The sequence below is a fragment of the Eschrichtius robustus genome, chromosome 15 (assembly GCF_028021215.1).
Source record: "Eschrichtius robustus isolate mEscRob2 chromosome 15, mEscRob2.pri, whole genome shotgun sequence".
Lineage (NCBI taxonomy): Eukaryota > Metazoa > Chordata > Mammalia > Artiodactyla > Eschrichtiidae > Eschrichtius > Eschrichtius robustus.
Window position 1 is genome coordinate 90,613,536 of NC_090838.1, and position 71,414 is coordinate 90,684,949.

At 47.4% G+C, this 71,414-nt stretch overlaps 1 protein-coding gene across 1 annotated transcript; it reads left to right on the forward strand.

Annotated features, from left to right (window-relative positions):
* Positions 1–26,520: 26,520 nt before the first annotated feature.
* Positions 26,521–47,834, forward strand: IL1R2 (interleukin 1 receptor type 2). Its single transcript, XM_068564701.1, has 9 exons — positions 26,521–26,549; positions 27,986–28,113; positions 28,637–28,895; positions 35,617–35,797; positions 38,892–39,063; positions 41,190–41,252; positions 43,194–43,329; positions 44,752–44,894; positions 47,488–47,834. Exons 1-9 carry the CDS (start codon positions 26,533–26,535, stop codon positions 47,652–47,654), a joined length of 1,266 nt encoding a protein of 421 aa, XP_068420802.1. The 5' UTR covers positions 26,521–26,532; the 3' UTR covers positions 47,655–47,834.
* Positions 47,835–71,414: the final 23,580 nt, after the last annotated feature.

The window sequence follows — 71,414 nt, forward strand, 5'->3', positions numbered from 1 at the left end:
GAACTTCAGAGATCTGGGAGCCCCTGAAGGCTGGCTGCTGAGTCAAGGGGTCCCCAGAACCCAGCACAGGCCTTCGTGGCTGCCTGCAGTGGGGTGGCCCCCGGTATGTGCAGAAGGTCCGGGACTGCAGGAGGAGAGCCAGGCCCACGAGCAGGTGAGAAAACCAGCCAGGTATGGACGGGGTTACAGGTGTTAAGTTTTAACTTAAAAAATTATTTAACATAATTTTACATTTAGAGAAAAGTTGCAAGAATAGTAAAAAGAATTCCCACATCATTCACCTAGTTTGCCAAATGTTAACATTTTAGTGTTTATTTTGTTCTCCTCCACTGCCTCCCCTACCCTGTGTGTGTGTGTGTGTGTGTGTGTGTGTGTGTGTGTGTGTGTGTGTGTGTTTATTTTTTCCCGAACCATTTAAGAGTAAGTTGTAGGCGTATCTTTTTATTCCTAAATACTTTAGGTTATATTTCCTGAAAGCAAGGAATTCTGTTATATAACTGCAGCACAGTAATCAAAATCAGGTCCTTTGCATGATATTCTTATCCAATTACAGACCTTATACCAATTCTCCCGTTTGTCCCAATGATGCCCATTAGAGCCGAAGGTCATTCGTAGCATCTGGTTGTCCTCTCTCTTCACCCGCCTTCCTCGGGACCAGGTCACTGTCTTTTCTGTGTTTCACAATGTTGACCCTTTAGAAGAGCGTGGGTGAGGCACTCTGTGGAAGGTCCCTGCTCTCTGTCCGGTGTTTGCTTGTGGTTAGATTCAGGTTTGCACCTTTGCTGGGAACCCTGGGGTCGCGCTGACCTCCTCTCATGCCTCAGGTAACTGACTTTGAAACCACGTGGGCGTCTGGGACTCCCTGTGTGGTTCTGAGGTGGAGCTGTGCCCCAGGGGCTGCAAGAATTCCGGTCAGGAGACCCCAGGCCAAAGGTCAGCTGGCCTTCTGGTAAAAAGCCCCTACCCCAGAGAAGGCTTCCTGCCATCTCTGTGGCAATCAACAACCAACAGAATGTCAGCATGGATTTTCCTGGCCGATAACAGTGACCTATTGATGTGTGTGATGTGATCGAGTCCCGCGCCCTCCTTGCTGAGATGAAAGGCCCATGTTGTAGAGAACGTTCTCCACTCCTGCGTGAACAGGACGTCAGGACTCTCCACAGGGACAATGCCCCACTCATTCTGAATCCAGCCCAGCTCACAGGTGGGTTCCAGCCACCTGATGCCGGCTTGGCTTTGGCTTGAATGGATATTCCATGCCAGGTGTAGCCTGGAGTGCACTGGCACTTTCTTGAGCCTACCTAATAGGATGTGCGAACATCTTTTGTCCTTGCTGGCTAACAAACGAGTTGAGTTCAACAACGCCTGTGTGTGTATGAGGCAGAAGTTGGCCTTAGACTTGCTTTCATTGTAACCTGGTGGCCGGCTGTGGTGGGAGCTGCCGGTGTCACCGGCATCCTGGGAGTCGTCCCTGGTTGACGTCACCTTCCAGGAAGTTCCGTCAGTCCTGCCACAGAACGGCCTTTGTATACGTCAGCTCCTTTCCCATGTCTCCCTTCACGGGAACCGGGGTGTGCAGTGGAGCGGACGGCAGGTCATCAGGGTCCGGGATCTGTGGGGATGGACTGCTTCCTCAGGGCCCCGTCCCCAAGGCCGGGCCAGGCACCAGGGGCACTCTGGCAGGGGTGGGAGGTTATCTGTGGCAGGGCCCATGGGGCTCGTTGCACCAACTCTGACTTACCCCCGTCCCTCACCCTGCGCCCCGTCTTCCGCAGAGGCCACTGCCTTCCAAGCACCTGGACCCGTTTCCTGGCCTCTGGCCTCTTTCCCCCCGCAGATGCCTGTGCACGGCCAGGAAGCAGGGCCTGCGGGTCCCGGCCTGACCTGGGAGAGGGGTCTGGAAGGAACCAGGTCAGAGGCCTGGCAAGGCTGACTCGACACTGAGCCAGGCACCCAGGGCTCCCTAAATTCCCTCCGACTGCAGGAGGCAGGTCCCAGCCCCTGGGGTGGGGCTGTGCCAAGGCTGGGAGCGGGCAGGCCATTCCTCGACCCCCAGACACACACAGCGCTGTTTCCAGGGGGATTTCACCTCCCACCAGCTGTCTCTCTCGGTGCCTTGAGCCACTGCACTTCAGGCTGGTTCCTTGTGCCCAGGGCGTTAACGAGTTGGGCTTAGTTTTGCTGTAGTTGCCAGCATTTACTGGTGCTTTACTTGTGCCCTGCGCTTTGCTGCATGCTGGTTTAGTCCTACAACAACCCTGGATAGATACTGTTATTGTCCTGATGTGCAGAGTAGGAAACAGGTCCAGAGAGATGCGGAATTGTGCCCAGGCCACTAACGAGCAGAGAGTCATGGTCCCTTTTGTCTCAGCTCCTTGAACTCTTGGTAAATGTGCATTAGACTCGCTGGGGTTGGTGACTGACACTGCCCCAGGCTTCCCCATCCTTGAGCATCCTTGCCTGTGTCTCTAATAGCTGTTGAGGGTCAGGGTGCAGACTCCACCCCCGGGGCAGGGCAGGGGCTGAGCTTCTGTCTGGCGCCCACCCCTGTGCTGTGCTGAGCCTGGGACCCGGCGTCGACCCTGGAGGGGGACCAGGCGTGGGGGAGTGGGTTTGGAGAGGGCCTCTCACCTACCCGTCCTCGGAAGGCACTTTGCCTTTGGCCTCATTCCCCTTTGGCAAGAGGAACAAAGCAATTCGCTTCTTGATGGAATGTGATAGGCTCAACCATCCGTGTGAAATACGGGTTCGCAAAAGAAGACGGTAAACAAACCCGTCCCATTTCTGCAGGGACATGACATTCTGGAGCGAAGGGTTCTGTTGCTAAATGCTGGGAAGTTAGAGGATGGTTTCAGTCTTGTTGGAGATGTTTGCCATCTTTCTTGGTGTATTTTAATCTTCTGAGGATGTGGATGGCCGTCGGATCCACGTTGCCGATCCCCTCTCGGTGGAGTGCTCAGCTGCCACCTCCACCCCCAGGCACGAGGGCTATGCCGTGTCCCTCCTGGTGCTGAAGTGGCAGCTGCCCGCCCAGCCTCCCTGGGCGGTGGGGATGGGATCATGGGCTCCGGAACCACAGGGCCCAAGGTGGAGGCTCCGCTCCAACATGAGCTACTGCTCTCGGCTGGTTTAGAGCGACAGCAATGAACGGTGTCACAGTTCTGGTGGCTGGAAGTCGCAGGTCAGGGTGTCCACGGGCTCAAGCTCCCTCTGGTGACTCCAGGGGAGCATGCTTCTTTGCCTCTTCCGGCTTCTGGTGTCACCAGCCATCCTTGGCGTCCCTCAGCTTGTAGGTGCGTCATTGCACTCACACAGCTGTCTCCTACTTGTGTGTCTTCACATTGCCGTCCCTCTTGGGTGTCCATCTCTGTGTCCAAATTTCTCCTTTTTATAAGGACGCCGATCATATTGGATTAGGGCCCACCCTAATGACCTCGTTTTAACTTGGTTGCCTCGCTAAAGATGCAGTTTTCGGCTAAGGTCACATTCTGAGGAGTTGGGGGAGGGAGTTGGGACTCCAACATGTCTTTTTGGAAAAACAGAATTCAACCCCTAACCTGCGCCCTTTTGACAAGTTACTTGACGTCTGCATACCTCAGTTTCTTTATCTGCAGAACAGGGCGGCTAATACATCATAATACTTGCCTCATAGGACTGTTGGGATGATTAAATAAGTGAATATGTAAATAAAGTGCTTGGAATAGAGCCAGGCGCTTAGTAGGTGCTCTGGGAGGGAGAGCGGCTCCTATCATGACCCACTCCTCACAGTTGCAGAAATGCAGGAGGTGTAGACGCTTACCGAGGGTGTGGTAAGTTGGATTAGGAACCAAAGTCGGTCTGGACCCAGAGATGGCTCTGGGGGAGGCCAGCGGGGAGACCAGCATCACCCTGTGTGGCTGATTGCACCCGGAGACCACAGAGCCTGGTCTGGAAAATGACTTTCTCCTTCTGCTTTTTCAAAGAATTGTTGTCTAAGCCTGTGAGGCTTGGATACTCATCGGGGAGCAGGGGAGGGCTTCAGCCCTTAGTCTTTAACCTGGTGAAATCCCACCACCAGGGCTTCCTCATCTACAAAGGGAGGGGGTGCCCTGGGGGGGCCCCGAGCCTCTTCCCGCTCCAACAACCTGTGGGTCCATGGATACCCAAGAACAAGGACAAAACCCACGGTGTTCTGACCAAACAGGCCCCAATGCATAGTTTGCTTAGTTCCACTAGAATTTGGTCCAAGATGGCCCCAAAGCTTGGGCAGCTCCTCGGGCCTCGTTCAAATGGTCCAGCTGCCTCCTGTCTTTCAGGGTCTGGAGGAGCCAGAACTTGGGGCTGTGGAGCCCCTGGGGTTCTAAGATTCCCAGAGGATGAATAGCGGATTGACTGAATCCTACAGAACCCGGCGGATTCCTCTCCCCCCTCGCCCGGGGCTATCATAAAGTCTGGAGGTGGAATTCCTCTGCACCCCTTCCTGGGCTGACTCCTCTGGGTATAGGCCCAGGAGGGTAGGTCGGGGGGGGCGTGTCTGCCCGTGTGTGATCCTAACATTGTCTTCTCAGTCACTGGGAGAGTGATCAGGAGGACTGTGGGTCATGAGCCTCTTGAGCCGTTGGTGGGGTGAGGGGTGCTTCCTTGGAGCATTTGGGAAGGGGGTCTTGCTTCTCCATCCAGACGCTGGAAAGAAAGGCATGAACCCGTGATTCAGGTAGGAGACCATTTACTGCCCTATTTGATTCTCAGTCATTGTTTTGAGAAGGAGATGAGCTTGAAGTTGTGGCAGAAGGCATGTGTTTAAAGCCGTTGGAAGTCTGTCAAGTACACTCTGGAAATGGATCCAGGCTAACAGAGTGTTCTGAATAGAGAAATAATTATCAATGTTATCAATGCATCATTGCTTTATGGTACGTGACTATTTTTCCTAAGTTAATAACATGTATTTGCTGTAATTGTGTTTGTTTTTTACTTAGCAAGCCTTTTGGATACAGATGCAATCAGAACAAACTTCACCCTAGCCCTGTTTCAATTGCCGGCACTATTGACGCCCCTACTTTTACTGCGTTCATGTAGCCAGATCAAGCCTGAGACATCCCAAGGTGAGGTGCCGCAGACTCTGTGGGTGGGAACAGATAAATGCCGACTGCCAGGCTGAATCCAGCAAGAATTGACCTTTGACTCTACCTCGTGGAGGGAATTCTCCTGTGCAGAAGACCTTAGCATCGGCTATTGGTTACTCAGCATCTCGCTTGTTGTAAATTGACGCTCCTTTGTTTACTTCTTTGTTTTCGTCACTTTCCTCCACTAGAATGTGAGTTCTCGGGGCAGGTTTTCAAAAATATATTAGAGAAATGAATATGAATGAATGGGGTGCCGACCCAGACCTTGGTCTTTTCTGAGCTTGGTTGCTGTGAGCTGAAGTCACCTTCCCCTGGTTGACCTGAGTAGATGCTGGCCATTAGATCTGGAAGCTCCGTTGTCTGCGAGGCCCCTTTGATGAAGCCTGGCAACCCAGGCCTCACCTGTGTCTTCCTTAGGACCTGTCCTCTGTGAGTGAGCCTTGGAATTTTCTTACTTGTTTGTGTTTTCTCCCTGCGGCAGCCAAAGACATGGCCCTGGAGGAGGTGAGCTGCCCAAGGCCTCAGGCAGCGGCTCTCAGTGCAGGCAGGCGGCCCAGAGACCACAGGGGAACTTGAGAGTATTGCCTGAGCCAGCCCCATTGCTCCCACCTGCACTCCCCAGGTCTCACTGGTGAGAGAGTGGCCTGGCGTGGGTATTTGTCAGACGCCTCTCATGGGCCCTCAGAGGTGAGAACCACTGGGATAGCTCTTCTCACGTTTTGTCCACATCAGAATCATCTGGGGCTGGGGGGCTTCTCAGACCCCAGTTGTTTGGCTCCTCCTCTAGCTTCTGACTCAGTGCTCTGAGGTGGGAGCTTAGAATCTGCATTTCTTCTTTTGGGGGGGCGGGGAGATGTGCCGCGTGGCATGCAGGATCTTAGTTCCCCGACCAGGGATCGAACCCGTGCCCCCTGCACTGGAAGCTTGGAGTCCTAACCACTGGACCGCCAGGGAAGTCCCAGAATCTGCATTTCTAACGAGCTGCCAGGAAGCGCTGCTGTCGTCCAGGCCACACTTTGAGAACTGCTGCCCCAGGGCGCTGTCACAGCCACCCTGATTCTCGCTGACCCAGGGCTTTCTGCTTCCTGCCCCTGCTGCCCCGCCTCCCCCGTTTCTCCAGCTGGGGGGCTCTTGCTTTGCCCTCTTCACTGGTCTGCCCTTTGCTGAGCTCTGGGTTCGCCCCAGGAGGATGTAGAAAAAATTGTTTTTATCCGCTTTTCTCAACCCAAAGGAGATGGGAATGCTTCTAAAGGCGTTCTAACTGGGGGGGAAATGGACCCCCCAAATGGGGAACTGTACGCATGGAAGTGGACACAGTTGAGGGCGGCTGGGGTGTGGGCTCCGGGCTGGTTGGTTTGTATTTGAGAGGCACACTTAGGGGTGAGTCGTTTGGTATCTCTAGGAACTGGCTAGTCCTTGGAGGGGTCAGCGAGGCCCCAGATGTCAAAGCTAGAACATAGACGTGCTTAATAAGAGACTTGGTTAATCCAGGGCAGTTTGCGGAGTAAAGGGGAGGTCTTGGCTCTGAACTTCAGATCCGTCTTAAAGTGTCTTTCCTAAAAGCACTGTCCAGTCCATAAACTATGCATTGGTGTGTCACTGCCCCTTGTCCTCCAGGTTCAGCCGGTCTCTCCCATGCCACCTTAGGGGTGACCGTCCCCTTCCTTTTCCTCTCGGGGGGGGGGGTCCCTTGCTCACGGTTCATGAACTCAGGCCAGCTACAGCCGTGTGAGGTCACTGATCCCACACAGGCCCCCTGGGGCAAGTGTAGTAGCTCCGGGAGTGCTGGGTGAGGTGGGCTGACCGGGAACCGCACGGAATGGCATCTCCTGTGAAAGTTGGAGCGCCAGACCCTGAAGGGACATTGAGGAACCTGGATCTTCTTTGTGATTCACTTCACCCGAGGCCCTCAGCCCAGCTGCCATATCCTGTGGAGCCCGCCCGTGACCGCCTGCCCTGGGGGCCTGGAGTGTTTTGAGGATGACAAATCAGAGGCGGCTCAGCCTGAAGTCTGCGTGCCTGTCGGGAGAGCTGGCAGGTGCCCGAGCCCAGGTGGGGTTTTTTACATTACATGACACACGGATGAGAAGGCCATGGGTGCATCTGGGGCCTGGCGGGGTGATTCAGGCACCATCACTGCTTCCCAGAAGCATGGCGCTTGGGGGTCAGCTGAGCAAACGTTCTGTGTGTCATTGCGATTATTAGAAAGCAGAGAACCATCCCGTGACTCAGTGGAAGCTGGGGGCAGGGGCTCTATAGAAGCTGGAGGGGTGTCAGGGCCGGAGGAGGTGGGAGGTGTGGGGAGGGCGGCCAGATCTGGAAACTTCTCTCTCCGTCTGGATAGACGGGAAGCCGTGGGGACTGTTGGCGGGCATGTCTTCCTGCCCACCCTCGGTGAGTGGACACGCGGCTGGTTCTCAGCAGCAGAGTAATATCGGGGTGAATAATCCTTGCGTTGCTTCTTATAGAAATCAAATCTCTAGGACAAGGAATTGTTGCTCTTTCTGGTTCTAAAGGAATGGAATGTCTCTACACCCCTCCCACCCATGGAGAGCGTGGCCCCACCTCCACGAGCGGCCTGGCAGTGCCCTGGGAGGTCGGCTTCTAGGTTTGTTCTTCTGGACGGGCCACGTCCCCAGCGCTGGCCCCACGTCCCCGGCCCAGAGGTGGAGGGTAAGGCAGAGGGAAGCAGGGGCACAGAGAGGGACAGTGGACCTCGAATCAGAGCAGCCTGCTGGAGTCTCCGGAGCCCACGACAGAGGGAGGGCTTGGTTTGTGGATGCAGGATGCAGCGGTGTGTGTGTGTGAGGGGGAATGGGGAGCTCTGCGGCCTTCGGTGGGGAGGCAGTCGGGCCTGGGTGCCCTGGGGAGGGGCTGTAGGCATGACACGGGCCCAGCGTCCAGCTGGCCTCTGTCCACGCTCCGGGCCCCGTGGGCAGGATGGGGGGAGAGTGGGCAGTGGCCGTTGGCGTTCTCATCCCTTCGGGTGTCTCTCACTGGAACCAAGGTTAGGAGGAGGAAGCCAGGGAGGCGCTGGAAAGAACTGAATACAAAGCAAAATGTCTCCTGCACCCTCGAATGCTCTGTGCATGCTCTCTACGCCACGCCATCTAGACAGCCTTGGCCTTTAGGTGTGATGGGCACTGCTCTCTTCCAGGCCACACTTACGCAGACCCATTCCCTACACTCTGTAACATCGTCAGGCACAGACTCTGAGAACGGGAAAGGAATCTTCGAGCTTGTCCAGGCTGAATCACCGTCCCCTAAGCACACCAAACTCCTCCTTGGAACCTATGGTTTTGGTACCTTATACGGCAAAAGGGATTTTACAGGCGTGATTAAGTTGTGGATTTTCAGGTGGGAAGATTACCCTGGATTATTCAGGTGGGCCCCACATAGAGTCACAAGAGTCCTCCTAGGAGGGAGGCAAGAAGGTCAAAGAAAAAAGGCCACGTGCTGATGGAAGCGGGTGGGAGGGGGGAAAGGGCAGTGTGCTGGGGCCGCAGTCAAGGAATTGAGGACAACCTCTAGGACATGGAAGAGGTAAGAGAAGGATTGTCCCCTGGAGCCTTCAGCAGGACCTCAGCACTGCCAACACCTTGACTGTAGCCCCTTGAGACCATGTCAGACTTCTGACCTCCAGAACCGTAAGAGGATCAAGTGGTATTGTTTTAAGCCGTTGTTGGTGGTAATTTGTTACAGCAGCAAAAGGAAACTAATACAGAACTCATTGACCTCAGCCCTCTCTTTTTACAGCTGAGGAGACTGAAGCCCATTTGCGGTAGATATTTTCCTTTTTAGTTTGCTAATTTGTAAGTTATTTATGAGAAGGGAATGATTTTTCTCCTGCCTCCATGAATAAGACCAAGTTTTTTTCTGTAATTGTCCTGTTGACGAGAGCAGGCCTTAGAATTTTCAGTTTTATGGGGTCTGATTGCTAAATTGATCCTATAGGTTCGATGACCATATTTTCTTGAATCAAAATGAAAGAACTCTGATCTGATAAGTTATGAGTGGGCTTATGGGGATAATAAGACAGAGGCTATTCCATAAAACGAGGGACAAATAGCCCGCACTGTAATACATGGCGTAGTGGCCAACCCACGCCGTCCTGGCCGCCAACTCCCGTCTCACCTCCCACACCCTCTGCCTCCACAGCACAAGGAAGGAAAGGGGGTGGAAATCTTGCCACAGGGTTTTCAGAGGATGCTGCTGATTTCTGAACCAGAACAGACTTTGAAAAGTCCTCCTGAGTCTAAAAAACGAAGACTTATTGCTTCAACCCTTGCAATAGACATCCTGAGTGACCTTCACCTCAAACCTCAGAGGATTTCGAGATACCACGGAACATTCTGTGCCTTGTTTATTTCCCATCAGTTGGTGGAGAAATTGAACCAATTGGTGGCACTGGTGACAGTGGGAACAGGTTAGTGTAGGCCCTGGAGGGGAAGGAGGATGCAGAAAATGTAGCCCTGGAGATATTGCAGCATCGGTTCCAGACCACCACAATAACGCGAATATCGCAATAAAATGAGTCACGTGGATTTTTTGGTTTCCCCATGTATATAAAAGTTATGTTTGGGGCTTCCCTGGTGGCGCAGTGGTTGAGAATCTGCCTGCCAATGCAGGGGGCACGGGTTCGAGTCCTGGTCTGGGAAGATCCCACATGCCGCGGAGCAACTGGGCCTGTGAGCCACGATTACTGAGCCTGCGTGTCTGGAGCCTGTGCTCCGCAACAAGAGAGGCTGCGGTAGTGAGAGGCCCGTGCACCGCGATGAAGAGTGGCCCCCGCTTGCCACAACTAGAGAAAGCCCTAGCACAGAAACGAAGACCCAACACAGCCATAAATAAACTAATTAATTAATTAAAAAGAAAAGTTATGTTTACCCTCTACTGTAACCTATTAAGCATGCAATAGCATTATGTGTAAAAAAGTACATACCTTAATTAAAAAATACTTTATTGCTAAAAAATGCTAACCATCATCTGAGCCTTCAGTGTGTCATAACCTTTTTGCAATCATGTCAAAGATCACAGGTCATCATCACAAATATAGTAATAATGAAAATGTTTGAAGTATTTGGAGAATTACCAAAATGTGAAACAGACACGAAATGAGCAAACGCTATTGGAAAAGTGACGCCAATAGGCTTGCAAAGAGCAAGGTTGCCACAAACCTTCAATGTGTAATAAATGCAGTATCTGCAAAGTGCAATAAAGCAAAGCCCAGTAAACCGAGGTCAGCCTGCACTGCTGCAGGCCGGGGGACGTGTTCTCGGGTGGCTGTGAGTCTGAGGCATTAGTTTTTGAAAGGATGATTCAAACAATTCTTGTGGCTTGAGGATCAAGGTTTCCCACAGAAAAAGCTGAGGTTCTGTAAATTACTCTTTACGGATCACAGGATCAGCAGTTACCCTTCAGCATGGCCAAAGGCACATTGCACGATTTCACTTCCTTTCTTTGGCTCTATTAACGTGGGCTGTCCTATGCTATTTAGCGACTAGGATCTCAACCAAGGCGGGTCAGCTGGATTAATGTGTTTGGCGGACTACAGAGATGGTGTGGAGAGGACTCAGTTATTGACATGCCCTTCATCCTGGGATGACGATGGTATCTGGTGAGATTTACCTGCTCGGGTGAATTCACACCCTTGAGACTTCCTTGGCTTGACCCCAAATGTATAGCTCACTCTTCAATTTTACCATGTCAAAATTATGGAACAGAAACAAATATTCCCCCTTCAACTGGTCCTTGGAAAAAGAATACACACAGATACAAGGTAACATTTACTCTTTGCCCAATAAACTCCTTTTGGGGGTATTTCCAGCTTGCATAAGAACCCCATCATGAAGTTATACACACACTCAATTAATCCAGTGAACTCACCTGTGGTCCCCCTATGTGCCTGGACCTCAATTTTATCTCCTTTAAACTGGAGAATGGATTTGACCATCTCTAAGTTTCCATCTTGCTCCAACATTGTTTTTCTCAGATATTATTTATCCACCTGAGTTGTGACCCCTGAGAGTTACTTTCCTTGTTAGCAAAAGGATAAAACTAATGCCGGTTGGCCCTTTTGACTGTGAGCCATTTGCTCTGGGTAGGAAATTCCTAAGATTTCTCTAAAAGGGTTTCTGTATCTCCCTTTTCACCTGTAAGAGCCTCAGTATCTGAATAAATCAGAAGATGTCATTAAGGTTAGTAACAGAGATTTTTAAGGACATTTGGAAAAATCCTTCCTTTCCATCCAACAGCAGGGGTCCAGGCTCACCCCCCGGGGCTCCGTCCTCTCTAGCTCCACGGGGAGCTCCCTGAGGGGAGAGGCACATTCATTATCACCTTTGGGGCTGCTGGGCGGTTGGGAGACACTGGTTTTGTACAGACATGAATTTCCATCTCTAAACTATTCAGTTAGCCAAATCCCACACACTATAATAAATACTTAGAGAGTCACCCCCTTCCTTTGCTAACAACTAAACATCACGTAAGACTGGCAGTGGGGCTCTCCTAACCCTAGAAGGACTTCATGGGGGAAACAGCACATACCTCGCTGGTTAAAGCCCCAGAGTCCTCCTTTTGTCTTTAATGGGGCCGTGGTTGGGCAAAATACACATCACTTTAAAACCACCTCGCAGCTGGAAGTACGTAACTTTTAGCGAGTCACAAAAAATAGGGAAACTTACACAGTTTCCTTGGCCACTTCCGCATCTGAGTGATCATGCACCCGCGCTACAGCCAGGACGGCGCTCCCAGTGAGGAGGGAAAAGGTGTGTTCACAGCCACCCAGTTGGAGGAGTGACACAAGCCCGATTAGGAAATCCCTGGACAATGAGAATATAAATTCCTGCCAGACCGCTGAGCTCCCACTGAAGGTGAAAAGCCTGGCAGCCATCCCAGGAGACAAGCACCAGGCAAACGATGCAGAGCTGCAGGTAAGAGGGGAGAAGGGAAGGGAGGGCGACTGACCTGGGAGTCAGGACACCTGGGCTCCATCACTTCTGGAGGGCACCTCAGGAGGCTTTCCTGATGTCTCCAGACCCCAGGTGCCTCCTCCATGTGACTTTCCTCATCTCTGTGACCTTCTTCACCTGTGTGAAAGTGACCTTGACCTTTTGGGGCTTCAGTTTCTCTGTCTGTCAAAAAAGGGGCTGGATTGGAGGATTTCTAAGGACCTTCTATGATTGGAAGTGACCGGCAAAACTGCTGTGGAATCAGTAAGAGGAAAGGAATTGCTGAGAGGGTTTGTGTCCAGCTCAGGGGAGGCTGTGCCTCTGAGACTTACACTGAGTTTAGAAGCTTTCCTCTTTGGAAGGATCATAGGATGCTTTCTAAAGTGTGAGTAACGTTTCTAATGCCTGAGCTCTCCGTGTTGGCCGATCACCAACCCTCACGGCCGTCTTGGAGGAGTAGCAGGCAGAGTGTCGCTAAGTGTGAGTCCCAGAGGCTAAAGCGTCCGGGTTCAAGTCCAGCTGTGCCTGTTACTGGCTATGTGATGTCACGCATCTGTTCCTATAGTAACTGTCTTTTAAAAATCCTGTTCTCCAGTGAATAAGTATCACTGAATAGAGATGGTCCACCCAGTGGCCAGCAGCTCACCAGTAATCAATAGCCAGGAAGTGTTAAGCTTATCTTTATCCCTTGCTTCATTTCTGTGAAGTAATAATAAAACTGGGTGCGATTCTTTAAAAAACTCATTTTTACCCTCGATTGTAACTAAGTAACCCACGCAGTTTATTTTCACCCTCCCGGCGCCTCGGTCTCTCCATCTGTAAATCGTGATGCTGATGGTGAGGATCACAGGTGGAGGGAAGGGTATGTGAATCTGAATCACGTGGAGCTTTAGCACAGTGCTGGGCACAAGGGGGTGCTACCTAAACGGTCCAGTGGTTAAGACTCTGCGCTTCCAAAGCAGGGGGTGTGGGTTCGATCCCTGGTCGGGGAACTAAGATCCCACGTGCTGCGCGGTACGACCGAAAAAAGAAAAGCTTGCTCTCTGTATTGGACGTCCTCCCTCTCGAATCCCACTCCCCTTTGGAGGCCTTTCCTCTTCCCGGCGCCCAGCTCCCTCGGGAGCCCCTGGTCCCACTCTGCCTCTAATGCCGTGTGATGCTAGTCGGGGCTTGTCATCCTTCTGAATTTCCTCCTGTAAACTGAGGCAGTTGAGTGACTTGAATTTCTGAGTCCCTCCCGGCAGCCCATCCCGTACCCCCCAGCTCACCCTTCCCTGAGCTCCACCTCCCCAAGAGAGCGGGGGGTCCCTCTTCACCAGCTCGAAAAGGGGGTCTCCTCCTGCGTGCACGGTAGAAGGGGCACTTCCCCTCAAACCTCATTACAGTCTTGCCCATATTTTAATTGTATGTTCCACGTTTTAGCCTGTCTGGTTATCGTTAACAGGCAAGAAAGGGAGCTTGGTCGGGGTCGGGGGGCTGTGAGGATGGTCCCCGCACCATGTGTTCCCAGCCAGCCCGGGACGCTCCCCCCCCCCACCTTTCCACACCTGCCACAGCCCTTCCCCTCAATATCCCCACTCCTACCGCACCCTCAAAGCCCAATTGTTTGACAATCGACACCTGAGTGATGACGCACAGACCCTAGGATAGCGGAGTCTGGTGACAACACGGCTGAAGTAGCGCAAGTATATAGTGTAGTTTCGGGTGGTCTTTTTATGTCACCGTCACCTGCTCTCTATATGGGGACACTTGATCATGACAGTGTCTTCAACCAGTGGTTCTCAAACTTCAGCCTGCTTCAGCGTCACCTGAAGGATTTATTAAAACGCATTGCTGAGCCCACTCGGAATTTTGGATTCAGTAGATGTAGGGCAGGAAGGGGCTGAGGACTTGCACTTCGAATGAGTTCCCGGGTGATTATGAGGCTACTGGTCTGGGAGAAACACTTCCTTCGGAGCTGAGAGGAGGTTTCACGTCCAGAAGCAAATCAGCAGGAACCACTGAGTACCTCAGAGTCTGAAACTAGACCTCAGTTTCCTACCAATTTTGTTCTCCACCCACGAAGGACTGCTGCTTAAGGAAGGAAGGAAGAAGGCAGCAAAAAGGTGAAAGGGACATGGAAGCTTCTGTGATCAGCTGATGAGCCAAACCCAATGGGGTCACAGGAAAAATAGTGATGGGGATGGTGTTGGTCTTCCAGCATCTTAGAATCCCTGCTCCAGTGTTCTTAACCTGGTTGAGCATTAAAATCACCTGGAGAGCTTTAAAAAAAATCTCCGTACCTGGGACCAATTACGTCAGGAACTTGGGGGGTTGGGGCCCAGGCAGCAGTAGTTTTTAAACCTTCGCAGGCAGTTCTGATGTGCAGCTAAGGCTGGGATCCACTGCTCTATTCTACCTTTTATGCGCCTCACTGTTCCACTTATATAAACTATTTAGGGACTTCTTATTTCTCCCTTCAGAGCCTGTGTTCTAAACCTGTCATGTATCTGATGATTCTCATTAGATAAATGGGCATTTGACTTATCAGTAGCATGAGAATCTTTATGAAACTCCATCTAAACTTTTCTGGAGCATATGTTAGTTAAGAACCTCTGTGTCATTTTAAGCATAAATAATTCCCTAAACACACGAGGTAAATTATTGTGGCACTTGATTGTGGGCCAAAAGAGGCCCGTTTAAAACCAGGATATTATCTTGCTATGTGACTTGGACATATAAGTTTGTTTCTGGACATTAGTTTCATTCATCTGATGAAATGGATGGATTACAGAGCAGGGGTTCTTTGCTATTTTAAAGAATTTCTGGGAAGTATTCATTCCACTCAAATTTTTCATGAAATGTCAAGAGGAATTTTACGAATGCTTGGGCTTAATTGGGGATTGCTAACCTGAGTGTATTCAGGGGCCAGGCAGTAAGTCAAATCCATGAGGCTGTGAGTGACAGGGCCTATGACCCACTGGAATGAGTTTGTCCCTCGGAAAAGACATTCAATGAAAAATAACACCACCACTCAAGCTGAAAAAATGCATATCCACCAGTTGAACAGGCCTGTGACCCCCAGTTTGTGATTCCCAGATTAGCTTTGACTATTTGTGACAATCTGATCACATCACCCCTAGGTTAAAGGGATGAGGGCCAAGTCCTGGCCCCATCACTTCTATTTGTATTTCCTTGGAGGAGTTATTTAACTTCTGTGAGCCTCAGTGTCTTTATCTCTTAAACGAGAATAATAATATCTAGTTTGTAAATTATTGGGAAAATTAAAAGAAATCCTACATGTCAAGACTTTGCCCAGTGCCTGGCACATGGTGGATGTTCAATCAGTGTTAGTTATCACCACCATCCTCAATATCCTCACCATCATCACCAACCTCAGTCTCATCACCATCCTCACCATCATCACCATCTTCACCATCATCACCAACCTCAGTATCATCACCTTCCTCACCATCATCACCATCCTCACCATCATCACCAACCTCAGTATCATCACCTTCCTCACCATCATCACCAACCTCAGTATCATCACCTTCCTCACCATCATCACCATCCTCAGTATCATCACCTTCCTCACCATCATCACCATCCTCAGTATCATCACCATCCTCACCATCATCATCATCATCATCATCATCATCATCAGATTATGAGGTTCTGACCTCACAATTTCAGAAACCACTCTGAAAGGGCTGGGGTGACCCGGGTACAGGGATTTAATATTGTCTCTGCTCTTAATCCATGTGGGTGTCTGCCTACTTCATTTAAGGATGAGCCAGTCCTTACGATCAATGCCTCTCAAATCACCAGGGAGTCTTGTTAAAAGGCAGATGATTCTGATTCCCTAGTTCTGGGGTGGGGCCTGAGATTTTGCATTTCTCACAAGTGATGTCCATGATGTTGGTCCAGGGACCACACTTTGAGTAGGAAATCTTTAGAATATTCGAGACGAGGTTTTCTTATTTGGGAGCAAGGAAGTCAATGTATGGCTTTGGGTGTGTCCTAAATTTTCTAGAGCTAGTATTCATCAGCATGTTTTCTTAACTGTCTGTGGTTGGCAGAATTCTAAGGTGCCCCCCACTGAGCATGCCTTGTGCAGCCCCCTCCCCTTGAATGAGGGTGGGTTATATAAACATGATGGGATGGCACACTGAGACTGTGAGCACAGGTGTTCCAGGGCACAGTTGCCAGGATGGTTCTCCTCCATCCTGTTCTGTAGACATTTGTTAAGCAGTGAGCATGTCGCAGGCACAGGGGATGCAAAAAAAAGTTATTAAAGGCACATTTTTGTGACATCGACTTGCAGCAAAGGCGAGGGAATTTTGCAGATGTATCTTAGGTCCCCGGTCAGTTGATGTGAAGTTAATCAAAAGGAAGACCATCCTGGGTGTTCCTGGCACAACCAGCCGGGCTCTTTAAAAGAGGGTCCAGGGGTCAGAGTCAAGAGGTCAGAGAGATGTGAAGTAGGTGGTCCATTGGCCCTGAGGAAACAAACTGTCCCGTTTTATGGAGGGGGCCCCGGGGCAGGAAACGGTGGTGGCCTCTAGTTGCTGAGAGTGGCCTTGGCTGACAGCCAGCAAGAAAGTGGGCACCTCAGTTGTATAATCCCGAAGAGCTGAATTCTACCGTAGCCCCAGGGACGTGGGACAGGACCCCAAGCTTTGACGTCCACCCGTGGGACCCTGAGCAGAGTCCATCCAAGCAGAGGCCGACCTTGGACCCACAGTGATGTGAGCTAATGACGGAGCTTGGTTTCAAGTCACTGAGTTTGCAGTCCTTTGCTCCAGGGCAATAGAAAACGAACACAGTGTCCTTATTCTTCTCTTTGAGTGCTGTGCATACCCTCCGGGTTACACTGCAACGATAACCTACAACATCTCAGTAGCTTAATCCATCACCTTGCTCACGTCACATCACTGTCTCGGGGCAGCTGTGTCAGACTGTGACGGCCCCTCACAGCTACCTGAGGCCATTTTCAAAAGAGAATTTGGTAGACTACCTGTCTGCCTCAGATTGTTTTGACACAAGTGCTGGTGTGGAAAATCTGTGTTTCTCCTATTTAAGAGAAGGAAAAACAGATGTTCAGAAACAAGGGAGTGGCTTCATGGATGAAAGTAAACCTCAGTCTCCTATCAGGGTGGCCACCAGCCATCAACAGAAGCACCATCCTTGAACAAGGGTGGCAGAAGAGAGGGCTGGAGGGTGGGGTACCGGAAATGAAACACCTGGAGGTGACCTATGTCCTTCCCGTGTCCTTCCCACGATAACCAGTCATGTGGCCGTGCCTAATTCAAGGGTGCAGAGAAGTGAAATCCTTTGTGCACCCCAAAGTATCACAGGTCCAGATGTTGGGAACCTGAGTCTATCATATCATGTTGCTGGGGAGGAAGCAGGATTTCAGATCGGCCAGCTTCAGGATGCTCTCCTTGCACCAGGGATGAAGCTGGCTGCCCCGGCATCCTCCTGGGAGAAGCCAGAGGGAACACGTGTGAGAGGGAAATGTTCCCCCCCCAGCTCCAGAGAAGAGCAAAGCGTTTCTTAATGGGACTTTCTGGGTCTGTGGAAAACCCAGTCCATCTGGGATGTCTTCAGGCTGATGACTGGGGTTGCTTGTGCCCAGGGATTTCCCCACACCCTATGGCTCAAAATCGCTTGGGTTTCCTATCGTGGTTGGCTTTTTTGGCTTGTTTTTTATCTGCTCTTGTGGCCATGCTGGGCCCAGGGCTGGGGAAAATTGTGCCTTCTGTGACCCTCAGAGGACAAGCCATTCTAGGTGGACATATTTTCCAGGGAGTGAAAGGTGATCTTTCAAAGCATAAAAAGAAAATCTCATCTGTTCTGACAACTTAATTTTGGGAGGAAATATTTCTAAAATATATGTATTGTGGTGCACATTTGTAGTCACTGCAAGTCGATGTCACAAAAATGTGCCTTTAATAACTTTTCTAATAAGAATCTCGTTTGGCTCCTGAGGCCTCTTTCTTGGAGGAAAGGGGAATTTAAGCTGCCAGCCTAGGCTGGTCCAACTCTGCCTCTCTTGGATTTATTTGGTCTCTTTTGGGTAGATGCTCAGTCGCTTAGAGTTTCTGACTTTGCCACCTACTTCTAGCCAGGAGTCTGAGAACTGGGGAAGCCATGTCCCCAGGGCATGGTGGGGAGGGCAGCTGGTCCACAATTGCTGGCCTGGGGGGGTCTTCACTGGTTTCCATGGAGATGTTCCTGGACCGGGCTGGTCACGCAGTGTCCTGCTACATCTGCTGCTGAGGTTCATGGCTGGGAAAGCCGGGGTCTGATCTTTCAGGGGAGGCAGAGCCAGTGCAATGGCGGATGTGGCCCCACTGTGCCCCTTGCTGGCTCCATGGTCCTCTGCGTCCCTTGGCCATGGCCTCACTTCTCCCCTGGCTTAGACTGGCCACCTGCGCAGGTGGTAGCCCAAATATTTACCAACCCGCAGGGCAGGAGTACCAACCAGTCAGAACAGGTGCTGCCCTATGTTGTGTTACCATGAGGATCTCAGGGGATCCCCTGGAAAGGTAAAGGGTGGAGAGTTCAGGGCTTAAGTGGGTGGTTATTTACCAACTGGTAAAGACATGTTTCCACAGTTGGCCACACTGCTCCTTAGGGACTGAATGTCCTGCAGCCTTTAGGTCACCTGTCCATCACGGCAGCCCCATGTCAGCTCAGATCTCAGTTTAGCCCCCCATTGTCCACTGGAAGCACAGGGGAGATCTGAATCTCCTCCCCATCGGCAAAGAACTGAGGCCAGCAGGGAGCTAACCCTAGCATCCCTCAACCTAAGTAGGCCATGCCATTATCTCCATCCTTCCCTGGAGCCCCCATCTTGGTAATGGCTCCTTACTTTACCCCGGTAGGATTCCTCTAGGCACCCAATTTGAAAGCAGAGGAAAAGCCCCTCAGCTTTCAGCTTCCCCCTCTCTTCTGCCCTCTGTCTCTTTGCACTCAGGTTTTGAGTCCGGAAGTGGGGGCAGAACCCACTTTCCCTACTTAGACATCCCCTATGTCATATCCACTTCCTTCTCTCCTTTCCAAGGAGGCCTTTGCTCTTCCCCTTTCTTGGGGCCATAGTGGCTGAAGACTCAGAGGTAACAAGCAGGGAAATACACTGGAAGGTAATTAGCATGTTATCCTCATCACGTACGTTATTCACTGTCGCATCCTCTAGAAAGAAGGTCCTGTGCAAAATTTAAACTGTTCTTCATGATCCAGGGAAATCATTACGGACATCAACTGTTTTGTGCTGGAACACCTGGATACCCTCAGTAGGACACAGAGAGGTGGAGGGGACCATTTGTGTCTGCTCGTAAAGGCCTCTGATTGCTGTGCTCTTTGGTTCTTGCATCTGTCTCAGTAGTTTTTCTTCTCTCCTCTCTTATTGGGTAACTGGCTGCCACGTCTTTGTGGGTGCGTATTCCCACATCAGCTCTCTCCCTCTTTCTGATTTGCTACCTCTTCTCTGCTTCTGATAGAACATTCTGGTCACCTATCACTGCATAACAAACTGCCCCGGAATTGAGTGGCTTATGACAAACATTTTATTGTAACTCACATACTCCATAGGTCATGAATTTGAGAGGGGCTTAGCTAGGCGGTTCTTTTGCTCCATGTGTTTCACTTGAGATCAATCAGTGGTACTCAGCTGGTGAGTGGACTCGGTCTGGGGAGCCTAAGATGCTTCACTCACATGGCTGGGGCTGGGCTGGGACGGTCGGCCTGACCCCCTACATGTAGCCTCCCTCCAAGCAGGTCTCAGGGCAGTTGGACAATTTACACAGTGACTGGCGTCCCCCAGAGCCAGCATCCCAAGGAAGCCAGGTGGAAGCTGCATGACCTTTTCTGACTTAGCTTCAGTGTTCACTCAACACCATTCTGTTGGTTAGACTTAAGTCACAGTTGGCCCACATTCAAGGGACCCCTTGACAAGTTGGACTCCACCTTTTTAAAAAATACTTATTTATTTATTTTGGCTGCGTCAGGTCTTAGTTGTAGCACGTGGGATCTTCGTTGCGGTGCATAGGCTCTTCCTTGCAGCGCACAGGCTTCTCTCTAGTTGTGGCACGCAGGCTCAATAGTTGCAGTGCGTGGGCTCTCTAGCTGTGGCACGTGGGCGCCAGAGCGCGCGGGCTTAGTTGCCCCACGGTATGTGGGATCCAGTTCCCCAACCAGGGATTGAACCCATGTCCCCTGCATTGGTAGGCGGATTCTTAACTACTGCACCACCAGGGAAGTCCCTGGACTCCACTTTTGATGGCAGAGTAGGGCCTGGTCACATAACAGAAGACAATAGGGAGATATTGTTGTGGCCATCTTTACAAAATACGATCTGCCCCTCTGAGAAGCAATAGCCACATTCATACGAATAGAGAGACAGGTTCTGAAAGAGAGCTTCACATTTCTTCTGTGAGTCAAATAGACATGACTTGGTGCCAGGACCCTATTGACTGTCTTTCAGCCGTTCAAGTTTTTGGTCCTGGTTTCTTTTATCTGTGTTATATTTTAGATGGTCATGTTTTCTGGATAACTGATAATTCAAATATCTGCGACATCTATTACTCTCAGATTACAAGGGTTGAAAGCAACATTCATTTCAAAGGGTGTGCATCTGCTCATAACCAGTCTCCTGTCCCATGCCAGCACAGGGCGTCCAGATACTAGTTCACGTTACCCAATGAGTAGCCCCACAGAGCTGAAACTCCAGTACCCAGGACAACTCAGGAGTCTTGAGTCCTGGTTTTGCCAGTTGCTAGCTATGGGACCTTAAGCTAGTGAGTTGATCCAATTCAGTGGTTATCTGACTGAGCCCCTGACTTGGTGCTGGGGGCTCTGAATGACTTGGGCTCACTGGGAATGCAAGGTGTGAATGGAGGACCTGATGGAGAGGGAGGAAGAGCTGGGCTGATTTGCTGAATCTCTTGGTTAATGGTTCCTGGGGCAGAAGTTGGTCAAGTTCAAAAGGTTTGACAGCGAAAGGGTGATTTTATTTATTTTTTATTTTATTTTTATTTAAAAAAATTAAAAAAAACATTGTTGACGTATAGTTGATTTACAATGTTGTGTTAGTTTCAGGTGTACAGCAAAGTGAATCAGTTATACGTATACATATATCCACTCTTTTTTAGATTTTGTTCCCTGAGAGGTCATTACAGAGTATTGAGCAGAGCTCCCTGTGCTATACAGTAGGTCCTTATTAGTTATCTATTTATAGATAGTAGTGTGTATATGTCAATCCCAATCTCCCCAATTTATCCCTCTCGTCTCCTTACCCCCTGGTAACCATAAGTTTGTTTTCTACATGTGTGACTCTATTTCTGTTTTGTAGATAAGTTCATTGGGAAAGGGTGATTTTTTTTTTAACATCTTTATTGGAGTATAATTGATTTACAGTGGTGTGTTAGTTTCTGCTTTATAACAAAGTGAATCAGCTATACATATGCATATATCCCCATATCTCCTCCCTCTTGCGTCTCCCTCTCCTCCTCCCTATCCCACCCCTCTAGGTGGTCACAAAGCACCGAGCTGATCTCCCTGTGCTATGCGGCTGCTTCCCACTAGCTATCTATTTTACATTTGGTAGTGTATATATGTCCATGCCACTTTCTCACCTCGTCCCAGCTTACCCTTCCCCCTCCCCGTGTCCTCAAGTCCATTCTCTACATCTGCGTCTTTATTCCTGTCCTGCCCCTAGGTTTTTCAGAACCTTTTTTTTTTTAGATTCCATATATATGTGTTAGCATACGGTATTTGTTTTTCTCTTTCTGACTTACTTCACTCTGTATGACAGTTTCTAGGTCCATCTACCTCACTACAAATAACTCAGTTTCGTTTCTTTTTATGGCTGAGTAATATTCCATTGTATATATGTGCCACATCTTCTTTATCCATTCATCTGTCAATGGACACCTAGGTTGCTTCCATGTCCTGGCTATTGTAAATAGAGCTGCAATGAACATTGTGGTACATGACTCTTTTTGAATTATGGTTTTCTCAGGATATATGCCCAGTAGTGGGATTGCTGGGTCATATGGTAGTTCTATTTTTAGTTTTTTAGGGAACCTCCATACTGTTCTCCATAGTGGCTCTATCAATTTACGTTCCCACCAACAGTGCAAGAGGGTTCCCTTTTCTCCACACTCTTTCCAGCATTTATTGTTTGTAGATTTGGAAAGGGTGATTTTAAAGAGAAAGATACTTGTTGGCAGAAAGTAAAATAGAGAGTGCGTAGCCCTTGGTGGAGCCAAGTCTGAACCTTACCAGGTTCTCCCTGGTAAGACATTCAGCCCAAGTGGCCCAGTGCCTGGTTCTGCTAAAGATGGGTCTTCCTGTGTCATGGGTTCCAGTAAGCGACTCTGTCCCCACCCCCCCCAACCCCCCGGCCCCATCAGGGTCAAGGACATGCAGGTACTGTCATTATGACACAGCCGTGCAGACCAGAAACAGTCCCACTGTGCTGCTCCTAATTCCCTTAATTCTGGGGGAAAAGCACTAGCTTCTCTCTTTTCTATAGAACAAAAATAGTTTGTGGACTTCTCTCAAGGGTTCTGCTTTTGCTTTGAGCCAGTACATTTTTCAACAAAATCTGCCTCAAACCTGGTCATGTATTTCCCTGTATCTGAAGCTAGAGGATCTTCCCTACCCCTCAAATGCCTAACATCCTGTGCTTCCCAGAGACTTAGTTCCAAATACTTTTTATTTTGCTTCAGCTTTGAATTAAAAAAAAATCCAAGCTTAATTTTGATGTAAATATTTATTTCCCCATAGGTTTCAGAATGTTTTATACCACATGCCTGAAACAACATGTTCAGTTTTTTAGGAATCTATTTTGCAAACTGAATGTGACTCAGCAGTAGGTATAAGCCTGGAGAGTTATTTGTCTTCCTTAAAAGTCAAGATCTGTCACCTTGTTTTTGTGTTTTGGATGACTGTACTGCCTGAATCAGAGATGGACAGTTGCCTGGAACCTTCTGGGAACAAGGTGAAGATAGAAATAAAGAAAAGTTTCATCTTCTGGGTGAATGAAGAGAGAGACTCAAATATACTAGAGAATCAAATTTTTACTCCTTTTAAATGCCTGAAGATTTATCTCTGGAGCTATCGTCTACTTACTTATTTACTCTCAATAAACTTTCAGGTGTTCAGGGGAAAATGTGTTTGTGTGTGTGTGTGTGTGTGTGTGTGTGTGTTTGGGGCCCAGGTGGGGCTAGGGGGCCCAGGTGGGGCTGGGATCCAGGCAGGGGGTTGGGAGGCCCAAGCCCCACTTCTTGAACCTATGGGGAAATTAATATTTACATCAAACTTAAGCTTGGAAATTTTTTAAAATTCAAAGCTGAAGCAAAATAAAAAGCATTTGGAACTAAGTTTCTGGGAAGCACAGGAATGGGGGATAACGAGGGGGTCGGGGGCCCAGAGAGAGAGAGAGAAAAACAGACAGACAGAAAGAAAGAAACAGAGAGAGAAAATGAGAATAAAGCAAAATGTTAAAAATTGGTGAACCGAGGTAAGACACATACTCATGTTATTATACTATTCCTGCAACCTTTTCGTCTGTTGGAATTGTTCAGAATGAAACTAAAAGGTGAAGTAAACACCTACACACCCTTAGGCTCCATGTGCCACCCTTGAGCAGGAGGCAGACCCAGGGCCACAGGCAGGTACTGTCACCTGGGCCTTAGCGAGGGCCGAGGGGGATGCTGCTCAGGTGCCCTCCCCCTCCCCCTCCCCTCCCCCTCCCCCTCCCCCTCCCCTCCCCTCCCCTCCCCCTCCCCCTCCCCTCCCCTCCCCTCCCCCCTCCCCCTCCCCCTCCCCCTCCCCCCTGCCACTGGCAACCCTGGCTCAGGCTGGGCCATCAGCATTTTCCACCTTACTGCATTATTTTTCTTTTCTTCAACTCTTCAACCATTTTTTTGGTCATTTTCTTATGCCTGGCCCTGCTTTGCCTCCTATTCTTCTGTGCCCTTACACTGAGAACTGGGAAACGGGGTTATTTGACAAAGGAAAAAATAAAGCCAGAATTGTAACTCAAATACTTGGAACGAGCTGCCTTTAAAACTTCTTTCTTCCAGTAAGAAGGTCACCTCAGATTCAAGCAGAAATGTCAAATTGCCTGTCATTTAAAGACACATTTAAAGAAAATAGGGCAGGAAAATAGCATTTTGCTTGCAAACTTCTGCAAAACAAACTTTTCCCTCTGGGCCTGCGAAGACCGACTGTCTCCCTCACTACGGCAGTTCTGGGTCCAGCCCGCTGCTGAGGTTTCAGTTATTGAAAACGATCACTGCCATGTGCTTGTGGTTTAATCCTCTGAAGCCACTTCCTGGAGAGGTCGCAGTAAAGCAGCTATTGTGCCAAAGTCCACAGAGAAGAACGAAGAAAACTGCCTTGGCCGGGGGTCCGGCGGGGGGGGGGGGGGTGTTGGGAAGCCCAGGTGGGACTTGGGGGTCCAGGCGGGGGGGTTGGGAAGCCCAGGCGGGGCTGGGGGTCCAGGCGGGGGGGTTGGGAAGGCCAGGTGGGACTTGGGGGTCCAGGCGGGGGGGTTGGGAAGCCCAAGTGGGACTTGGGGGTCCAGGCGGGGGGATTGGGAAGCCCAGGCGGGGCTGGGGATCCAGGTGGGACTTGGGGGTCCAGGCGGGGGTGTTGGGAAGCCCAGGTGGGACTTGGGGGTCCAGGCGGGGGTGTTGGGAAGGCCAGGTGGGACTTGGGGGTCCAGGCGGGGGGGTTGGGAAGCCCAGGCGGGGCTGGGGCCCAGGTGGGGCCCGGGGGTGGATGGGGAGGGGCTGGTCCTGGAGGAGAACAACAGTGTAGGATTTTGTTCCACTGGAACAGGGTCCTTGTTGAATCATCAGGGTCCTTACCCCAACCAGATGTGTGATTTTGAGGAGAGGATTAATTAAAGTCCATCTCCCGTTCATCACCTGAAAGGAAAGGGATGGAATGAGATTCCTCGGAGCCCCTCCCAGCTCCCTGGCTTTGTGACAGTTCAGCGAGCAGCCGCCCCAGAGTGGACACAGCCCGACTCTCTGGTGTCAGAGTGATTTTAAACGTGGTTTCAAACCTTCACACAATCAGAGGCTAAGCCTGAGCCTTGGGGGCTGCTTTCACCCGAGGAGAGTTGAGATGCCTTCTCAGGGTCAATGGGCAGAAACGGTTTATTTGAAAGAGTTGAGCGTCAGAAAGAGGAGCAGTGGGAACACCACACGTGACAGAACCCGGCCGGGCTCCTTCCCGGGGGTCCTTGAGATTAGGGATTCGGGGTGAGGATGACAGGAAGCCTGAACATATAAAAGGAGGCAGTCGGGGTGGGGGAGGGTAGCTCCACAAAGCCACTGAGGACCAGGCTCCTCTGGTCACCCCACCACTTAAGCACGTGGTCTGCACGTGGCTCAATCCACCCACCATATCCACACTGAGCCGGCAGCAAGGCCGACTTTGAAGTGGAGACTTTTAAGTTTTTTGAGGAGACTTTTAAGTTGACATCTTGGAAGGGTCATACATTTCCACTGACATTTCATTGGCCCAAATCTTGTCATGTGGCCACTCTTGGTTGCAAGGGAGGATGGGAAATGTAGTCTTTGTGTGGATGGGGCGGTGCCCAGGTAAGAGTCGGGGGTTCTGTTACTGGGCGAGCCGACTTTGGAGGAGGAAATTAGAACCATCTGTCACAGAAACTATATTTTTGAAGAGTAAGGGCTTTGCAATCGCCGATCCTGGGTTTAAACGTCAACCCCCGCGTACTAGCTGTGAGATATTGGCCAAGCTACTTCACCTCTTTATTCAATTGCATCATCCGTAGATTTGGAGAGATATTCACATCATGGGGGCAAAATGAAGGAACAAACGCTCAGTATTTAGCACAGCAGCGGTAACCGTTCCACTGGTCCCTGGGTCAACGTCTTTGACTTCATTCATTTACTTGGATGCGTGGTATTGATTGCACGTGGTGTGTTTAACTCCTGTTTCTTTCATGTCCTTACTAGAGAACTCGTGAGTCTGGCTGGGACCAGTATGGTTGGGACGTGATAAGCTAGTCCCTGCCCAAAGAGGACAAAGCAACGTGGTCAATGTTGGTGTGACCTTTAGGCTAAGCAAGTGGCCTGGTGAACCTCGGGTGGGGTTAAAGTTACAGGAAATGTCTGCGTTTCAGGAACACGTGAAGGATAGGACCCTGTAGAAGCAGGAAGAGCTTAAGGGAGACAGCCCGGGGCAGACACCCAACTAAGGGGAAAGTCTCAGGTCCTCCACATCACCCCCTGCGCCTCATCACCAGTGGGGGAGCTCAGGACGCAGCTCTGAGCCCCTGCCTCCTGATGGTTCCCCATTGATGGGGAGGGGGGTTACTAGAGTGCAAGGGTTACTTCCTCCTTCTGCCAACCCTGCCCTGGCCAGTTAAGAGCCATCTGGTTTTACTGGAGACATTCAGGACTGTATCTGTGCCAGGAACAGGGAAAAAGTCAGACTCCTTCAAGGATATGGGGAGGAGGTACCGGTAAGGATGTTTTTCTGGATTCACTCATCACTCCCAACTCCCTGGTAGACTTTCAGTCGTACACATTCCCTGGTAACTTCTGGAACTGGGCACTGTGTAGTCCACGAAGGCTGTGAATAAGACCCAGCCTCTGTCCTCAAGGCCGTCCCCACCCGTGGGAGCCAGACAAGTCACAGGTGTGGTGGATGGCCTGATTGCTCCCACTTCATTCCCCTCCTGGTGTAACTTTGCAGCTCCTCCCAGTACAGGTGGGGGTATTTCCTGGTCCCACAGATGGCAGTTTGGCCACATGTCTTGCTTTGGCCAACGGAATGTGGGACAAAAAGAGTGAGCTAGTTCTGAGCGAGCAAGGCCTTGAGTGCTTTAACCCATATTGTTTGAGTTTTGCCATCACATAAGAAGATCACCTCTCAGGAAGTCACTGGTCCAAGGAGGGTGAGACACCCATGGAGCTGACTTGGGTCCCACCTGAAGCTTGGAGCCGAGACTAACCCAGCCTAATCTAGGTCAGCCAAGCTCCATCTGACACACAGACCTGTGAGCAAGAACAAACGACTGGTGTCGTATGGCATTCAATTTGGGGCTGACTTGTTAACAGTGTTGTTGTGGCAGCAGCTAGCGATACAAAAGGCAACTGCGATAAAGCGTGGGAGGGACCACAGGGAGATGCAGAGGCATCTGATACTCCAGCCTTGGGGAGGTTGGTAGGGAGGAATGCTTCGTGAGCTTGTATAAATTATTCACTTTTTGGCCCTCATTTTGCTTTTTCCTCGGGGATGCTCTACATCAGAGGGTATGCTGAATCCCTCAGCCTATGTCAGAGTTGTATGTAAAATAAGAGTTAATCCATAAAGATTATAGGAAGAGTTCTCTGACCAGTAAAATATAAGGAACTTTCGACTTCTGGTGATTGATTCACTCATCCCTTCATTCAACAAATAGGAGTTAGGGAAACAGCTGTGAATAAAATAAAGTAGGGTCCTGAGCACATGCAGCTTACATGCTGGAGAGAAGAGACATGGTTAATGATAAATGCCATAGAAAGCAACAGAGCAGGAAAGGAAATACGGAGCACTGGGGCCGAAGGTGGTGCAACTTTACGGGAAGGTCAGGGAAGACCTCGCCAAGAGTGATGCCTGAGCCCAGACCCTAGCAGTGGCCTTAGGTGAGGAAAGAGCCTATCAGGCCGAGGGGTGGGGAGTGCTAAGGCACGCTTCAGGAGAGAGAAACACTTAAGAGACAGAACTCCTATTCCAGTGAAAATTGCTGTAGAGGAATAAATTCAAAAATTTGAGTTTTCTTGTTAAAAAATCCAGGCAAAAGGGTTTTGGTCATCAGGGGAAACCTCCAGAACCCGCCCCTGGGACCATCCTCGAGGGGTTCTCTCTTTGGGTGTCGGTGGTTCTTGGTGACCCCTCCTCCGTGTCCTCCCCTAGGCTGTGGGGTGCTGGACCTGCGGTCTCCACTTCCTGTGTCCTCCAGAGGTTGCCGGGAGTGATGTTCATCTGGTCCATGTTGATGATGTGTGTCTCTGTCTTCACCATCCAGCCTGAGGAACACATGGGTAAGAAGTGACTCTTTCAGCTGGAGGGGACGTGCCTGCAGCTTCTCTGGGGAAAGGAGTTGCTTCTCTAGGGAGGTTCTGTTGTCCTCAAAAAGCAAGGTGTTGGTAGGTGACGGAGTCTTCCTCTTGCCCGTCTCCTCTGGTGCATGAGCTTGCTCTGGGCATCGGTCATTCCTGCCAAAGGAGCAAACCAAAGAGACCCTGCTTTTGCCCTTGACAAAAGGTGCTTTTGGATTTTAACTGTACGACCTGCTGCAACTGAGCTGAACTCAATCAAGATCAACTCTGAATGATAAGGCATCAACAAGTCAAAAATAAGGCCAAACTTTTTTTTGTCATCATGTGAACCTGACTTAACTTTTCCCACAAAATGTTGATGGGACTTGATAGTAGCCCTAACCTTGTTATTTGGGAGTTTTGAGATCTTTGTGAGAGGAGGGGTTCATGGGGCCCCCACGTTGTCAGGGGCATGTGGCTTCCTTGGATGGACACAAAGCCTGACTGTGGGTTCTTTGTCCTTCAGTGGCTGCAGGAAGCTGCCAATTTCATGGCAGGCATCCCAAAACCAGGTTCAAGGTAGAAGGGGAGCCTGTGGCCATGAGGTGCCCCCAGGTGCCATACTGGGACTCTGCTAGCACCCACGTCAATGTGACATGGCGTAGAAACGACTCCACCACGATGGTCCCAGGGGAGGAAGAGATGCGAGTGTGGGTCCAGGACGGTGGCCTTTGGATTGTGCCAGCCTCGCGGGGGGACTCTGGCACCTACATCTGCACTGTCAGGTCAGCCCCTCTGGGATGAGGGTGGGAAGGGGGGCCCTTGCGGAATGGATGCTTGCATGGCGTTTCCATGACAACCTGGATTTCAAAACCCAGCGCACAGGTGGGAACCCACCTTACGTCCGCGTCACTGTCACTGAAATACCTCCTACCTGAGAACGTGTCCACAGATGTCCTCATGGCGCCCTCTCTCCCTTCACTGAAGTCTCTGCTCAAGTGTCACCTCTATGGAGAGGACGTCCCTGGCCACTTTATCTAAAGCAGGACTCCTGTCACTCTCCCCTTACCCTGTGCTTACTTTTCCTCATCTGTCACACATATATGTGTTTTATGTATTTAAGGTTTGTCTACCCTGTTAGAACATAAACTCCAGAGGACAGGGACTTGGCTTGTTTTGTTCACTGCTGAATCCACAAGGACCCGAGAAATAGATGTAGAACACTGAGTAGAACTGGAGACCCAGGTGAGACTTTCGGAAGAGGTTAATCCAACTGCTTATTGCACACCTGGGGGAACCAAGCTCACTTATAAAGTTCTCCCAGGTGGTGGGTGTGGAGGTGAGGCTGGAACCCACAGCTCCTGACATGGGGTGTAGTCTCCTTCCTCTTTGTCCTGTTGCTTTTTTTCCCTTTAATTGTGGTAACATAAGCATAACATAAAATTTACCATTTTAACCCTTTTCAAGTGTACCATTCAGTTGGGTTAAGTACATTCACATGGTTTGTGTGACCATCACCACCATCCAGCTCCAGAACTCTTCTCATCTTCCCAAGCTGAAACTCTGTCCCCACTGAACAACAGCTCTTCAATTTCCCCTCCCCACCAGCTCCTGGCAACCCCCATTCTACCTTTATTCTGTCTCGATGAATTTGACTATTCCAAGTACCTCATATTCCAAGTACCACAGTATTTGTCCTTCCGTGACTGGCTTATTTCACTCAGCATAATGTCTTCAAGGTTCATCCATGTTGTAGCAGGTGTCCAAATTTCCTTCCTTTTTAAGGCTGAATAATATTCCATTATATTTACAGTTGACCCTTGAACAACACGGGGGTGAGGGGCACCAACCCCTAAAGTCAACAATCTGCGTATAACTTATAGTCAGCCTTCAGTATCCACGGTTTCTCAGTATCCTCAGTTTTGCCTCCGTGGATCCAATCAACATGGATTGTGTAATACTATAGTATTTACTATTGAAAAAAATTTGTGTACAAGTGGACCCACAGAGTTCAAACCTGTGTTGTTCAAGGGTCAACTGTACATACCATATTTTGTTTATCCATTTATCCATCAAGGGACACTTAGGCTGCTTCTGCCTTTTGGTTGTCGTGAATAATGCTGTTTGTACATGGCTGTACAAAAATTTGAGTCCCCGATTTCAATTCTTTTGAGTATATAGCCAGAAATGGAATTGGTGCATCGTATGGTAATTCTATATTTAATTTTGAGGAACTTATATTGCTTTCCACAGTGGCCAGACCATTTTACATTCCCTCCAGCAATGTACAAGGGTTCCAATTTCTCAACATCCTTACCAACACTTATTATTTTCTGTTTTTTAATAGCCATTCTAATGGGGGTGAAGTGGTATATCACTGTGATTTTTTTAAACATCTTTATTGGAGTATAATTGCTTTACAATGTTGTGTTAGTTTCTGCTGTCTAACAAAGTGAATCAGCTATATGTATACATATATCCCCATATCCCCTTCCTCTAGGTGGTCACAAAGCACCGAGCTGATCTCCCTGTGCTATGCAGCTGCTTCCCACTAGCTATCTATTTTACATTTGGTAGTATCACTGTGATTTTGATTTGCATTTCCCTAATGATTAGTGATCTTGAGCATCTTTCCATGTGCTCTACTGGCCATCTGTGTATCTTCTTTGGAGAAATGTCTATTCAAGTCGTTTGCCCACTTTAAAATCAAGTTGCTTGTTTATTTGTTTTTGAGTTGTAGGAATTCCTTATGTATTCTGGATATCAATGCCTTACCAGATATATGACGTGCAAATATTTTCTTCCATTGCATGGGTTGCCTTTTCACTCTGCTGATAATGTCCTTTGATGGACAAAAGTTTTAAATTTTGATGAAGTTCAATTTATCTAATTTTTCTTTCGTTGCCTGTGCTTTTCATGTCATAGCCAAGAAATCATGTCTAATGCCATGAAGCTTTCCCTCTGTGTTTTCTTCTAAACATTTTTATAGTTTTGGCTCTTATGTTTTGGTCTTTGATCCATTTTGAGTTAAATTTTGTATATGGGTAAGTTCATGGGCCAACTTCATTCTTTTGCGTGTGGCTGACCAGTTTTCCTAAGATCTTTTATTGAAAAGACTGTCCTTTCCCCATTGAATGGTCTAGGCATACCTTGCTGCTTCTTTTTTTGTTTGTTTTTTTCCTTCACATTTTACATTTATTACTGCACTAAGGGATTACAGATATGTTAGTTGTTGATGATGTTGCCTTTGGCCTTTTCATTTTTATTCAAACATATTTGTGAATGAGATTAAAACTCTTAAAGAAAAAAAAAGAGCTTCTATACTCAGTTAACCCTTTAATATCACTGGGGAAATAGCCATTCGGTTGTTTTTCAACTCAAGCATCCGAAGCCAAGATGCAGTTATAAATGTTTAAGCCTTGATATACTTGATATTAAGTTTGTGGCATTTTGATAATTACCTATTAAATAATCTAGTATTTCTTGTCTTGTGTTATAGGTGAGGAAACCTCTGTCATATAGTAGGTTTAAGTTAAACCTGTGTTTCCACTTTATTATCCTCTAAGCTATCTTACTGATGTAGTTATCAGTAATTATAAGTTTAAACTTAAAACAGAAAGAAATATGATTGCTCTTAAATTTCCAGACTGGGTGGACTAAGCTTCAACAAGACATACCTATGTCTCTAGATGAAATGAGGAAGGGGAACTACTCATTTATCACGTCCCTGAATTAGCCAGTCACGAAGAGCAGCTCTGTTGACTGTCCTTCTCCTCTCCCTCAGTCCACCTGGAAGGCCACTGTGGTGGAAGGATGTTTGATTGCAGAGATGTGGGGTTCATAGTTGGTGAAGGAGAAGACCACGACATTCCAATCGGAATTGACAAAGCCCCACTTAAGCTTCATAATTCTTATGCAGTAAATAGCACTGACACGGCCATTGTCATCTTCCCTAAAGGACTCCAGATGGTTCTGTTGACTCTTTATGATCCAGCTATTCATAATGAAAGTGCAGTTGTCCCTGGATTCGTATGCTTGGAGGCGCTGCCCTCTGGGTCAGGTACAGACAGACACTGACACACGTGTGGTGGAGAAAGGTGTCCCGCTGGCTGCTCCAAAGATCCATGCAGAGACAAGCAACAAAGCCCAGAAGACACTGGAACGGATTTAAGAAGAGCACGGAGCAGTTATCATGGGAAGCTTCAGATCCTTGCTGCTTCATGAAGGAGAAAGTTGTAGGCCTAGTGTTGGCAACCTTAAACATTTCCTGAGTTAGTTCTTCTGAAAGGATTAGGACAGACCATTGGCGTGACTGGGAAATACTCTTCTTGGCCTTGTTTCTTCAGCTGCTGCCTCTCTTCCGCCCCAAGGCTCTAATCATCCTCACCAGCCAGCTTCAGAGTCTCCCCAGATTTCATAAACTCATTTGACTTAAGGAGAAACTGTGCCCACGAGTATTTACATTTAGAAAGACAACCAAAGAAAGTGACATTCTCAGCACAAAGAAATTACTGGTGAATGGGAGAATTTCAGACAATATCAACCCCAGTCCTAGATGGGGTGTGTGTGTGTGTGTGTGTGTGTGTGTGTGTGTGTGTGTGTGTATGTGTGTGATTTCAGTCCTGTCAATGGAAGCAGGCAATCTCATATTTTCATATTAGAGAAATGTGGATATCTGATTTTTTAAAAAATATATTTTATTAAATTTGATTTCATCTGTATTTTTCACTTTTTATTTTTTATTATTAAAAAAATTAATCAATATATTTATTTTTAGTTTTGGCTCTGTTGGGTCTTCATTGCTGCGCACGGGCTTTCCCTAGTTGCGATGAGCAGGGGCTACTCTTCGTTGTGGCGTGCGGGCTTCTCATTGTGGTGGCTTCTCTTGTTGCAGAGCACGAGCTCTAGGCGCACGGGCTTCAGTAGTTGTGGCACGTGGGCTCAGTAGTTGCGGCTCGTGGGCTCTAGAGTGTAGGCTCAGTAGCTGTGGCGCACGGGCTTAGTTGCTCCGCGGCATGTGGGATCTTCCTGGACCAGGGCTTGAACCTGTGTCCCCCGCATTGGCAGGCGGACTTTTAACCACTGCACCACCAGGGAAGTCCCTGGATATCTGATTTTACAATAGCTATAAATGCATAGTTTTTCTTTCCTTTTTAGTGTCAAAAATTCTAACGTTTTTCTAAGGAACACTATGAGGAAAACTTAATAGCGTGGTAGAAATAGAATGGAATTTGGAGTCAAAATGATATGGATGTGAATCTTAGTCCTCATTTGCTACCTGGTAGGACCTTGGTCTTATTATTTGATATTTATGGGCCTCAGTTTTCTCCTTTGTAAAGAGGTTTGTTGGGAGGGTTCTGTGAAATCACAGAAGCATAGAGTATGGGGAGCACCATTGTAGGTGTCAATATGCACATGGAAATGGCCTTTCTTTCCCCAATAGCAAGACTTATTTACTACTGAAGTGATAATATGCAAAAATTAGGGAGATGTGAGCTGAGTCATATTTGCCTTAAAGTTTGTTTTTATACTTGATTAAAAAATGTGTGCTTAATACCTTATTTTGTTTTCTATTCTTGTAGAAAAAAGAGATCTGAGATTGAGAGGCCGGGGAAACCCGATGTGGGTTAATCTTTCTTAGCTCGTGGGAGAGTTCCCCTGGTTGACCTCTAAAACTCTCTTCCAGCTTCAGGATTGGGGTCTAATAGAGAGAGAATCACCAGCAGCTGCCATAATGCCCTTTGGCATTTACAGTCACAGGGCATAAAACGGCCCTGCTCCTGTGCTGTTTATAATTTTGTGACCTAGAACCCACAGAGCTGTTCTGTCCATCAGGATGGGCAAAGTGATACTGCTGGGCCATGCGGCCCCCAGGTCTCAGTGCCAGGACGTGTAACCCCACCGTCTGCTCTGTATGGGGGACAGGACATATCTGGTGGATGGCACAAGTGACAACCACCTCTTCACTGTGGGGCTGCCACACTACGTGGGGAATATGAGCGGTGATCAAATGATTTCCCCACCCATCTTTCTTTTGAGTTATTTCCACGGGGGTTCTGTTGCCCAAGGGGGATGTGGGATCAGTAATGTAAACAGGTTTGTAACTCTCAATATGTCTCGTAAGCTTGGTGTCTGGATGTAATGCCCTGATTTACAGGTTTTCCCACAGCCCTACTGGCTTCTAACCTTGGTTTGACCTCTTAGAGGCTCTATAGGCTTAGGAATTTACTTACTTTCTGCATACCTAATTTTCCTCATCTAAAAGTGATACAGTAGTATCACAGGGTTGGAGAATAAATGAAATGATGTATTGCAGAGCACAGAGCCTGGCATGCTCTCCTCCCCAGGAGCTGCTGGGAGGGCTATTTTCAGGTGTGCTCTGTTCTTCAGACTTGCCCTCATTTGCCTTTCTTTGATTTGCAGTGAGATTATGCATTCTTCAAGGTGATAGCTGTCTGCATTTCTTCGTGCATAAAATGTTTTTCATCTTTTTCCTTTCTTCAACCAGATATGAAGTAGAATATAGATATTGGTGTTATATATTTGAATTAATTTCTTTTTGCTTTCAGGTAGTAAGCATTTATCACTTATTACTTTCACATATAATTTTCACATTTTGTTCCTTCTTTGGGTATAGATTTTTTTACATTTTGCTGTACGCCTCCCTCCCAACCCCATAAAACACACATGCTCATTTTCTGTGTTGATGTCCAGTGTTTCTTAGGTAGGTCTCCAGCAGCTTAGCTGAGCTAATTATATCTTTATGTTTTTCTACTTAAAAAAATAGTTTGAATTAATATCCTCTATCCTTCCCTCCACATTGTCTGTGTTTCTGTCAATGTTTTGCCTCTGCCCCTTCCCCAGTTCTAGGGTCTTGATAGAATGATGATATTGAGATTATAGTTAGACCCACCAAAAAAATAAATAAAAACCAAACAAACAAATTTACCAAGTTAATTTCCCCTATGCAGTATTGCAAAAATCATTTCTAGATCTTATACAAAGTGCTCCGCAGTTTTCTGAAATTTGACTTCAGTGGATAAATGATTTCCAAGAGAAGTAAAGAGGATTTTCTTTATAAGGAAACAGCGGCTCTTAGGAAACAATCTCTCCATCTAGATAAGGTTGCCTGGACCAGGAATTTGGAGCATACTGGGGCTGTGATCAAGAACATCCCCCGGAACCTGGAAGGGTTTAGGCCCCTTTGAAGAGGACTTGAGGGTTTTTTACTGGCCCTCAATGGTCTTGAAATCAGGCTTGTGGAGGGTCCTTTTTGGAAACATGCAGAATATATCACCATTTCTATATGACAATTATGATGTGTTTTTTTGTGTGTGTATGTGCTCCAAAGATTCAAAAGGACCAGGGACAGAAGTATTGCAATACAAATGAGGAAAATACAGAATGCAGAATTTAATGAGATTGGGGAATTATTCTTAATTTCATTTAGTTTTATTTTCATTTTGCCTTGCCATTTATTATTCCTTTTTTTCCCTTTTAAATCAGAAATGCCTCTTACTGTGATGAGATGTCCGTTGAGCTCAGGGTTTTTGAGAAGACAGAAGCTTCCCTGCCTCTCATCTCCTACCCGCAAATTATAACCTTGTCAGCCTCTGGGTTATTAGTTTGTCCTGATCTGAGTGAATTCATCGGGAACAAAACTGACGTGAAGATTCGATGGTACAAGGTACGTCTTTAAGAATTGCCCTTTAATGAAAAGGTGTTTCATGAGCCATAGGAAAGATATAAAATACTCATTTGAAGACAATATGTTCACTTTTATATTTCTATTTTTTTAAACCAGTGATTTTAAAAAGGGCCATGATTAATATACTCTATTAGTCTTTATAGGGCTTGGGTAAGGGTCCTCAGATGGTGATTTGAAAAGACAGAGTGTGAAATGAATGCAGAATAAATAACAGCTGAAGAAAATAGCTTTTTACTCTGTTGTTTGTCTATAGAAATTTTTAGAAAGAACTATTTAACAACCTGATACACATGTTAATGAGTTTTTTGAAAGCACATAAAAATCAACCTTTGAGTTAAAGGAGTAAATATAAACACAGTTTTGTGTCTTGACTGGCTGAATAAAAATCTACTATCATTGGCTCCCTTGTTTAGACCAGGTGTGGGCAAATGACAGCCAGGGCCAAAAATTGAGCTGCCACCCATTTTGGTATGTTCACCAGCTAAGGATAGTTTTCACTTGTTTAAATGGTTAAAAAAAAAGACTAATATTTCATGACCCGTGAAAATGATATAAAACTCAAATCTCAGTGTCTATAAGTAATGTTTTACTGGGACACGCTCATTTATTTCTGTGTTTTCGTGGGGCAGCGGCAGAGTTGAGTAGTTGAACAGAGGCCACGTGGACCGTAGGCCTAAAATATTTACTCTCTGGCCCTTTACAGAAAAAGTTGCTGACTCCTGATATATACCATGGATTGATACTGAAAAGTACAGTTATTTGTTTAAAATTGGATAGAAACTAACCCTTTAATCAAAAAAAATAGGTTGACCAGTTGACTAGTATTCTAACTACAAGATATCTATAGGATGTCAATTTAATATTGGAAACTTTTAAATGATTTTCGGAGAAAGTAAGAAGCCACCTCCTATGAGTTAGCCTGCCCAATTATGGAGCTCTTGCTTTTGTAAGAGCATAAAAAGGTCAAGTGAGGGGTTTTACCGTAGAGGAAAGAGCACAGGTTCTGGGGTTGACCAGTCTGGATTGGAAATCCTGCTTCTTCACTGACCTTTTGTATAGCCTTTGTCAGTTATTTTACCTCTTAAACCTGTTCCGTCTGCAAGACGGCAGTTCGTCACTCCCACTGCCTGAGATTGTTTTGAGATTAAATGGAGCACAGTGTGTGAAGCACCTCGTGCAGTGCTTGACTTGTAAATGGTCCTCAATAAATTTGGGTGGACAAGGGTATCATGGTGGTGCTTAATAATAATATTTGTTCCCGTCCTAAGAATGCTAATCATTACTGAGCACGTTCTGTGTACAAGTCTGTTCTAAACTCCCTGACATGAACCCAGTGCAGTAGGGGTTGTTAATATCTCCATTTTACAGATTAGGAAACAGAGACCGGAAATGTAAGGAATGTGCTGAAGGTCATGCAGCTGGTAGAGGGTGAAGCCAAACCTCTGACCCCAGAGGCCAGAACCCACACATCCCTGCCACACGGGGGAGACCTGGGGGCTCGTAGGCCCAGGAATAATGGTGCTGCTGGGCCCTGTTCGGCTTTTTTTATATTTGATCACTCATGTTGGGAACAATGAAATATCTTTCTTTAATTAAATACATTGTACAATTAGACTTCATGAGCTATGTGGTTGACAAACTATTCCAGTTATGCCTGTGTTCTCATTCAGAAAAAGTCTCTGAAATGACTCAAGGTTATATATGACTATTGCAATCATCATTTTTTTTTAAAGGCATTTCTTTTTTAAAAAATTAATTTATTTATTCATTTTTGGCTGTGTTGGGTCCTCATTGCTGCACATGGGCTTTCTCTAGTTGCGGCGAGCAGGGGCTACTCTTCATTGCAGTGCGTGGGCTTCTCATTGTGGTGGCTTCTCTTGTTGTGGAGCATGGGCTCTAGGTGCACAGGCCTCAGTAGTTGTGGCACACGGGCTCAGTAGTTGTGGCTCACAGGCCCAGCTGCTCCGCGGCATGTGGGATCTTCCCGGACCAGGGATCGAACCTGTGTCCCCTGCATTGGCAGGTGGACTCTCAATCACTGCGCCATTAGGGAAGCCCCACAATCATCATGGTTTTGAAAGAGATGTTCCTGAGAACATTTTGTGCTCATGAGGGTGTGTTCTCTGTTATTGGAGACCTCCCTCTTGAGGGTCTGCTCTGTAGACCGCACAGTACCTTTTGTCTATACGGGAAGTATGGTCTCACGTCTCACATTTATTTTTTTTTATTATTATTTTTTAAGATAAATTTATTTATGTGTTTTTGGCTACGTTGGTTCTTTGTTGCTGTGCTCAGGCTTTCTCTAGTTGCGGCGAGCAGGGGCTACTCTTCGTTGTGGTGTGCGGGCTTCTCATTGTGGTGGCTTCTCTTGTTGTGGAGCATGGGCTCTAGGCGTGTGGGCTTCAGTAGTTGTGGCACGTGGGCTCAGTAGTTGTGGCTCGTGGTCTCTAGAGCGCAGGCTCAGTAGTTGTGGCGCATGGGGTTAGTTGCTCCATGGCATGTGGGATCTTCCCGGACCAGGGCTTGAACCCGTGTCCTATGCATTGGCGAGCGTATTCCTAACCACTGTGCCACCAGGGAAGCCCCACATTTATTTTTGTCTTACAAATTTTTCTGTCTCTACTGACTCCTGAAATTGAGATGATTTTTAAAGTGATTACTGCAACATCAACTCTTCTGAGCATTGTTCTGCAAGTTGCCATGACTACGTCATAGCACTCCTTTCTGGATGTTTCCCAAGATCTATAGGCAGCTGTTAGGCCATAAATATATTTATAGTTTAATCACCTACTTTGTCAAAGAAGATAGTTTCTTTTTTTCCCATTGTGCCAAAGCAAATGTGCTTTAAACATTCTGGTTAAACAAACCCAGCCATTCTGTGTTATATGCTAACAAACTCCCCCTCCTAAAAATACAGTTAAAAGCATGTCCCAAAGGACAATATTTGCAAAGTAAATATCAGAGCAATTCTTGGATTGTAAATTCAACAGTGATGGATAATACCAATGCTGTTCATAGTTTTTGAGATGTCAATTAAGATATAGCGTAACTTTGAAAAACATTTTCTCTTAAGGATTCTCTCCCTTTGGATCAAGACAATGAGAAATTTCTAAGTGTGAGGGGAACTCGCTTAGTGGTAAACAATGTGTCGCTGGAGGATGCGGGCTATTATCGGTGTGCCATGACGTTTGCCCACAGAGGCAGGCAATACAACATCACCAGGAATATCAAACTCCGTGTCAAGAGTGAGTACTTGCCATCAAGGTACCTCTGCACCCTGGTTCAGCAACAAGCATGCAAGGAAAAAGTTAGGGTTCCCGTAGAATTCTCTGAATGTCTTTGGTATGAAAGGAAAACAGATATGGCAACTCTCTAAGCATCAGGCTTCTAAGATGTGTAGGACACTTGGAAAGATAGGAAGCAGGGTGTTTTTATGAGGAATGGTGAATCCCTGGGTAGTTGACAGGGTTCCGAGTCTAAGGCTAAAACATGTACCACTAGAGGGGGCCAAACAGTGGTTCTCGTGGAAGGTCTCTTTGGAAGGTCTCTTTGGAAGGCTTGCACCTCCAGGGCCAGCTATCAGGACACGGTTGCCATAACTTTGTGTATAATTCTAGGATACTAGGATTTTATTGGATTTTTCAGTGAGAAGGCTATGCATTGGCATATGTGGTGAAAATTGCCCTTTTCTGGTCTTTCCCAAGCAGGTCTAGTTACCCTTGAAACCAGGATTTTAAATAGTGAGGGATCTCATTGGTTTCAATGAGTTCTACCTGAAAATAATGTTGTGAACAGTACTGATTAGCATGTCAAGTTTATCCACTGTTTCCTCCATGCCTCCTACGTGTGGGACATCAAGCTTGGTGCAAAGGGCACACAAGTGATGCAGTTCTGGCCCCTGCCCTGGAAAGTATGGCGCTTTTCTTTGTTTTACACACTGAGTAACTACACAACTGGAGTCTTTTAAGGGCATTTCAGAGAGCTTTGGAACTATATTAAGGTTACGTAATTGGTCTGTGAGGGGAAAGATTTTTTTTCTCCCAGAGAATCCAGAGATTCAGTTTTACTTCAGGGAAAGTCGTGTCTCCCATGAATGGAAATCTCTGGATTATTTTCTTTTAACGTCTTGTGAAGATTCATTCACGTCAACCCCTTGCCCCCTCACAGCGGGGATCCGTGAGAATCCCATGACTTTGAAGGGGCCCCGAATTATCCTGTTCATGTGATACTGCACAGGAACACTAGGGGGCGCCAACCTACATATAATCCTGTGTCCGGACCACACTGTGTCTCAGCCGTTCTCAAAGGGTGGATCTCGGCCAGCGGCAGCAGTGGCGGCATCACCTGGTTACTCATCAGACCTGCAAAATCTCAGGCCCCATCCCAGACCTACTGAATTAGAAACGATTAGCAGTCTGTGTTTAACTCTCCCACCACCCCCCGTGCCAGAGATGCTGATGTACCCTGGAATTTGGACCCATGGATGTGTTAATGTCTCGTCCTTGGGGCGTTCTTCTCCCCTCTCTGCTCCCCAGCCCCTGTGCAGCAGCCCTGTGACCGTGAGGGGAGGGAAAAGCTCCTGGTCCTGGTGGAGAAGCCGGCTGCGCCCTGGGCTCTCCTGGGATGCTGCGTAATGCTTCCTCCTGGTAGGGTTTCAAATGCTTTTTAGCGGAAGAGGTGAGGATGGAGCAGTGGTGGCCGCGGGCAGCTCTTCGTCCACCCCCATAAACTGTCCTTTCTGCTCCAGTTCAGATGCCCAGTTTCTTCCAGCTGCTGGGAGACCTGCCTCTCAGGGAGCTGGGTTCCAATTCCTCCCCAAAGAGTCAATCACCTCAACTAAAAAGCCCTGGTGGCCAAGCTGGGTTACTCTGTTTATCGTGTTTAGCACCACGAACAGGTGGTTCTGGAGCCCCTGTGCCTTTTTTATTTTTTATTTCTTTGGTAAGCGACTCCAGGATTCTGTGGCAGGCGCATGGGGTGGCAGGGAGGGAGTGGGGAGAGCTACTTTAGGGCGAGGAGCCTTTGGGGTAAGACCTATCCTGTGGGCATCGTGAACGTTCCTGTTAAGGGTTCATTCAGGAAGCCGGGTAGCGGAATGGTTAATTGTTACCACAGAGCAGAGAACATCTGTTGGTGGAATGTGTGTTTAACTGTGGCTTCTTCCAGTAATCTCTCTTCTGGGAAAGGCATTGGCCAAAGAGGCTCAATTTCGTGGAGAGCCGGTTTCCTTTGTCAGACAAAAGCCAAGTCTCACAATGGCTGGCCCTACTGTAAAGGATAATTTAGTTAATTAGCTAAACAATAGACCCTGACCCTCAGCTTGCAATGAAGGCTTTCCTAACCGAATCTCTTTTCCTCATATCTTTCTCAGAAAGAGAAGAGGAGACGATTCCGGTGATCATCTCCCCCCACCAGACCATCTCAGCTTCGCTGGGTAAGAACCGTGTAACCCACCTGGATGCCTGCAGTCCCAAAGCTGGGGCGCCAGGACCCCTGTGTCACCGACTGCACCTGCCGTGGGGTTTGCAGGTCCCCCTACCCCAGTGGGAAATAGCAAATGAGAGGGAACATTTCCCTTTACCAAATACTGTCAGTAACGGCATTATCTGAAAACATGTACACTTTGCTTCTTGAAAACCCTGCCTACAAAAATCTCAGTGCAAAAATCAGAACATTCTAGTAGCTGTTGTTAACTGCATGAAAGGATTAAGGCATGATGCCCCAGAAAGTCAGCACCTGTAGTGTATTTAAAATAATTCACTTTACCAGTACTTGGCTGACGCTCAGCATTTCCCCAAGACTCTGACTCTGCCCTTGCTGGTCCCCACAGAGACAGTTTCTTATCACCAAAATAGCTGGTCAGCGGGTCAAGGGAGTTAATGAAAATGCATGACAGAGGTTTTCACCATTTGTCACCATCCTGGCCAGCATGCACTTTCTTACTGAGCACTGCTAAGTCTGATAAGATGCCGTTCAATGCCAACATCAACCCTGTGGGGAGGTCTTATTTCTCCTGATTTCCAGAAGGAAAAGCTGCCCAGGGGGTCACTGGCTCAGTATCTGTCAAAAAGCCATAGTCGGGTCTAGCTGGGCTTCAGACTCAGGGCTGTGTGTCTGTGAGGCCTGTACCTTTTCTGTGTGTCTGTTTTTATATACTGGTTTTGTAGGTCTTATGCTCATTTATTAAACCCTGGCTGCAGAGTGCTATCTACATATCATCTATGTATCTATCTATCAATCTATTTATCTATCTATCATCTATCTATTATCTATCTAACCATCCATCTATCCATCTATCATCTATTATCTATCTGTTATCTATCTACCTCCCTCCCTCCCTCCCTCCCTCCCTCCCTCTTTTGTCTGGTGTTTGGGCTTACATTTTAAACTTTAATTGGTGGTCATGGAGAAGGAGGGCTCTTGCACAGACGCCGGGATTGCTGCCTGACATCTGAGTTGCAGCTCCCAACAGCTGCCTTGGCTCTCAGAAGAGCCTCCTGGAAGCTTGGGGAAGTGGGGACCCGGGTTAGTGCTGACTAGAGCCCCAGCACCCCTGCTCCTCTGTGTTCCCCAGTCCAGTGGAGCTGAGTCTCCCGCCCTGTTGCTTTGCATGCACTGATGTGCCTGGCAGAGTCACATGAGGCCAGAACGAACGGGCTGCTTTTGGCTGAGAAATCTTTAAGGTCATAAGCGATGTGAAGGAGGAAGAAAAGTGGGCTTTCTGAGCCTGAAGTGGCCAGGTGCATTAAAGCACACACCCCAGGGAGGCACATTACCCACGAGGAAGAAACACATGGGAAGGATTTTTTCATTTATTCCCCCTCCTCCCCTTTGGTGACTAAAAAAAAAAACAACATAGTGATTGAGGCAGGGGACCTAGGACCATCATATTGCACAACTGTAGAAGGCACCATTCATGTAAAACACAGTGGCTTTTGAAAGGATTAATCCTAAATGAACATGACCAGGGATGGAGAGCTCCTAGGGGAAACAGGAGAGCAGAGACCAGCAATGGGCAAAGAGACAGAATCCTCTGGATTCTGGATCTGGATTTTTGGAGGCAAGAAGGATAAACTGTGGAAGAAGGCAGCTCCGGAATTCAGAATGCTCTGTAGGAGCCGAGTGGCCTTGGGGAAGCCATTTGCCTCTGGGTTTCCATCTGCCCTGAGGACCAGTGGAAGGGGCTGGAGACCCTTGGTAAGTACTGATGCTCTAGGTGAATGGAATCGCTTGAGGGAACTAAGTTTCCTTCTAAGAAAAGAATTGGTGAGGGTGTGTGAAAAGAGGGGGAAAGATCCACCGCTCAGATCTGCTGATGTGACCCCGTCCCCTGGCTGGGTTCTGACGTTTGATGTGCTGCGTCTTGCTGTCACAGGGTCGAGACTGACAATCCCGTGTAAGGTGTTTCTGGGAGCTGGCATACACGCGACCACCTTGCTGTGGTGGACTGCCAACAACACACACATAGAGGATGCCTACCAGGGGGGCCGCGTGACCGAGGGGCGGCGCCAGTAAGTGGGGGAAGATCTTCCTCATCCCCTGGGCAGAGCTGTTGTGAACCCCCTGTAGACTCCACTTCCTTGTAGAGACAATGTCCTAGCCAACCTATCAATGTGACACACACACCACATTACAAATATATATATATATTTTTTATTCTACTCCGTTGGATTTTTAGAATCTTAAACATTGGGTTTTGCTAAGAATCACCAACTGTTCTTGAGAATCAAGCCTTCTCTCTAAATCTATGAGCTGCAGCCTACTACTTGACATTGGTGTTGCCTCTTCTAGCTGTTTAATTAGATATTTCTTCCTTGAGCATTGCAGAGTCAAACATTCACAGCCCTTAAAATGACTCTGAAACTTATCCACAGGATCCGAGAGCCGCCTCTGCTTCTTTCCAGCCTCTAAGGAAGGTTACTCTGAAAGAAAGTGAGGATTCTGTCCTCATAAGCCTTCATCTCCGGGAAATATCTTCTCACTCTGAAAGTAGAACAATCAGGCCTTGTAAATGGAAAGCATTTGCGTGTGAGGAAGGCGGACCCTTCAATGTTCCAAATTATAAAGTGTTTTTAAAATTATAGTCTCAATACTCTGAATTTGCCTGAACTTTTGCTGGCCCAATTTTTGTCTTTTTGGAAAGGCCTATCAAAAAAGGTCTTTCTGGATGCAATTTAGTGGATAGAAATTATGTGTGCTTAGTGCAACTGTTTGCTTGCAAATCCTCGTTGTGAAAAGCTTGGGCAGAACTCACATGCCGCATGTCAGCTTACTCATACTATCTGTTTGCTTAAAGGAGCCTATTTTCCCCCCATAGATTAAAAAAAAAAAATAGTCCTAGTGGATCCACATCCATGATATTTTTATTCATACTAACAGATCGTAGTGAAGCATCTTTGGATTCCTGCAACATTGCAAATGGCAGTGCTGTTGATTAGAGACCCCTCCACTGCGGCCCATCTGCAGCCCTCGGCTCTGAACTTGAGTTTCCAGAGTGAGGGTTGGCAGTGAGTGGGGATGAGAGTAGACACCGTGGAGGACGGGATTCCTGGAAACTCCCTGCCCTCCAATATGCAAATGATTTCTTGGTGATACAGTCCAATTTCCCAAAACTGGACATTTCTGTTCCTACTACTGGTTCTTTGTTCATCAAGGGCCTTAAAAAGTGATTTCTCCCCCATTATCCAAACTAAACTGGCCCCTGCAAGCGCTCCTTGTCACAAGTATCCTATCACAGTGACCAGCATCTTCAGGGTCACTGTTACCTTCAGGAACAGGCTTAGAAATTCTCCCAAATAAGTAACAAATACAATGGCAAGTGCCTCTAACTTGGTAATTCATGACATCAATTTAAGCACAGTGGGGCCTTGAGAATGTGTAGGTGTCTATGTTGAAAAGACACTTTATGTTTAACCAAGTGTTTTCTCACTTAGGGAATACTCAGAAAATAATGAGAATTATATTGAAGTGCCACTGATTTTTGATCCAGTCGTAAGAGAGGATTTGCACACGGATTTTAAATGTGTTGTCCGTAATACAATGAGTTTCCAGATGCTTCGTACCACAGTCAAAGAAGGTATGGATTTTGGGGACATTAAAGGGAAAAACTATGTGTTGGATGCTCTGTGGGTGCTAAATAAAGTCCCTGATGCGCCGGGTGATTACCTAGGGGGGCCCGTGAGTTTCCCGTTAGTGGAGCAGAGAAAGCAAACCTCTCATTTTTTATGACTTTTTTGGTGGGGTGGAGGCTGGCTTTCGGAGATTATACTCAAAGAAAAATTTAAAGAGGAAGCTGATTTTTTTGGAAAAAAGATAAAATGGTTCTGTGATAGATTTAAAACAACCCCGTGTCCTCTAGTGGTTCCACCTGGGTCAGCAGGACCGGCTCTGCTTTCATGACCCCTCAAGGAGGGTGGGATGGTTTTTATCCCGAGGTTGAGAGATTTCATCCTTCAAGAGCTGGGAACCGGAAGGTACGCAGGGCTCAGGCAGCTTTAGGGTTAAAGCCATCAGTCACCAGGACATAAAGTATAAGGCTGTAGCCAAACCAGTCCAGCGCTCACGGAAGGACATTTACAAAAGAAAAGAAAAACCTGACTTACCATTTTGACAAATCGATTTCTTCTCGGTGTTCGAGCGCTGAGCAGGAAAGGGAGACATGGGTGATGTAGTCTGTCGACAGCCCAAAGGATAAGAAGGGAAGAGACAAAGCAATCCCTACTGGGAACCCTACCCTGCCTGCTGGGCAGTCTGCACAATCAATAAACACAAACTGCCCCACGTTTTCCGTATTTGCAGGGGAGGCAGCTGCAGGCAAGCTTTTAATTGGAAAGCTGAGAATTTGTGTAAGCCTCAGGGCAGGAGTGACAGCACAATATAACTTCTCTCCAACTGTGGTCCGTGCATACCAGCATCCCCGGCTTGAGCCACTAGTTGAAAATGCAGATTCCTAGGCTCACCCCCAGATCTACCCGGTCAGATTCTCTGGGGTGAGGCCAAAGACTGCAATTTAGCAAGTTCCTTTCATGTTAAAGTTTGAGAACCGTTGCCCTAGGACACACGCATAGGCTGACGTCCCAGATCATTTCCATGAGTGGGTTGGTGGTGGTACAAACTTGGAAATGGAGGATTCCACAGAAAGTGGGATCCACCGCTGGGCTTCAGAATAGTGATCCAAAGGAAGCCGTGGTTTGTCTTGTCCTGATGCTGGGAACCTGCAAACATTTCTAAGACGTGAGCCCTGACCCTGCATGTCCTTCGCTGGGTTGGCCGTGACCGATCACAGAGGGCACAGCTGAAAGCCTTTCACCAGGGCTGAGAGGTGCCTCTAAATGGCTGCTCCGAAAATTAAAGCTTCACTCGTTTCTAAGCCTTGAGGGATTTTAAAGTGTAAGAATCATCTGGAGAAATTATCTGAGATTGTGTCGATTCCTGAACGCCTGCACAGACTAAGATAAACAGTAGCTTAAAAATGTAGAATTCTAGCCTCACCATCCATGCGCTTGTTAACTTTTCTTTTAATTTAATTTTTATTATATATTAGAGTGTAGTTGATTTACAATGTTCTGTTAGTTTCAGGTGTACAGCAAAGTGAATCAGTTATACATATACATATATCTGCTCTTTTTCAGATTCTTTTCCCATATAGGTCATTACAGAGTACTGGGTAGAGTTCCCTGTGCTCTACAGTAGGTCCTTGTTGGTTACCTGTTTTATATATAGTAGTGTGTATATGTCAATCCCAAACTCCTAATTTATCCCTCCTCCGCACCGCTTGTTAACTTTTTATCCATACTTCCTATATTTTCTAAAATAAATTAATTTTTTAATTTATCTTATTTTTGGCTGGGTTAGGTCTCTTTGCTGCTGCGTGCAGGCTTTCTCTAGTTGCGGTGAGCAGGGGCTACTCTTTGTTGTGGTGCGCGGGCTTCTCATTGTGGTGGCTTCTCTTGTTGCAGAGCATGGGCTCTAGGCGCGTGGGCTTCAGTTGTTGTGGCATGCAGGCTCAGTAGTTGTGGCTCGCGGGCTCCAGTCGCGCAGGCTCAGTAGCTGTGGCTCACGGGCTTAGTTGCTCCGCGGCATGTGGGATCTTCCCTGACCAGGGATCGAACCCGTGTCCCCTGCATTGGCAGGCGGATTCTTAACCACTGCGCCACCAGGGATTGCTTCCTATATTTTCATAACACAGAGATGCCGAGGAGTAGAATATAAAATAGCTGGATCCAAGCGATAATCTTGACACCTAAAGCTCCTTTATTCAAAGTTTTTCTTTTCCTTTGTTACTTTACTGACTCCTCATGACACCCATGCTCATGGAAAAGGGCAAATTATGTGCTGGCCAGGTCACAGTCAGCTAGCAGAGACCTAGACAGGCATCTTATTGCACACAGCCCAACGGGTAGAACAAAATTAGACCATCGACACCTGCCCACCTCCCCAACTCTGCATTGCTTCTCTCCAATGGGTATTTGTTCTACCTTGCTTGTTTGCCTAATGCCACAGATATCATTCTCAAGTATCCTTGATCTTGGTGTAAGACGTACTTTCTGAAAATCAGTGCATATTTATTAGAAGGGACAAACGCCACTTCCTTCTCTGTAAAGTGCGTGGCAATGTCCTAGTTGGTGGTAGGAGTGTGTTCACCCCTCACATGTCTGTTCTTCCTACAGCTGCCACGTTCTCCTGGAAGATTACACTGGCCCCCCTTTCCCTCATCTTCTTGGTTTTGGGGGGAATATTGATGCACAGACGGTGTAAACGCAGAACTGGAAAAGCCTATGGTTTGATGGAGTTAAAGACCAGCCATCAGATTCTCAATCCTATCCGAGTAAAATAAAGGAAATAAAATAGTTCAAATCAAACGATGTCCTTTCTTCCGGAAGCGGCCCTGGGTTTTGAGGGACGCTGTTCTTTTCCTCAGTTGTTTAACAGAGCTGCTGTGTTTATAGTGGGTTTATAGTAAAAGACTGAAGTGAACATGTAAAGTTTATTCTGAAACTGAATCACGGGAGCCAATGTGCACATGGGTGGGCGTGAGGTGCTCTTTGAATAAAGGGTGAAAACACCTAAATGAGTTTCGGAATTCATTCATTCATTTCACAAAAATGTGTTAAAAGTCTACTTTAGCTATGCTCTATGGCAGGTGTTATAGATACAAAGATAAAGACATGGTTTCCCTTTCGGGAAGGTGGAATTTCATTTTGAAACTGGAAAGGATGGTTTAAAAATACTAAGGAAGAGTCAGCAAGAATTGGTAAATGCTTTTTAAAAGGACGATCCAAAAAATAGTAATTCAAATAGACGGTCAGAAAAATACGTTAGAACATACTAGCGGACTGAGAAATGTGTTCGCCTTCATAATGAAACTTCTGAAAATAAAGAGAATGGAAGAGTATTGAGATAATTGCATACACATTGAGAAAAAAGTAATCAGAGCCCCTTTTATGTAATATGCCCAAACTAAATTCCAGCTAAATTAATGAGTTAAATTTAAAAAATCAAATTGCAGGAAAATTGGCATGACTCACTCCTTCACCTATTCAAGTCTTTGTCCAAATGTGACCTTGCCAGAGGCCCTTATAAGAGTCCCTTTCCAACCCTCTCTGTTCCCCCCAACTCAGCTTTGTGTCATTATAGCTCTTATCACCACCAGAACTTCCATTATATATTTACTTGTTTATTTTCTGTTTTCCCCACCAGAATGGGAGCTCCTTCAGGGCAGAGATGTTATTTTGGTCACGGCCATATCCCCAGTACCTCAAATCAAGCCTGTCATCCACTGGGCATTTAATAATTATTTGTAGAATAGACAAAAACAGGATGAATTCTCTTGTGTTCACTAGCAATAAAAGAATCACCAGAGTAAACATGGACAGCGTTCATTATGTTACAATTTCTGCATAAATATATAAAATAATAGGGCTTCCCTGGTGGCGCAGTGGTTGAGAATCTGCCTGCCAATGCAGGGAACACGGGTTCGATCCCTGGTCTGGGAAGATCCCACATGCCGCGGAGCAACTGGGCCCGTGAGCCACAGCTACTGAGCCTGCGCGTCTGGAGCCTGTGCTCCGCAACAAGAGAGGCCGCGATGGTGAGAGGCCCGCGCACCGCGATGAAGAGTGGCCCCCGCTTGCCACAACTAGAGAAAGCCCTCGCACAGAAATGAAGACCCAACACAGCCATAAATAAATAAACAAATAAAATTAAAAATAAATAAATAAAATAATAAAAGCAAAACATCAAAGAAATTGTGTCAAGCAAGGTCAAGGCATTAATAATTATAACATAGTTATTCAAGGTTTTAAGAAAGGCATCAGAACCAAACAGATGAAAGAACATGGGTAGGGAATTGGGAGAAGAAACACCAAGGAACCCTGGTTTCAGTAATAATCAGAGATATCAATTAAACAACATTGAGATAGCTAAGCACTCACACACTATCCAGTGTTAAAAGGTGATACCAAGGTCATTACAAAACAGTTACCCTCACTCCCTATGATCCCATGTATACACTGGCACTGGGAGGTGACAGGCATATATGTGAAGCCAGTGGGGTGCTGGGACCAGCTGGCACCTTCTTAAAGAGCCAAGTGTGGCATCTCTTCCCAACTCTGTTGAGTGATGTCATGCTGTAGCTTCAAATCAGCTGTTGTGGGAGTATTTACACCACAGAAATCGGCAAATGCCACAAGTCTCCCCTTTGCGGTACCCCACTACAAGGGTCATAGCGATGCCCAGCACTGCTACTCCTGGGGATTTAGGACCTGATTCAATAAAAGATGATGATTAGACATGTTAAAGAGTTCAGTGAAACTTATCCCCCTGGTGATGAAAAATTATGATCAGCTGTACATGATAATTATCAAGATTGTGAAACCAGAATATTTGTAATGTTAAGGGAAGTTTTTTTATATACAAAACAACACTTGTTTTATACAGTTGTTGGGCTGCACCCCACAGGCCTACAAGCCCTGTAATTGCCCAGCCTCAAGACCCAAGAAAGCCCGGAGACAGCGACAGAGACATCAGTGGTTTGTTGAACGGGGGATCTTACACATCAGAAGCAAAGGGTCCTGGAGCGACACCCACCATGGATGGCAGATGGCACACAGGGCACGGCAACTGTCTTCCTTGCTCCGGGGAGAAAGAAGGAGGCTACAAGTTATAGAGAGAATTGATGTTAGGTGGGCTCGTCAGTTACCAGGGAAACCAGCGTCTGGGGCATGGCCCTCCCAGGCCCTCAGGTTAAAGTTGTTTCCCTTTAATAAACTAGCAGGTGGAGCCATTCTGGCCTAAGGATTAGAACCACAGCTAGCTGGAGCAGAGAGCAAGCGTGATGATGTGAGTCGGGTGTAGGTAAGGCAGCGGCTAGATGAGCAGGGGTGGAGGCACTGCCGGCTGGTGCCTCCGTGATCCTGGGCATGTCCTTTCATCCTGTCATAGGTCAGTCTTCTCATCTGAAAAATGGGGATAATAACGGGACTGATCCTGGAGTGCCAGCTCTTTAATAATCAAAAACCATAGGAGCGGGGATTCCCTGGCAGTCCAGTGGTTAGGACTCGGTGCTCTCACTGCCGTGGGCCCGTGTTCGATCCCTGGTCGGGGAACTAAGATCTTACAAACCGCACGGCACCCCACCCAAGAAAAAAATAGGAGGAATAGACAGAAATAAATATAGTTGTATTGTTTAGACCAAAGGTCAACAAACTAGTTTTCTGGCAAAATCCAGCCTGGCCTCTGTTTCTATAAATTAAGTTTTATCAGGACACAGCCAGGCCTGTCTGTTTACACACCGTCCATGGCCGCTCTGGCTCTCGGAAGGCAGAGCTGAGTAGTGGAGCTATGGCTGGAGTATTAACCTTCTGGCCCTTTACAGAAAAGGTTTGCTGACAGCTGGTCTAAACAAGGAAATTATGGGCAGTTTTGACCCTTAATGTTTGTATTCCCTATTTTTATCTTCTCTCCTCTTTTTGCCTGTTTTCCAAGCAGATGAGGAGAGAGAGGGAAGTAAGAAGGGGCAGACAGAGGAGGCCTTTTAGCATCAATCAGGAACTTTAATGGGAAGGAATGGAAAGCAACATTGGAGACGGAGGACAGCTGGGGGCTTTGTGAAATAGCCGCTCCAGGTGCTTCTCCCTTGCTGGGTCTTCAGGCTCGCGTGTCACGTGGCGTTCATCGTGCTTCTTTCCCAGAACCCCTCCTCCAGGGCTCTTCGCCCCTCCTTCAGATTTGGGCGGCTTCATCCATGACCCAGAAAAGAAGCTGACTGCGGCCAGAGAAGCCGCCCCTGCCTCCAGACCCCCAACCTGGCTGCTGGCTTACGCATTTCCTCCCCGAGATTTGGAGCGTGGGTCACACCGTCAGAAAAGGTAGGAGACAGTCGGGGAATCTGGGGCACTGATTTGTGATACTATCACAGAATAAGTGTGATACTGGGATGGTTACATTTTGAAAGAAGAGTCTTTATCTTTCTAGGAGACATATAGAGATACTGATGGATAGAGTTGAGATTTGCTTCACAATAATCCGGTGCTGGGGGGAAAGTGGGTGAAATAAGATCGGCCGTGTACTAATCATTGTTGCTAACACGGGTCATGGCGTGTGGGGCGTTCCTTACACCAATCTCTCCATTTTTGAGTACGTTTAAAAATTTCCATTATACAAGGTAAAAACCAACACACAGAAACAACCCAAATACCCACTAGACAAGACAATGGGTACATAAATGTCATAGCACAGTGGAAGCTTCTACAACAGTGAAAGTGAATAAACTACAGCTGCATGAAGTAATGTGGATGAATCTTAGAAATATATTATTGAGTAAATAGCAAGTCCCAGAAACATTGATTTATAGCATGATGCTCTTTTATATAAAGCGAAAAACAACTAAAACTAAACTCTCTAAACACACACTGTACATACATTAACATATACATATTTAAGAACGCATATGTGATAAAACCATATTTTAACTGTATGTGGATGTATGTATCTATAATTAAAGAGCACATATGTGATTTTAAGGGTTTAAAAGCACCTATATTTTAAGAAAGCAGAATGAAAAACCGAAGTTTCAGTACAATGAATTCATCAGGTGACAGGTGGGACCAGGGTTGAGAAGATTGAGGAAGATGTAAGTTTCCTCAGGTTCTGGATCTCATGTTGGGTGGTGGATTATTATCATTTTTATCAAACATTAAGAAACAGGGCCACTTAACAGTATGTGTATTGAACCAAGGATTCTGATAAATCTAATTCCGTGCGCCCAAGTCCAAATTAAACAACGAAAAGAAACAAGATGGTTCCTTTCCTTAATGTGGCTGATCTCATCCATTTTATGTTGATTCTATTGGTTTAACTTTCTGAAGGTGAATTTTTTCACCTCCTCCTACAAAATTGAGGGGTGGGTATGGGCAGTAAATAGCATCTTTGTTGCCTGTAGGAAAAACAATCCCGATGTCATCATATACCACCTGCCCAAGAACTGACTGAGGATGACAGTGGACACCAAGAACAGGTACCAACAATAATTTATGCATGAAAAACTAAATTTGATGTCTCAAGTATTTCATACGCGATAGGAACAGATAGGTGCTTCTCGGAGAAGGTGGGCTCGTCTATCTACCGTGAGACCTTTCAGGGCAGGAGCATTCTTGCTCATTGACGCGTCCCCAGCACCTAGAGGTACCTAGGAAGTGCCTGCTGAGGTGATGGATAAATTGTGTGTTACCTGGGTTTTTGGGGACTCGCCAGCCTGTGTGAACAAACGGGACGCCATTCGTGGGACCTTTCAAGTTTCCCTTTCCTGCCCCTCCTCCCAGACTCTCACTGGTCATTTCCATGACTCCAGCCAGGAGCTCACTCAGACACGACACGGGCCTCGTGCTTTTGTGGTTGCTTTCCTGTTCTTGTCATCCCACCATCCCCAGTGGCATCTGCCACCCATGCCATCTCTTCAGGGCTCCTCGTTACAACTGCTGTCACCCTACCCCGTGTCCCAGGGTGTCTGGGGGACAAGCAGCCCAGCTGCCACCCTGGGCAGGAGCCGCCTTGTACACTCACAGGAACGCCCCTTCTGTGGCTCACGTGGTCAGCCAGGCATCACGGTGGTGATGGTGGTGGACCACCAGCCTCTCTCCCTCGGGCCAGCCCCGGAGCTGCCCTCCTCCTCCCTGGCATGCCTGTGGAAACCACTTCCTCCTTCCTCTGCAGACCGAGCAAAGCAAAGCAAACCCTCCTGCAGAGAAACTCCCAGAGGTGCTGCCCGCTGGTTCTTTAGAAATGGTGCAGCCTACAGCTTCCAGGTCCCGAGGGAGGCCCAGGAGTTGGGCTGTGCGGGGCCAGGAGCTGCTCACACAGCAGCAGGGACTCCGGGAGAGAAAGGGACAGTGTCAGGGCCTGATTTAGGTGCAGTGTCAGTGCCTTAGTTAGGGACAGTGTCAGGACCTTAGTTACGCCTAGCGTCAGAGCCTTTGTTAGGTATCGTGTCAGGGCCTGAGTGTGGGCCTTGAGATGTGGGAGAGAGAGAAAAAAAAGCAAGAATGGAGAAGAAGAAACCGACTTTTAAACATCTACAATGTGCAAGATTTTCTCTGTTTTACCCAATTTAATCCTCGAAAAGAAATCTACAAGGTGAATATTGTGACCCACGTTCGAGAGATGAGGAAACCGAGGCTCACTGAGGGTAAATATTACTTCACAGAGAAGGTGGCTTCCACGTGCAGCCACAGAGGGTTTTCTAACACCGAATCCCAGAACTAAGAGCAGCTGGAGAACAGCTGACCCAAGCTGGGAGCGAGTCCTTTGCAAGAACCCAGGAAGAAGGAGCAGAGCAAATATTTGCTTTCCGGGGGGCAGCCTGGCTACCGAGCTGAGCTACATGTGTCCAGTTCCCCTCCAAACTCATCAGAGAAACACCTGGAATCCGTGAGGGGACAAGAGGGACTAAATGGGGGTCCCTCCACACGGAAGGAAGCACCAGAAATGGTACCCAAGTGATCCTGTCACCTACGGTATTCCCTAGGGTTTGTTCTCTTGGCCTGTGAGACTCCAGCCAGGACACTGCTTGTCCCACTAGGACGGGGGGTGAGCAGCCCACCCATACAGTCCCACTCAACCTTTCTGGGGCTGCTCACCCAGGAAATACAGGTGCACTTTCTGGATCTTTCTGAGCCTGCTGTTAGGCAATGTAGATTTAGCCTCCAGGAGGCTCAGAAATGATTAAGGACAGTATGTGAATTAAATTAGCTGCAAAACTATGCTCTACTCAAGGCTGGAAGTTCACCTGGTTTATGTCCTGTCCCAAAGCACCATTTTAAAATGTAGGTTTTATTATTATTCGGGTGTGGTGAGCCCAGCAGATCAGGAGATGACTGTTTACTGGAAAGATGGTGTGTTACAGATCCCAAGAGAAGGGGTGTGCCGTGCCATGTAGGGCCACACAGGGAAGCACCAGGGTGGGTCAGGAGTGAGGGGAAAGCATAGCCTTTATTGTGGTTTCTGTGGAAGGAATGGTAGAGGCAGGGGAAGTGGGCTTAGCATTGGCTCGTTTGAATCATTTCAGTGGGCTCTGGGGCATGGGGCCTGTCCCTGGTTGTCTGGTGACTGGCTTAGGGCAGGTGGAGAGTGGCCCAGAGTGTGGGAGCTGATAAAGGAGGTGGTTGGGGTGTGGACAGATTTGTTTGCATTTGAAAAGCATGTTCTGGGAACTGGCTAGCCTGGGGAGGTAAATTTCCTGCAGGGCCAGCAAGGCCTGACTGTCAAAGCCTCAGAAACAAGTGGTTCATACAATTATGCCCAGCTTATCTGACATAGCTCATCATACAATCAGCAAGGAAATCAAATGGCCAAAAATAAAGAGCCAACAAAATAGGCTCCCAATTTTATATTTTTTTCAAGGAGATTATCAAATATCCTTTATTTATTTTTTCAGTTTTAATTTTTTATTTACATAGAGTTGATTTACAATGTTGTGTTAATTTCTGCTGTACAGCAAAGTGATTCTCTTATACATATATATACATTCTCTTTTTAAAATATTCTTTTCCATTATGGTTTATCATAGGATATTGAATATAGTCTGTGCCATACAGTAGGACCTTGCTGTTTATCCATCCCATATATAAAATCCTACATTTGCTAACCCCAAACTCCCACTCCATTCCTTCCCCACACCCCTCCCCCTTGGCAACTGCAAGTCTGTTCTCTATGTCTGTGAACCTGCGTCTGTTTTGTAGATAAGTTCATTTGTGTCATATTTGAGATTCTACAAATAAGTGATATCATATGGTATTTGTCTTTATCACTTCACTTAATATGATCATCTCTAGTTGCATCCAGTGTTGCTTCACATGGCATTATTTCGTTTTTTTTATGTCTGAGTAGTATTCCATTTTGTATATACACAACATCTTCTTTATCCATTCCTCTGTTGATGGACATTTAGGTTGTTTCCATGCTGTGGCTACTGTGAATAGTGCTGCTATGAACGTAGGGGTGCAAATATCTTTTTGAATTATAGTTTTGTCTGGATATATGCCCAGGAGTGGGATTGCTGGATCATATGGTTCAAATATCCTTTATTAAGAACAGTCAAGGCAGTAAAGCAGTCACCATAAACCTGGCAAACATCAGTGGGAAAGTTAGTGCTGCAGAGAAATGGAGCCTTGTGTTTGTGGTCTTGGCAGTATCCAAAAAAGAAAATAAATAAATAAAATAAAATATTATTCCATAGCCCAAATTTGATTTTCGGCCCTTTCCCATTGTCAAGCTCCTAAGGAGACATTAAAGTTCAAAGATTAAATTATTTTACCCTTGTAAGTTCAAGTACAAAGAAACCAAACTTCAAAAATGTTGAAATTAAGGTCTGAGTTTCCTCCTCCTCAATTCCTTCCTGCTCAGTCCCAGCAAGGAGACTGCTCTGTCCAGGGCAGGGGACTGCAGTCAAGGCCGTCTTGTCTTCTGCAGGGAAGGGTGTGGCTCCTTGGGCCTTGAACGTCGAATTGGCTTCTCACACACCCCTTAAATCTTGTTAGTACAAGATTATCACAGCCCTGACCCCACCTGCATGGAATTTTAAAATAAGCTGTTCCCTGGCCTCTGGGGCAGATTTCCCAGGCAGGTGCTGCTCCCAGAACCAGGTACTGAGTGTCAGCAGAGCCTCAGGGTTGCCTGGGGGAGAAAGGGAAGAGGGGTGCCGGCACAGAGCTTGGACCCCAGCATCAGCACCCCTGGGAACTCACCAGAAATGACAGAGCTGCTGATGGGAGACAGGCTGGGCCCAGGGCCCCTGGTTCACAAGCCCTCCAGGTGGTTCTGGTACTTGCTCAAGATCTGAGCCCCACTGTGGTTTGTGCAGATTCCACAGCCCGGGAATGTAAATCCTGTTGGGCCAATTATTCCAACAGGCGTGAGTGACAGCACCACTGCGACCATACCTGGGAAATCCCACCTGGGCATCTTAGCTCAGCATCTGGGTCCTGATGCTTTCCTGAGTAACACAGGCAACTCCAGGGGTAGCCCCCAGACTCCCAGGCTCCGGGCTGTTTTTGGTGACTTTCTTTCCCAGCCAGCGTGTTCATAACTTCTTACCAGGTCTTTTCCCGAGTCGTGTGTTCTGGGCCCTGTCTGGTGACAAACTGTCCCTGGTGTGTTGTCAGCAAGCACAGACAGTCCTGGGCCAGAGCGCCGAGGACCATTGGCCTCCTGTGCGGAACTTTCTAGGCCTCTGTACCTTGCCCAAGGGAAGGGCCCTCTCCCAGCCCCACTTCAGCTGCAGGGTCACCCTCGGCAGACCGTGGACCTTGCTGGGCCCCTGGGCCCCGTGAGGACGGCCCTCTGACCACGTGTTGGGTGTTTCCTCGGTGTTTGAATGGTCAGGACCCCGTGCAGCATTTCTCCCTCGTACGTGTGGTTCTGACGTGGAGGGATCTGCTTCGAGCGTGTGGACCCGGCTTGGCGGCTCACAGGGACCATCTGGAGAGATGGTAGGCCATGCTGCTGCCCTTTGACCTCACCACGCAGGTCCCACTGCCAGCGGTCAGGGCTTCCGGGGCCTCCGAGGCCCTGCCGGTGATTCTAACGGGGGCCCAGCTGGAGCCCTGGTTTAAGCTCTCTTGTTTTCTAGTGACTTTTTTTTTCTAGACCAAGTGCTTTTTTTCGACCAACCAAACACAGAAAACGGAAAGGCACTGAAAGCCTTCCTTCATTTAACTTTCTTTTGCTTTCCAGGCCTGGCATTCATTCATTTATTCACTCACTCATTCATTCATCATCCTGGCAAACTCCTCTAGATCCTGGTCTCATTTGGGTCTTCCGCGGAGAGAGCTATAACCTCGGTCGGTTTGGGCTTGTAGGAAGCCCCCTGCCCACCTTCTCTCTCTGACTGGACCATCCCACTGCATGCTCTCCGTCTGACACCTACCAAAGGCCGGACTCGGTACACTGTCCTCATGGCCCCCTTTTCTGTGCCACGTCTATGCGGTTCCTTCCTTTATTACTGTCACATGTGCCACAGTCTCACTGCTTCCTTAGGCCTCACTTACCTCCCAAGTTTATGCCCACCTTGACAGTCTCCTAGCCCAGGATGTGGTCCTTCACGGCTTCCCTGCCTCCAGGCTGGCCCCCTTCCAGCCCATCCCTAACAGAACCACGGCACTCCCCTGCTTTACACTTTCGAATGGCAGCTATTGCCCACTGGCTAGAGTCCAAACTAAGAGGCCTTTCCCAGCCTGCTTCTTGATCTCATTTATTTTGTCTACTTCTGTCTTTCACTAAGGTAGGCTCCGTAAGGGCAGGGCTTTGCATCTGTTTTGTGTGCTGCTATGTTTGCAGCTTCTAGAAGAGAGCTGGGCACACAGCAGGTGCCCGGCAAGTATCTCTGGAGTGGGCGGATGGATGCTGGGTCCTCTGCTTCATCTCCTGCCATCCTCTCCACCCACCCACCCACCCCCGCCGGCCCGGCCCCATGCTGGCCAAACTAAAATGCCCACATTTCTGTTCAGGCCACTGTTCTTTCTTGGGTCAGGGCCTTGGCATGAGCTGCTTCCTGGGTCTGGAAAACCCCTTCCCATCCTGTTCAGTTGGCTGACTCCTCCTGACCCCCCCGAACCTGGCAAGGATGCCTCCCCCATGTACCTCGATGGGCACCAGCAGCCATCGTGGTTGTCATTTATCGATGACAGGCCAGGCTCTTCCTAAGTAATTTTTCAGATGTGATCTCATTCCTTCTCCTGAACCTACGCACCAGGTGTTACTGATACCCCTCATTTACACGTGGGGACACTGACGCTTGATCAGCTTGGGTCCCTTGCCGGGTCACTTGGGTTACAGAGGCAGCAGGGGGCAGAGGTGGGATTCCAGCCCTGTTGTCTAGCTCAGATGCCACGTCCCGAGCCCCGGGACTCGCTCTTCTCAGGGCACTGAAGTTGTCTGTGTCCTTGTCTGTGTTTTCTAATGGATCCTAAACTCCTTGAGGGTGGAGTCCTTTTTTTTTCTTTTTTAAAGATTTTTTTTGGGGATGTGGACCATTTTTAAAGTCTTTGTTGAATTTGTTACAGTATTGCTTCTGTTTTATGTTTTGGTTCTTTTGGCCATGAGGCATGTGGGATCTTAGCTCCCCAACAAGGGATTGAACCTGCACCCCCTGCATTGGAAGGCGAAGTCCTAACCTCTGGACCACTAGGGAAGTCCCTGAAGTTGGGGTCTTTACCTTGTACACCTTGGCTTTGTCCCGACGACTATGCTTAGCACACATTAAGCATCAACTAGATACTTGGTGAATGAATGAGTGTACGAATGAGCAAAGGACAGTGTGAGGGGTCTGGGCACATGAAGATGAGGAAAACAAAGCCCCCATTCCCACCCCACCTCACATCCATCCTGGAAGCTCACCACCGATTCCTGGAGTGTCCAGAAATCAGCTCTTCCCCAAGGGCCCATTTATCTAGCTGTCCCTGGGTGTACCTGGATGCTTCAAATGAATCCATCGTCATAAATGATACTTAGAAAGCAGAGCTCTGCAGATTTCCTGACATCAAAGACATCAAATGAATGAATGAACGGATTATGCTGGCTGCTTGCTATTCACGGGAGATGGTTTATTCTGAGTGCTAACAAGGAGGTTTTTCTCTGTGATCGAAAGAGAAGATTGGAATCTGATTCCAGGAGTCACACCCTCCTGAACTCAGAGGTCAGAGATGCTCTTTCTGGAAGAGCTAACACAGCCAGGCTCTGTCCCTTCAGCCCGAGCTCACTGTGAAAAGAACCCTCAAATCCCCCCTTTTGTTTTAGGTTTAACAGATCTTCTGTGTGAGTGGGGAGGGTGACTTTCTGAGTCCCTGGCAGGGTTCTGAATGTTTTCTGTTCTGTGGACTTAGAGCTTCCTCTTTTAAAGTTCCAGAGAACATCGTTGTCGGACACAGGGTACTTGCTGGACTCTAATAGAAGCCTATGATTAAATTATTTCAGACTCTAATAAAAATATTTTTAGAATAAAGTCCTTTGGGAATTATGTCGAGTGCTGAGCACACAGTTCTTGGTAAACACTTGAAACTGCCAGCTCTTTCTGAGTAGCTTTTGCTCAGCAGGGCACATCCTGAGGAAATTCAGGAGACTTATCTTCAGAGTCAGAAGCTGGGGTTGATTTCAGAAACCTCCTGGAGAGAAGGGATCCTGATGAGATATCTCAGGGGCAGTGCTTTTGGTTTTTGTACATTCTTTCTCCTCTCTTTAAATACAAATTTCCTGTAACACACTTGAAATGACAATCTTTCAGGGAAGAACACTCATCAAGATGTTGCCCTCAACTTCCCTTTCTTTTTCCCACCATCCCCTGCACACAGAGCATCGGGTGGCAGAGTAGACCATGAGCCCCTTCATCTCCCCGTGCTCACTGTCGACACTGACTCCAGTGTTCCTTAAATTACAATTTTTCTCCAATAGCCCAAAGCACATTCTCTATTTCTTCCTGCTTAGAAGGAATTTATTTTTAAAAAGTCTATCAAACACCCACCATGAGTGAGATGCTCTCCCAGGCGAGGGTCTGGGGGGAGGCACATCAGTGGTGAAATAGCGTGTCCTTGCCCACTTGGAGCTTGTGGAACAAGAGTGGGCGTGATACTTTCATAGTTTATACCTGCTCCTGCAGGCCACACAAGCCCCAGTGCCACTGGCACACGGGGACAGATGAATGGCAACTAAAAGTCTTCTGTAGCTCTAGATCAGTATCAGTTAGGGATGCCTTTGCTTTGCAAGTAACAGAAAACCCAATAGAGAGTGGTTTAAACAAAAACTGGTGTTTATTCTTCCCCCACGTTGCTAGAAGTATAGAGGTTTGGCAGCTCAATGATGGCAGGGTCAGTGACTCTTGAATTTTTGACCTTTCCCCATGGTCACAAAATGACTGCTGGAGTGCCAGACATAGTGCCAACACTGATAACAGCCCAGTTTCCTAAGAAGCTGGTACAGTGTTTCTGTGGGCTGGAAGCAGAATGCTGGCGTGGCAAAACCAAAGAGGGGGTGGTATTCCTCTACTCTCAGCCCTCCGCAGGTATCCCCAGACCTGGATCCTGTGTCCAACCTTCCTTCCTTCAGGGAAACTCCTTTCCCCAATGGGAACATTATTTTGGAGGGGCAGCTAGTCGTCCCTGACTTGGGAAGGTGTGGATCTGGGGTGGATGTTAGCCTCTCCTTGCAGTGCGGTAATCCAGGGAGCTCACGCAGGCAGTTCCCGGGCTGGACTAATGTAGACATGCCTGACGTTCTGGTGAGCAGTGAGCGCACGGTTTAGGCCTTGGTGCTGGGACTCTCAGCAAGGAAGGAAGGGAGGGAGGGAGGGAGAAGAAAGGAAGGAAGGCTGGAAGGATGGAAGGAAGGAAGGAAAGAAAGAGAAAGGAAGGAAGGAAAGAAGAAAGAAAGAAAGAAAAAGAAAAGAGAGAAAGAAAGGGAGGGAATCAAAGAAGCAAAAACAGCTAAACTGTACTACAGAGGAGAGCATAGTAGCCACACAATAGGACAGCAGGCTTTGGGAACACAGAGGAGAGAAATGACTTCCAGGGTGGTTGTGTGTGTTGCTTGGTGCGAGGCTAGTAGGATGAGGACAGGGCGTGTGTCACAGAAGAAAGAATATTTAGTTCATTCGTTTATTTATTCATTCATTCAACAGATATTAGCTTTTCCTTCCTTAGCCAGACATGTCCCCTGCCCTGCAGGCACTTAAGCCTCATGAAGAAGACAGACATAGATCACATGGTGAGTCGGCTAAGACGTAACATTGTGGGAAGTGTAAGGAAGGAGAGAGATGAGGGGCTATAATCGGGGGTGTCACCCAGTCAGGGAGGTCAGAGAAGGCTGTTCAGGGGTGAGTGAGGTTTCGGCAAGGGGGGGAGGGAGAGGTATCCCATCAGAGGAACAGGCTGGCTGGTGAGCGGGGCTGGAGGGCCTCGCTGGGTTGGGGAAGGTGAGTGGCCTGGACCCCGAAGAAGGCGGAGAGTGAGCAGGGATTGGGGCAGCGTACACCAGGCTCTTTGCCAGACATCCTGAACTTGAGTTTATGCTTAGAACAATCCTATAAGGTGAGAATTCCCTTAGTTTTGGTTCCCCTGAAAGTAAATTCTGGGACAAAGTGTCGGTTGCTGGTAGTTTACAGGGGAGGAGATTCCAGGGAGCAGGAGTGAGGAGCCCAGAGAGCGAGAGAGGAATTAAGAAAAAGCCATGCAACGGGTGAGTTATGGGGGTCACCTGCTGCAGACATGTGGCTCTTGTCCACCAGGGCCTCCTGAGAGGTGTACAGAAGGCCTCCCACAACTTTTTTCTTGAAAGAATGACACAGATCAGGAGTGAGGGCCCATGAGACAACTGCTCCAGGTGTTACATGCATTTTAAAGATGAAGATCAGAAAATATTAGCCTCTAGCCCAAATTTTCACTGCAAATAAACGACAGAGCAGGGGTTTGAACAAGGCGGGCTGTGACTGCAAAACTTATATTTTACCACTGTCCTCTTCACTGTATATTAAAACACATGATTATCAAGGATGCGATGAATTATAATGGATGTTAAGGTCAGTGCTGGTGTGATATTTTTCTTTTTAATTTATTTTTTAAATTGAGGTATAGTTGATTTACAATGTATTAATTTCTGTTGTACAGCAAAGTGATTCAATTATACATACATACAAATATATATATATGTACACGTTCTTTTTTAAAATATTCTTTTCCATTACGGTTTGTCATAGGATAGTGAGTATAGTTCTCTGTGGCTATGATATTTTTCCGTCATTAATCTCTCCAGGCCTAGCAGTGATGCAGAATTTCTGGTGCTGCCACAGTACCTACAGAAGGGGTATCACCACCCTGGGTGGTAGTGAGGGGTGACGTCACATAATCTACAGAGCAAACTAACCGGCCCGTGAGCATTTAACCCAAGCATAAAATAGTGAAAGGGGTGTCAGTAGGGTCTCTGGTAGGTTAAAGATGGTCGCAAATTCTTTGCTACTTCTCCCAACAAGAGGAGGCATTGAAATCTCCTCCCCTACACCTGGTCTGGTCTTAGTGACTGGCTTGACCAGTAGAATGAGGCAGAAGTGACTTTCTGGGAGCCCCAAGGCTTGCTCAGGGGGATCCCTGCCACTAGCAGGGGGTGCTGCTTGGATGGGACACTTGCTCTTGGAGCCCTGAGCTGCCATGTGAGCTGTCTAGCTACTCTGAGGCCGCCTTGCTGGAGAGGCCCCAGGTGAGCGGTCCTGGTGAGATGGACAGGCTCCAGGTGAGAGTTTCAGCCAAGTCCAGCTGTCCAATGTCTCTGCCAAGGTGCCAGACGTGGTAGAGACCCAGCAGACCAGGCAACCTTCAGCTGGTACCACCAAGTAGGCTCTGTTGATGCCACATGGGAAGAATGAATCACCCAGCTTCTCATACTCCTGACCTACAAAACTGAGCTAAAATAACATACTTGGTATTTTAAGTTTTTGTTGCTCAGCCAGAGATAACTGGAACATGACCTCTACTTTCTATTTCCTGTAGTCACTGCAATCTTACTCTTCTTAGAAGGATATGTACCATCTTTAAATGGCAGGTTGAAATTCAGCTATTTGGACTACGTTCTAATCTATACACCTGTAGAAGTCAATGGGGGAATTTGGGTATCTCTCTCTCTTTCTCTCTGTGATTCATGTGTGGAATTTTGGATCAAGCATCTGTGAACATGCCCCAAGGGGGTGAAAGCACTTTCCATTCTCAGCTCTGAATTGTAAGTGGCGGACATGAGTCTTGGGAGCCAATATGTAAACACAAGCATGCAAAGCAGTAGAAACTCCACAGTGTGAGGAGGCTTCCCTGAACACATGTAAGTAAAGCAATGATGATGGACGTGCTTTCTGAGAGAAAGTGTAGTAAGTCCCCTACACACGCATGAGTTCCATTCCAAGAGTGCATTTGTAAGCCTAATTTGTTCGTTAAGTCCAGCAAAGTTGGCCTAGATACCCAACCAACACAATCGACTATATAGTACTGTATTGTAATAGGTTTCTAATACTTTTCCACAAATAATACATAGAAAACAAACAAAAAATAAAACATTTTTAATCTCACAGTACAGTATCTTGAAAAGTACAGTAGTCCAGTACAACAGCTGGCATCCAGGGGCTGGCATCGAGTGAATAAGAAGAGTTACTGACTGGAGGCGGGGAGAGGAGGTGGGAGAGGGTAGAGCTGAAGGAACGTCAGCAATAGGAGACGGAGGGCAAGCTGCAATTTCACTCACGCCTGATGTCGATGGCACAGGTTCTGGTTCCTTGCTGGATTCAAGTCTATCTATCCTCTTGCTTCCGGACACCCTGGGCTTGAAATAAAGATACTGTGTTCTGTACAGTACTGTACAGTAAAGTACACAAAAGCACAACCACTTGTAGAGGATGGACGCACGTGACAATGTACACCAGACACGTGAACTAACTTACGTGATTGGACATGTGAACGCGTGTTTGCATCTTTGAAAGTTTGCAACTTGAAGGTTCGTATGTAGGGGACTTACTGTAATGCAGAAAGTAGAAAATAAAACTTGGGGAGATGCCCACAGTTAAAGAGACCAGGAGTCAGAGGAGACCTAGCTGAGAGTTGGTTTGCCGAGTTCATGTCACGGCCAGAGAAGGATGCCAGCAGAAAGCACTGATGTCCTGTGCCACAGGGAAATCTGGGAGGCTGGGGTTCAGATACCCTCCTCACAGCTCCTTGTGACCTCAGCTAAGTATCTATTTTTGGAAAACAGACATCTTCTTTCACTAACTGTGTGAGTAATTTAGTGAGGTTTCCCACCTCTTTGGGGGCCAAGGCATGACATGGTCTTATTTATTTTTTCAGAGACCACAGCCAGCTATGTCCTGAGCAGCTCCTTTCCCACTGGGTAGGGATCTCCCTAAAGACTGCAGCCATTCCATAACTTTCCAATAACGCTGGGTTATTGGGAGAGTCAGGTTCTGATTTCTAAGACTTTGTCTTATTCATGTAAATATTTTAATCTCATGATATATTTCTACCTTTTACCCACTCTTGTGAGTCTGTGTGTGTAAGTATTGGTATGTATGTGTATGAGTGTGTGTTGTGAAGAGTTTGTGTCGTGTATGTGCGTATTTGTATGTGTATGAGTGCATGTTGTGTGTGTTGTGTGTATGTGTTGTGTGCGTGTGTGTCGTGTGCTTGCGTATATGGCTGAGTCTGTCATCTCACACCGGGCTGGTTTGTTTCCCTTGAACTCCCCTCTCTGGGCTGGTTGGGGCTGATGGGAGGGATGGCAGAGCCCTCGAGGGGTCCAAGGGTGGTTGCCTCTGGCCAGGCTGCTGTCCTTTTTCTACTGGCTGTCACCGCTTTCCCATCTTGCCCTGAACTGGCCTGGGGTCCTTATGGTGCTTTCTGCCAAGTGCTAGCCGTCTGGAAGTGGGAGACAGAGGGCACTGGTTGGTTTCTCAAGGGTCCTGGGGAGGGTGGTCTCATTCTACATCCCCCCTCCCCGGGTTTTCTGATCATGTTAATATCCCCAACACCTTGATCTTTTCTGGTGGAAGATGCTCGACCCTCTGGACCACCTTCCCGTAGCCTGCCTCCCACTAAAGGGAGAAGAAGCCTTTTCCTGAGCCCTTAGTAAGTTCCAGCCATCCTGACTGTTGAATGCTTGAAGTTCCAGCCCTTTCCTGAACGTTACCTAATCAAATCCCCTCGACCGTGGAGGGAACAGAGGCTGAGAAGGGGAAAGACTGCCCAGGCCACACCCCCAGTCAGCGTCCTCGCTGGGGCTTCCCCCGAGTCCTCTGCCTTCTGGTCTAGTGTTTATTTGCTATACCACATACACATGTCCACAGTCAATCATCTGTGCTTCTGAGAACTTCCTTGAGTCTCATCCCGTCTTTTTAAAGATGTGGTAACCCAAAGTTCACACAATTCTCAAATACGGCTGAAATTCGGTTTTGTGTTAACACAGGACGACAGCTCCTTTTGACACGGTGGCTTCCTTGTCCTCTGCCTCGGTGGGACAATGGGAGGATGTCACCAAGAAGTGGTCACAGTCACATCTCTCCTTGTGGTTATAATGAATCAGTTGGGTATGTCGATCTTATAAAAGTAGTATAGGTGACTTTTCTGGAAGTCATTTTAGGGAAAAGTGTAATCATAAAATACTCCCAGAGAACTACAGCTGCCCTATGACTCATACCTTTGGTGGATCTTCTTGGAGTTTATCGGCTTGCCATTTGATGACCTGGAAGAGTTCAGAGTCATCTGCAAAGCTGGAGATGTCTCCGTGAACTCCCTCATTTTAGACCACGTAGAAGTATTCATTTGTCTTGAAAGTTGGTTTTGGCCCCCAGGTTTCCTGTCTAGACTCGCTCAATGTTGACTCTTCTACTGACTGTATTTGGAAATCATCAGGTCAGATCTGGGGCAGGTCTGAAGTAGGACCAGAATCCAGGGAGAAGGATGACTCCCAGACCAAGTAGTTTATCAAAAGCTGGGATTCCCACTCAGGCAGGTTAAGACCGGGCACAATAAGCATATAGAAGGTAATTTACATCAGACTTACTCAACATACGAGAACATACTGGGGGTGTCCCCTGATGTTGGACAGGGACAAAGACGATGAAATGGATATTTAAATATCATTAAGGAAATGTCTGGGAGTCATTCAGGAAGAGGTGGCACCTACTAAAATACCAAAGTTTCAAGTAGGGTCTGAGTTAATCTTTCCACATCAATAAGTACATATCTACAAGGTAATATTTTTGGTGGGGTAAATTATTAATTTTTTTTTTTAATTAATAGCTACTTTATTTATTTATTTTTGGCTGTGTTGGGTCTTCGTTTCTGTGAGAGGGCTTTCTCCAGTCGCGGCAAGTGGGGGCCACTCTTCATCGCGGTGCGCGGGCCTCTCACCATCGCGGCCTCTCTCGTTGCGGGGCACAGGCTCCAGACGCGCAGGCTCAGTAGTTGTGGCTCACGGGCCCAGTTGCTCCGCGGCATGTGGGTTCTTCCCAGACCAGGGCTCGAACCCGTGTCCCCTGCATTGGCAGGCAGATTCTCAACCACTGCGCCAGCAGGGAAGCCCTAAATTAATTTTTAATAGTTTGGAATTTATGTATGCTGTACAATTGTGGCATACTACAGTCTTAAATAAACCAAACTTTCCTGTGGGGATAAAAAATTTCAGAGTAAGCCCAAGTCCTGGGATCCCGTAGTCTGTCAAGATAATTTTTAATGGTGTGAATGATACTCCTTTGTGTCACTATACAGAAAACTATTTAACCAATCCCTATCGTAGGGTGTTAAGTTGTCTCTTGTTTTTAATTATTATGAACAACGCCACGGTAAACATTCTTGCCTCTTCCGACACCTATCTAATTGTTTCCTTATGGAAAATTCCCAGAAATGAAGCTGCTGAGCCCCCGGGATGTGCATTTCAAGGGCTTTAAATAAAATACCTTCAGACAGGTCCTACGTATTTACATTTCCGCCAGCAGAGATGCAGGTGCCCAGTTCTCCATATTCTTACAAAGTCTTTATTTATTTATTTATTTATTTATTTATTTATTTATTTATTTATTTATTTATTTATGGCTGTGTTGGGTCTTCGTTTCTGTGCGAGGGCTTTCTCTAGTTGCGGCGAGCGGGGACCACTCTGCATCGCGGTGCGCAGGCCTCTCACTATCGCGGCCTCTCTTGTTGCGGGGCACAGGCTCCAGACGCGCAGGCTCAGTAGTTGTGGCTCACGGGCCCAGTTGCTCCGCGGCATGTGGGATCTTCCCAGACCAGGGCTCGAACCCGTGTCCCCTGCATTGGCAGGCAGATTCTCAACCACTGCGCCACCAGGGAAGCCCAGCAGTGTGTACTTTTTGACAGCACACTACCTGGCTTTCAGATCAGAGACCCTTGTGTGAACCTAAAAGGCACTTGGTTACCAGGCACTCGTGTGGACTTGGAGATGCAGACAAGGAAACTTTGCAATTTGGTCTGGATTCCTCGATCCGGGCACCATGCAAACCCCCTTCACTGGGACAAGTCCTCTGAGCTGCCGTCACAGTCATGTCAATACTCCTGTTTTTCCGGACAAGCAGCCAGCTTGACTTAGAGGCTCATGAGCATCTTCTGCTGCGCCTTGGAGAGATTCCTGTACCGTGAGCACGTGAAACTCACACACGGCCCTACACCCCTTCAGGGTGCCTCCTTCCCCCTCATCCTACTTCACTGTATAGAAACAAGTCCCCTGACCCTCCAGAAAGCGAAGATCTTTGTTCTTTCTGAGCCATTTTACAGGGCACTTTCCCCCTATTCTTACGGCAATGAATTCCTTCCCTTTTGTTGGCTCCTGCAATCCCAACCTCTCTAATTTTGCACCTAAACTGAGCACCACTTTCCCTTCTTATTTGCCCTCTCAATTGTTCTAAGCTTGTAGTCGTTTGAAAGAGTTCAGCTAATGGGCAGAAAACCTGAAAGGAATTCTATCTGCTTGGCTGGCTTGGGCTTACCAGCTGGGAGTGACCCTGCTCTGGAGGTGATTTTAGGGCGGCCATATGGAGCAAAGGGCACGACTTCTTCATTGTGAGTCACAGAGGGGGATGTGAGCAAAGCTTAAGAGGCTGCCAGAGCTGGGGAGGGGAGAGGACCAGAGTTTAACTACTGTTTTATGGGACGTGATCTGCTGTGACTTTCCCTTTCCTTTCTCTCTATGTGTGTTTACGTGTATGTACATGTATATACATGTATGTATGTATGTGCCTGTCTATCTATTATCTATCATCTATGTATTTATACACAAATGAATCAAAAACAAGTAATTCAAGCCCTGTTTTCAAAGTGATGTTTTTAGACTTATCAAAACATTAAAACCAACTTTTAAAACAAAAGGAAAATGAAAGAAATCCTATTTTACAAGTGCAAGGAGGGAATTCCCTGGCGGTCCACTGGTTAGGACTCCGCACTTTCACTGCCGAGGGCCCCGGGTTCGATCCCTGGTTGGGGAACTAAGATACCACAAGCTGCAAGGTGTGGCCAAAAAAACCCCAGAAAACAAAAAACACGTGCAAGGAATGTCTCCAGAGTTTCAGGGAGTCAGGATCAGGCAAAGCCCCAGCCTGTCGGCTCGCATCCCGTCTGCCCACCTGTTGCCCTGCAGGGTAAGCGTGTGCAGCTGGTCCAGGTCCAAGCTGAAGGCAAGCTTATGGGCGGATAGAGGTGCTTATGAGGCAAACTGCTCCCGCAGGTGAACACGATCTGGGATCTGTCACCAGGCAGCGCCTGGGTAACCCTGGACACATCACTTCCCCCTGCTGGGCCTCAGTTTTCCCTTCTGGAAAATAAGTGTCTCAGAGTGACCCTCAAGTTCCTCGCAGAGACAATATTCCATGACTTATAATCACGGGGCAATAGAATCTAAGAACTGTGGTTACAGGACAAGTGTCATCCTGATGGCCCAAATCTCACATCACCATAGAGGATGATCACGTGGTCTTGACTCTATTCTGATGTGCAGAGGTGAGAATGGCAGGGATTTGGGGCTACTACACTTGCCTCATGGATTTTCTTACCATTTCCAAATGAGACCCGGAGTAAACTGGGCTGGGAAATCACCACTGGGTCCCTAATTCCAGCTCCTCCGTTGAAGAGCTCTGTGATCTTGGGCACCGAGCTATCGATCACATTTACCCTCCTGAGGTTTCTCTATCAGAATAGGTGCCTTACAAGATCATAGTTCAGGCTGTGTCTGTGGCAACATATGCTCAGACTGCTGTCCAGTAACCAGAAGCCTGCGATCATGATAGTGTCTAACATACTCCGTAGTGAACAGGGGATGCCTTGAGAATCCTGGTCCAGAAGTAACAGCAGACTAGAACTTAACAGCCACGATTTAACAACCTCTTATTAATAAAACATCTTGGTGAGTGCAAAGCAGCAATTAGATTTTCCAGAAAACATGTGACTTCAGTTTCTTGGAAGTGTTTTTATCGCTTCACAGCAATAAACATTTTCCTCATCTTGAATTAAAGGGCTGAGTGGGTCCACTGAGCATTCTCTCTTTTGGACGTATTTCCTTTGGATAGCGTTCAAAACAACAAAATCCTATTATAGATCCAAATTTGGAAAGCCCCTGTTTTGACTACATTTGACCAAGGACTAACTTCAAGTTTAGGTGGAACGAGCAGGCAATTTCTGTCCTCAACATATTTATAAAGGTAATATTTCATGATTTCTAGTTTATGTACTTTTCATTTAGGCCACTTTTTTTCCCCCTGAAGCATGATCAAAATATACAGATGAATAAAAATATAAAACTTTTAATATATAATCCCACTTCTTATAATTAAGAACTTGTATTAGTAAACTTTTTTTTTTAATTTGTAAGTGACAACCATTCTCAAAGTAGTATGTGTGTGAGAGAGAGAGAGAGAGAGAGAGAGAAAGAGAAGGAATCTATTGGCTCTTAATACAGTAAAGTTAAGCAAAATCCAGGAACATGACAGCTTCAGGCATGGCTGGATCCAGGGGGCCAATAAGGTGCCTTTTCTTTGTGTCTCTTGAACAGGTTCTTTTCATGTGGTAGGCATATTAGCCTCTGGTAGGTCAAGGGGTACCTTATATTTGAATAGCAACCCACATGAGCAAAGATCATCTTACCTATATCTCTGGCTGAAAGAGCTCAGAGAAGAGTCTGACTTGTCCAGCTTGTGTCTTGTGCCCCCCTCTGCACTAGTCACCGTGGCCATAAGGATGGTAATAATCTGATTGATCAGGCCTGGGTGGCATGTCCTCATCCATTCTACAACTCAAATAGTGTGCCTCTGTATTACTGTTTCCTCATTTCTAAAAATAGTGAGAAGAATATTCTTCTGGCTTATTTCTTAAGGCTGTCATGCAGGTAAATTGTTTGGTGATTTCTTTCCATAATGTGCTTGATTTTCTGGGACAGCGGTGTCGCATTTCAATCAAATACGGGTGCAGGCGCCTGCAGAGTAAACAAGATGTTGGCTGGTCAGAGACTCAGGCAGGTCATTCTTCCACGGGATTCCCGGAGGGAGGGAAATGTGGTCCCTCTTCCCTTCTTTTCAATTTATGAAGGACCTTCTGCTTCTGGGTTTTTTTAGCTCCTACTATTGTACCCAGAGCCCCGAGTAGAAAACCAGCTTGAAATGAAAGGCTTGGAATTTATTCTAGAAAAATCCCAGAGCCTTGGCAGTGTGTCTCTCATGGGTCAAAATCAAGGGCTCGTGCATTCAAATGGAACGTGGTGACAATTTGCATTATTTGACTTATGCTCATGCTATTCTGATGAATGCTTTGTCCCATACAAAAGCTGTGGTGGTGAGGACTTCTTTTTCCTTTTCAGAAACGGGGGAGTGCATCACCAGGGTCCAGGGTCGCCTCCCTCAATAGGAAAACCCCTGAAAACTGGGACGAGTCATCACTTTCTCGGGGCAACGCTGGGAGCTCAGTGCTTTGGTGTTAATTGAAATTCTCCTTTTCGTGAGATTTTCCCTGAAGGTGTGGAAACAAGTGACTGGGGGAAAGGGGCGGAGAAATGAATAACACGATAACTCCTGAAAGGCTCGAAATGATCCCATACGTGTCTTCTCACTTGGAGAGCCAGACGGGCTCTGTTTGTAGTGGAGAAGCTGAGGTGTCACCTGAGCCACCAGGCCAACGTCGCACGTTAGTAGGGGCCCACCTGGAACCCTGACTCCTTCTCTGGCTGCTCATAGCCTCAGACACATCTGCACACAGCTTCAGGGGTGAATTGGGGGTAATTTATTTCCTCATTCTCCTTAGGAAACAGGCCTTCCGTAATTAACAGAACTTCATACCACATATCCTAAAATTAAAAAAAACTCCTCTAAGCCAAAAGACCTTTAGTTTTATTCCCGTGAATAGACCTCATGATCCCTGGACGGACCTTGTATGTCATACTCACCTGTGTACTTCTGAACAAATAGTCCTTCCCCCTGTAATCAAATGTCCTTTGACCTCTTTTCAAATGTACCTGACCAGTTTTCCCTTTCCAGCAGGCCTTTGAAGTTTGTTTACGTGAGTTCAAGGCCTTCCCTCCCCTGTGGCCACAGAGC

What these genes read in the sequence shown, in the direction of transcription:
- IL1R2 (XM_068564701.1), top strand. An exon ending in GACCATCTCAGCTTCGCTGG is followed by an intron (nt 41,253 to 43,193) that starts GTAAGAACCGTG and finishes TTGCTGTCACAG; the next exon opens with GGTCGAGACTGACAATCCCG. An exon ending in GTGACCGAGGGGCGGCGCCA is followed by an intron (nt 43,330 to 44,751) that starts GTAAGTGGGGGA and finishes TTTCTCACTTAG; the next exon opens with GGAATACTCAGAAAATAATG.